The sequence below is a fragment of the Rhea pennata genome, chromosome 16, assembly GCF_028389875.1.
Source record: "Rhea pennata isolate bPtePen1 chromosome 16, bPtePen1.pri, whole genome shotgun sequence".
In the NCBI taxonomy this organism is placed as follows: domain Eukaryota; kingdom Metazoa; phylum Chordata; class Aves; order Rheiformes; family Rheidae; genus Rhea; species Rhea pennata.
In genome coordinates this window covers 15066861-15138452 of record NC_084678.1, presented here as the reverse complement: position 1 = coordinate 15138452, position 71592 = coordinate 15066861, and the positions used below count along the sequence as shown (strand labels likewise).

Genomic DNA, 71592 nt, shown 5'->3' with positions numbered 1-71592 from the left:
CTCAGCAATGTCACTTTTAATATTGATTGTCCCTCCCATACCATCTTTGCCCACTCAATTCTTTCTAAATAGGTTACAACTATTGATTTTAATATTCCAGGCACATGGATTTTCTCCCCAAGTTTAAGTCATGCTCTCCAGGTAGAATTTGTACTCATAAATTAGTTGTTCCAATTCTTTTTTATTGCTCAGACTCTCTGCATTGCTGTAGAGGCAATTAAAGTTCTTCTCCTCACATCCCTTGGTGTGTTCATTAATTCTGTTCTCAGCATCTTGATTTTCTTCCTTGGGTGAGGATGGTGATGGATGCCAAATAATTTCTTTGTTTCTTCGTGCTCTCCAGTGCCTGTTCCTGTCTGTCCAGTCCAAGAGTCCTTCCTTCCAGAAACACCACCAGCTCAGATACCAGATCCCTTCTGACAGCAACCAGGAGAAACAAAACAAAAAGGAAAACCTCAGCCCACCCATCGCAGTTTGCAACCCCAATGCATTTCAGGGTCATTGTGCCATTGGATGTGGAATGGCTCAAAAAAGCCAAAATGGCTCAAAAGACTCTTACATCAGCTTCAGACTGTTGCCAATCTTGTCTGCTCGTGGCTCCTGAATTCTTCAGGCTGTCAGTTCACAAGTGCAGCCTTGTTCAGCCTGACCTGCTAGCCACAGGCCAAGTGCCAGGCAGGCATTTCTGTTGGAGTGCCACGAGTGTATCACATTTGGGGAACACTGTATCTTGCTTTTTTTTTTTTTTTTTTTTTTTTTTTACCCCTAGGGGATTTCCAGGGGTTTTGCAAACCCCAGTGACGGGGACTGGGCGCAGAGAAAGGAGGCGCTGAGCTTAGGGAAGCCGTGCATAGCTCCTCCGAGACTGGCCTGGACAACCTGCTTGGGTTACGGCTTCATTTGTCGCTTGGGATTTGAAGGTTTCATTTCACCTTCGCATCTCCTACATTTGGCATGTGCTTCAAGGTTATGCTGGCTTGAATCCAGTCAAGGCCAAGCTGTGCTGACCTCATAACATGCTTGTGCTCATTTTAACTGGCACTATTGGAAAGTGAAAAAATTCTGTTACTGAAGGTCCTAAACAGTTTGCGACTGAGTGCTAGAACAGAGACTTCTGATGATTTTGAAAAGTCTTCTGTCTGGATGATTTTATTTACAGGTGATGCATGTTAATGAATTATGGTTAGGAAATCATTTCAAAGCAGAACGAAAACACAGCTGTTCTCCAGATCAGCCCTTTTCTGGGCTCAGTGACCGGGGATGTGCCTGTCCCTGCTATTGAAAATAGACCCCTCCATCTTTTTTAATCCAGCTGAATATTTTGGGGCAAATCTGGGAGCAGAGAAGTACAAGAGAAGAGAACGTAAAGTCTGTAAAATAAACAAGCTACAAAATGCCTCCAGGTTGCTCCAAATTATGTATCCCTGCTGTTGGGAAATGTTCAAGATTGTCATTTTCTTTGAATAGCTCTCTCCTCGGATTCTTGTCTTCATTTTCTGGAATGCCTCTGGTGTGGGTTTATGGTTACTTTTCCCTCCCTTTTGCTGCCTTTTAAACAATTTCTCAGCTATCTTTTAAAATTCAGAATATGATGAGTGAAATTCCCCCTTGGCCAAGGAGTTGGGGAATGAGAAGGGGATAAATGGTCTCTATTAACAGAGCGTTACTCACGCTAACGCAAGTATCATCACAGCCCCCTCTCAGCAATTTTCTCACGTTCGAACACAGAAGTGACACACCACGCGGTGTCTGTGGGGTCTCTCTACAGCAAGCACAGCCTGCTCACAGCCTTGCTCCTCGGGTTGTGCAGGGATGGGAACTTCGATAGGGGCAAACGATAGCATCCTGCTGCCCTGCCTGGGTTTCTTTCCCATGGAAAGCAAGACATGGAGCACAGAAAGTCGGTATACCTCCCCAAGAAGTCTGGATGGGGCAGGAACATGAGGACACAAGGTTGGTCCAAAGGGACCTGGAGGACTCCAGAAGAGCTGGAGACTGAGGACAAAATAAATTTGTGGTCCTTCCAGTTTTCCAGTTCATGCAGTACTTTCATCATCCCTCGACCTTCAACCAGGCTTACAGTGTTCTTATGTGAGGTGCATTTGTGTGATTCAAAATAATCCTCTTGGATTAGACAGCAATTAAAAATGCAAGTTAAAGAGGTGCTGGAGAGTAGCTATGAAGGCCCAAGCAAGGAGGCAGCCTGGCCATGGTGGCAGGGGTGGAGGTAGAACAGGGCCCTGGGAGAACAGGTAATGACCCAAGGAGGCTGCGCTGAACATGCCACTCGTCTTGTCCAGCAGTGATGAGCTTTGCTTGGAGATCACGGGCGTCAGCGCTTCGAAACAGCCCCCGAGTGCTGTTTTCTGTACCTAGCTGGAACAAATTGCCCTAAGGGAAGCTAACTGTACACCTCACGAATGGGTTAACGCCTCCGCTTCTGCGGCTGCTGAGCTCGGGGCTGGTTTGGGATCGCGTGTGCAGAGAGAGAGGGTCGGTGCAGCTGCGCGGGCCGGAGGACGCTTTCTTCACGCGGCCCCACCGTGCAAACGCGGAGCCTCCTCTGGGAAGACGTCTGAATTGCTGGCTTTCTTAATGCGATTTGGTGTTTGGTCTAGCTATGAATTTCCTTTTCCCACTGTAGCTCTTTTTCTTTATTAAAACCTCCAAATTTCATTAGTTTGCACTTACAAAAATAAACCTGGCAACACCAGTGAGCTCTCCTCTGATTGTGTCATCGATTTGCCCTGTCACTGAAGCAGTCCTGTGCCACACCTGGCACCGAGACAGGGACGTACTTCGATATTGCGGCTGACTGCAGTCACGTGCGCTGCCTGAAAGCAAATGCTTTCACGGACTTTTGTGATTAGGAACTTTGATTTCAAGGTTTCAAGGGGGAAAGAAAAAAAAACAGCAGTTGATGATAAATTTAATTCCTGCATCTTAGTCATTTCTTAACCATGGGTCATTAACCACAGGTTAGTAGCGCCAGCAATTTTTCACGGGCGCCGCTGGCCCGCCGCGGCGCCCGGCGCACGTTGCTCTGCGGCGCGGGACGTCGGCACGCCGTGGCCTTGGGCTGCACGGCCGAGAGCAGAGCTCGGAGAGGTTGCGCTCTTGAGGGTGAGTGTGACTAATAGCGTATCGGTGTCCTGAGCACGGTGACTTATGTCATATTTTACGTTAAAGCACCTTCTGGTCTGATATAACCTCCCGGCTCTGTTTCTTAGCCTCTCCCCACGCTCCCATCCGTTTGCAACCGTTATAGCTAGGCAAAGGTCAAAGACTCTCAAATGAACAAACACCATTTGTTGCTAATAGAAAATAAGTTCTTTCTTTTTTTTTAATGAAAAAGTCCCCTGTGTCTTGCAGAGTAAAAGATAAATCCGCGGACTTAGGAGAGGCAGGAGCCCTGTCCCGGGACGCGCCGAGCGCCAGGCGATGCGGGGAAGTTCCCGCAAGCGCTCGCCGTGCCGGTCTGTCCGCAGGCCTGACAAACAGCCCGGGGTAGCAGGCTCCTTTAATAGGCTTCAGAGTCTTATTTATAGCCTGTTTGAATAAGTGCAGCTGATACTTAAGATCGGCAGATTTAATGACAGCAAGCTGGCAAAAGGCCAGGATGCAAATAGTGCCACTAAAAGTCTTCTCTGCTATAAAACTTGTTTAATGTAAGAAATCATATCGTGCACGTTTTTCCCTGGCATTTTTATAATTAGCAGGAGAAATCTCCATTTCATTCCTAAGAGCAACCAGGATTTTATGGGATTTTTTTTTTTTTTTTTTTTTTGCATTTTGCATTTTGAGGGGGACAGCAATCAGCAGCCCAAGGGAAGGCGAGCTTTCCGGCCTCTCCCTTCCCTCTGGGCACGGAGAAGGAGAAAAGGAAGCGCGGCGCGTTTCGTGGTCCTTCCCCGGCGAGGCTCGCCCGCGAGCTGCCCGCCCGGCAGGGAGGGCTGCCCTTGCTGGCGAAGGCGGCACGTGCTTTTTGCACCGCGCCGTGCGTTGGGACGCGGGGGTGTGTGGGGCGGAGGGGGGGTCTTTGCTCCATAATTAGGAGCAAAATTACCTCAAATGGAATTTATTCCTTTTTTTTTTTTTTTTTTTTTTTTGCCCCCCCCTTTCCTGTGTCTCCAGCAGAGCAGAAACGAGCCTGGCTGTTTTCGCTTGCTAACCACCACAACAAATTACTCTAACAACGCACAGCGCGGTCCGCTGCACCTCGCGGCCCGCAATCGTCCTCGGCAGCGGCGCCGGAGACGTCGGCGCGTCCCCGGGAGCGGCGCTTGCCGGCGAGCATCCGCCGCGGGCCTCGCCGAGGGAGCGCAACGCTCTCTTCGGAGAAGAGCGGTCGCGCCTTACGACGCCAGCCGCCGCCCGCGCGCCGTCGCGGGAGTCTTTTTTGTTGCTTTACAGGCTTTCTCACCCGCTGCCCTTCACCGCGGTCGCCGTCGGCGGAGCAGCAGAGAACGAGGTCTTTCCCCGTTTTGTTTTACAAAGAGCCCCCTCGTAAAAACCTGGGTTTTGGTCCAGATCCTTCCCGTTACAAAGATTAACCATGCACAAGTCACCAGCCAGCGCCGTGATTTACTCTGCCCATTTCTGTAATGGGCCCAGCACTTGCCTTCCTACGAGATGGGCTGATATTTATAGACACACTTTGGGTCCTAGATAAAATGTTATATCTTTAGTTCAAGATGGGAAAGATGATTAGTGTGCTTCCCGTGCGGTGTGGTTTAGAGTTAAGGTACTTCGGTAGTGCTCGTAACGTTAAAAATGTGTCTTAATGCCTTGCTGAACCGGGACCTACGTTTACAGGAAGTTTTTGAGTTAAAAAAGGGGATAGGAATGAAAATAATTGGATGGATTATGCTGCAAAAGGTGCTAGGTAAGGTTTTTAACGCTCCCTCTCTCTCTTTTTTTTTTAATTTTTTATGTTTTCTTCCTAAGACCTTTTCCCTCAAGGAGGATGAAAAATTGAAAGAGCTCGGCACGCTCTATCTCCTTTCCAGATACAAGCAGCAAGTGCACGCGCGGACGTTTATTTACTGAGAGAAGGATAACTCCATCGCGCAAGGAAGCGAGCGCGTCTCCTTCGATCGCCCCCGCGCACGCAGGGAGGCCGGACGCCCCAGCCGGGCGCGTCCTGCCCCCGGAGGCTTCGCGAAGCCCGTCTGGCGCGCCCGGCGCGTCCCGCGGCCCCGGGAGCTGCTCCCGCGAGCCCGCGGCGAGCGCCGGCGGGGCGCAAACGAAGCTCGCTTCGACGAGCAGCGCGGGCCCTGTTCGCGGGCGATAACCGGCTCCTGGCTGGCCGTCCGTGTGTTTAGACCTGGATTTCACGCTTCGTTGCTCCTAGGGGGCCCTGAAGGCTCCTCGGTGCTGCTGGTTGACCTTGCGAGGGGTTTGCTGATGGCTGCGGAGCGGCGAGTCCCAGGGCTGCAGCCCGCGTTGGCCGCGGCGCAGGTGCCACCGCACGCAGCTGCGCCGGGCCCGCTGGGACACGCGGCCCCGGCCCGCGGGGCGGCTGCAAGGCCCCACGCTGCGGTGCAAGGGCGTTGGGCAAAGCTGAGCGCTGCCTACGCACAGCCGGGTTTCTTCGGCATCTAGGAACCGTGCCCCTGGAGGGCTGCAAAGTTCACCCCCCACCAACACGTATCGCGCCGTCTGTAGAGTTGCTGTGCAACTTTGCTGTCAACCAAGTCTCCTCCTTCTAAGCATCTTGCTATGTAGCGAGAGGGATGTTGGTACCAACGCGATTCGCAACAGAGACCTGTATCCCGACCCCCAAAAAGGCGTCATGCGATGTTGAAACCGACTGCCCAAAATCTGCGAGGAGGCATCACCCCGAGGGCTCGAGGCGCAGGCGGGTTGAGCATCTCTCGTTTCAGGTCACTGGCTGTTCCCCCTTCTCCCGGCAGCTACGAGTCTCTCCAGCGCCACGAACGCAGGGGCTTGGCCCCCAAACCGCCGCTGTCCAAGTGGGTTCGCAACCCTCTTTGGCAACCCTGCAGCCACCAGGCTGACTCGCGGTGCTCTCCAGCCTCTACTTTTCCTTCCGTTCAGGCGCAGGTGGGCTCACAAGGAGGTTTCAGCAAACACGGTTTGCCTGGAGGCTGTGCCGAGGCCGTGTGCTCATCTGCGGGACCTGGCTAACGAACCGTGAGACAACCGCAAGCCCGGGCGCGCTCGCTGTAACCCCGTCCGGAGGCCACAAAGCTTTACAAGGACGTGGCGTTTCTCCAGAGCCACGTCCTCGGAGGAGATCAGATGCTCGCGTCTGCGAACGGCTTTGGGCTGGACGGGTTCCTTCGCTTCAGAACCCCCCGACGCCTCCGATTCGAGGCGTTCCCAGCAGGCAGCGCCGGCCAGCTGGGTCCCTTCAGACGGGCAAAGCCAGAGGAGAGGGCTCGACACGGCAAAACGGCTTGCTAGAGCTGGTTCTGCCGCGGCAGTCTTGGAAAGCGTGGTATCAGAGGTGCCTCTGCCAGTCCTTCACATCAAGAGCAGAGCTTCCCCCCCCCCCAAGGAAAACAACGTCTATAAGCTAAGGAGAAGTATTGTACAGATGTATGAAGATGGAGAACTATATATTTAAAGGAGGGCAGAGGGAGCAGTCTGGCGGATTTTTCATAAATATTCAGTCTATTTTAATTTTGACAGACGCTGGCTATAACCCGGCCCCTGAGCACGTGCTCGACTAGAACAAATGCATCGGAAAACCGAATTCGCCGCACAAATACTCGAAAACGCACTTAAAATGAGTTCTGCTTGCACCACTGTCCACCCACAAGGAATCTGAGATTTTGAGCTTCAGGTATTAGTTCAAACATGCTACTCGGACTCAGCTTCTCACCAGTCTGCGCGTGCAGGACCTCATCCATTCCTGGACACCGACGCCTAACATGTCTCATGCAAGACACTGAAGCAGCATGGATGTCAGTGACAAATATTCACAACAAAATAACAAACTGAAGACTAAAAACGGTTTTGCTAAAAAATCTACAATGTCAAGAAGTGAAAGCACCTGATCAGAGAGTTTTGTGATTTGTTAGCATGCAAATCTCAGGCAGAAGAAGAGAGCATTTCACTCAGTAAAACTGCATGTTTTGGAAGAACCTGCCTTTTCCTGGCCCAAATTACTAATTGCAAATTATTCACTCAGTTCAAATAGAATGTCCTGTTTTTGCTGAGCTAAAACCAACTATATAATATCCTCTTGGCCTACTGGGCTCATCTCCAGAGCTCAAAGCTGTTCAGTTTCCTCGTCTCTCTTCTCCCTTTCAGTTATTTTTCTCTGCAATAAATTGAAAAAAAAAAAGAAATTTTAAAACTAGGATAGAAAATTTCTTTTTTTCGTGCATTGTTTGCAGGGGGTGGGGAGAGCCTGGAGGACCTGAACTATTATCAAGAATGCCACTCAAATTACAATATAATTGTCTGGGAAAAAAAAAATCTGGCAGCTAATTCTGATTGCAGCGCACATTTCTGTGCCTGTGACAAATGATTTCTAAAGTTAGACTCAAGGACATCAAGCTTCCAAGAGGTCACTCATCTACGGTGTTTATTTTATTTGCCATACCAAAAGAAGTTTTTAAGAAGTTAATCTAAGGAGGAGAAAGGGGAAAAAATAAAAGCATAGATGATCTGAAAAAAAGGATGGAAATGTTTTGTTTTAAAAGGACTGATGCTTGAAGCCATAAAGTATGAAATACAGGAGGGAAAGGAGATTTGGGTCTAACCTACAATATCACGTTCGACTTTAAAGCTGTTCCAACAGCCCAGCATTTGTGAAAGAATCGGAGCTGCTCGTGATAAGTTGCTCCTCTTATCGGCAAACTGTCATCTGTCTTGAGTGAGAACATTTTGTCCACCCTACCAAAACAAGTCAGAAAAATTGGATAAAAACAAAAATATAAATCAGAATGGAAGCCGGGAGCAGAACTGAAATGATGGCAATTTCCTGGCACGGATCGCTCTACAGGCAAATGTCAGATGTGACAGAAAGAATTATACTTTCGGCTTGAGGTCAGGAATTATGGGCGAGCACGTGTCGGGCAAGGAGCGGCGGGGGCCGCGCGGCCGCCGGCGGGACCGGCGCGCTCTCCCCTCCGGAGGGCTTTGCTCCAGCCCCGATGCGACGCAGCGCGAAGGGCCGAAGCGTCCGGCCGCGATCCGACCGGCGGCCGGGCTACACCGGGCGTCCCCAGCGCCGCGTTGCCGCCGCCGCGGCCGGCCCGACCTCACGGGACGCAAGACCTGAACCGGCTGCTGAAGAAGGAGCCCCTTAGCTCCACCAAAGCCGCTGCGTTAAACCACGAGCTCCCCGACTGCAGTCTGGAGACGGAGGTAAAACAGGGGGAGACTCAGGTTCACGTTTTTACAAAGCCACCCGACGAGAAAAGGCTGATCCGGGCAGGAAGGGGCAGTTTAGTCCGCAAGGCTGTGAGCGTGGCAGACAGGGCAATGCCAAGGGGCCACGTGGGCTGGCGCTGGGCACGGCCCCTGCAGACGCGCGCGATGAAGAAACGGTCCCGGCTCTGCTCTGTCCCTACTGAATAAGCAGCTGAAGAGGAAATACTGGAAAATACCCCCAAAGCTTCTGCTGGCGGCGGAGGCAGAGCTGGGTCCCACGAGGGCTCGCAGCCGGCCAGCGTCAGGGCAGAGCTTTCTGCAGCAGGGGCAAACCGCAGTCTGGGCCCTCGGCACCAAGAGCCCCCTGCCCCAAGCTGCCCCCAGGCCACAGCCCACCCAGCGAAAGCCCCTCTCTCCCCGGCCGGGAGGGAAGGGGGGTCTGCGGTCGGGGCTGCGCTCTGCTGCGCTTTGGATCTGGAGACAGGTTTTCTTAAAAAAAACTTACTCATTTTGCAACAGTTTGATGCCAAGGGCCCTGAGACAGCAGAGATGTAGGCTCACTTCAGAGGAGGTGTATGGCTGCAAGCGCTTGTGTAAATACAGACGAATGAATAATATCTGCACCTTTGCTCCAACTCTAGCAGGAGCAAAACGTCGGAACCTGTGAAGGCAGGGAGGCTGCACCGCCGGGCTGCCGCACAGCCCTGCTGCGGGCGCCGAGAGCAAGTGCCCTTCTCGGTCTGTGACGGGGGTACTGGGATAGGGGACAAGAATTCGTTCCCTCTTGGAAAAACCCTGTCAGCAATGATATCAAAGCTGCCCTTTCAAGCAGAGGCTGGTAAGAGCCTGGTGGCAAACTCGTCTTACAGCAGCATTTAATTTTTTGCTGCAAGAGCAGAGGTGTCTCAGGGAAGGGTTAATAAAAGCTGCACTGTGCACCCAGTGCATCTACACCCTATTTGCAGCACTGTGCATGCATATATGTATATATTTATATATATTACCTACACAGGTATTTATTTATCTACGGCATGTAGGCTGGGGGCACAGACAGGCTGTATGTCTGGGCTCTCTCCTTTCACCACGACGGGCTGTGGGATGCCACACAAATTCTCTTCATTACTCCTCGGGAAATCTTGGCAAGCCCAGGGGAGCCTGCAGTTAATCAGCACCGTGCTGCTAGGCACCACTGCAGGTAACGGGACTTCACTGCGGAGTCTCGGGGAGCCGCGTGGCAGCCGCAGAGCAGAGAGACGCGCAGGCTGCTGCGCCGGCGTGCCGGGACGGCCGAGCGCTCAGCCCCTCGCGGGCGCAGCCGCACCGCTGCTCCTTCCCGCTGCAGCAGTTCCTGCTCCCTAATTAGACCGTGCATTTCTTTTGGCCCCATTTAGAAGCACTTTATTCTCCTTTTTTATTGTCACGCAGCCTGGTGCCCTAGCACCGCGGTCGGTGCGGAACAGCTTGAAGATCAGGCGCATCATGACCACCGTCTCTCCTGCCTCCCGCTGCCGGCAGCGACACGCCGGAGCTGCGCTCCTCTTTCGGTCGCTCCCGGTTCTTTTGTTTGTTTGTTTGCAGGGATTATCATATTCTCTGCCTGTATTGCACTACCGACAATAAATCCAGAGGAACCGGGTCCCGAATTTGTAAAGAGGTTTCCCGAAGGGAATGTCAATTACCTTTCCCTTCCAGCACTGCAGATGTCCTCTGGCACTTACAAATTCCATTTTTATTTTGAGAAATGCAACCACTTGCTCTAATTATTCAGCCTGCAGTCCAAGGCGAGCAAAAAGGATTTTGTAGGTAAACTTGAAAAGACAAAGCATAGTTAAAATCGGTACGGCTCGGCGACTCCAGCCACCGTGAAGAAGCATGGCCCTGAACAGAGAAAATCTCCGTGCACACAGCTGCCTGCGTATAAAACCAGGGACGCGGCGGTCAAACACAACAGACCAAACACCAAACCCCGAGGTCTCAGTTTGGGTGAAAGCCCCGTCTGCTGCAGCTGGGATTCAGTCTCACTCTGTTGTTCAGGATTTGGCCCTTCGTTAGAGAAAATAGTGCTGTGACCTGGATGTGTATTTCTCCCTCTTGCCATCCAGCAGTTGCTTCTTTCAAACCCACCGGGAGCGATACGCTGCCTGGGCACCTTTCTCTGCTCGGCAGGTGGACGCAGCAGCACTGGCTTTTGAAGGGGAATCCCTGGAGCCTTAAAGCCCAGAAGAGGATGGAGGCAAGGTGATGTTCTCTGATCTGCCTGTCACTACAGGGTGTATTCTTTCCCATGCTGGTACAGAAATTCAGGGAATCCTCCACAGGAGGAATTGTCCTCTTCTACCTTTGGAAGTCCTCTCAGCACTTGTCCTCCATGTGCTGCATCTCACGCCCGCTCCATCCCTTCCCCAGTGCTCTCCTTGTGGGATGGCACGTTCCCTTCACATTTAGACGCAAACCTGCCCTTGCTCATTTCCATTCTCCACCCATGTCCTTAGCTCAGCCTATTTTCTTATGTGGATGCTTTGTCAAGGTGCCAGAATCCCCCAGCAGAAGTGAAGGTTGATAGATCAAGGATGTTTCTAGGTGTACAAAAGTGTGGCAGTACAGAGCGTGGCCGTCTCCGTACAGCTTGGGTCTAGCAAGCCAAGCCAGCCCCAGTGCTGCACTGAGGTCTCTGCTGATGGCCCTCCCTCCAGCCCCGCAACCAGACTGGCAACTCCACCTCAGCTGCGCTTCAGTGTTTGCCCTTCCACCGGCCTCACAAACCCAGCTGCAAGTGCTGTGTCACTTGGGAACCAGCAGCCTTAAGTATCTTTCAAATCTCACTCTCCTCTTTCCTGTGATCCCCTCTTCATTCCTCCTTTGAGGATCCTTCTGTACCTGGAGGCAGCAGAGAGCTTTTGCCTTCTCTCTGGATTTCCTCTTATCACCTTCTAATTTGCTGACAGCTTGCATGCAAGCTGCACGGGATTTTCATCTACATCACCTCCATAGCAAATCTAAAATCTACCTCTGTATCACAACCATGATGCGGACAGTGGCACCTCCTCAAAAAGGTATGTGTACTTCTGGAGAAATACCTCTGCTGAGAACAAGCCCTCAGTGCAGGCAGAGGGGTTCAAGGACTTCCTGTGGATTTCCAACCTAGCCTACAAGATTATAGTCCACAGGGAGAGGAAGAAGTACTATCATTCTGGAACAAGGAGTCTGGGTTTTGTGGTTCATGTTATTTATAAGGAAAATATCTCTGTTTGTCTCAGATTGGCTCATTCTGAAATCTCAGAAATTAGGTGTCATTACTCTGCAGGCACACACTCCTATCTAGCCAGCAATCCAGCTATCTGCAGATATATGAGAAGGATAATTTGATTCCATCTTTGGAAATGTCAGACTTTATGGGTAATAAAATACATCCCATTTTCTTCTGTTTATCAATATTGGGTGAAAACAGACTAGAAATTGCTTAGAAATGGGTAGTGTCAAGAGAGAGGCAATCTATCTGTTATGCCATAACATGGCCAGCAAATGCACTCATCCTGCAGTGGCAGCCACAGATGACCTCTGTGCAGCACAGAAAAACTATGTGATGAAAAGACCCAAGGCACGTACAGAAGAAACAGTAACCTGATACCTCTCCATTCACACCCACTGCGTGCAACCAGGCAAGCCCAGGTCTCTCAGCTGAAAACCGTGATCACAAAATAGTCAGCACTTGGCATCTCCTGGTTGGTATAAACTCAGCCTGGCCCTGCCAGGAGCAGAAAGGCTGTCCTGCACCCTGTGGAAGCAAAACCTGCCTCTGCTGCATGCTTGGTAACCTGTATGGATGCGGGGATATGTCCATAGCTCTGAAACCTCCAAGAGGATTTTTCAAACCAACCCAGCCTGGCTGAGGATTTTGGCCTCAGAGTCACTGCAGGTTCTTGGTTTTGGCAGGAGACTAGCAGCACCTTGGGACGATAGGCTCAACAAGGCTCCAAGCCAAAGGCGAAGCAAAGGAGAACCGAGGCTGAATAGAGTAAGCCCCAAATCCTGCCAACCACCACTGGTGGTACCAGACGCAGCTGGTTCCTCGTGTGTTTGCAGTGCTGAGCCCAAGGAGAGTCAAAGTCTAGGCACGCAGGAAAGATGGAGTCCATGGCAGCAGGATAAAGGTGAAGGGAGAGGTTTCAGGAAGGAGTTCAGAACAGCAATGAATGAACTTTTCAGACAAATAATAGCTAAAGAGAAATGAAACATCATATTACTGCTGTGCCCAGCCACGCAGGTAGTAATTCCAACAAGAAACAATTGGCGGATTGTCACCCTCGAATCAGACACATACCATTTAATTCCATTTACTGAGGGTTCACTGACTATTTTGAATCAAATACAGCCATTAATGTGCAAAGACCTGAAAAATGCATGCGTCCCTTCTATAAACGTGATGGTGAGACAGCAACTACCATAAAACCCTTTTTCTTCAGGTTGGGCTATTGCTATTGCCTTTAGTTAATCAGATATTACATATTAAAAGTTTTAATCTGTCAAGGTAGTTCTTCTGAAATGGCTTGTGCACAGCAAAATCCATTCTCATATCCTATCATCCAAACTTAACAAACTGACTCAAACAGAAAAAAAACTACTTTCATTAAAACAATTAAATCCTCGCTGTTATTGCCATGTCTGGCTATTACAGCACAAATGTAAATCATTAACTACGGGAGCTGGAAGCCGTCAGATAGACTAGCTCCAGCTGACTTCTGCTCCGCATGATGCAATTGAGTTTAGCCAAATTTGCCTTTGCAAGAGGAGGGTTTTGCAGGACGTCCTCAGGTCTGAAACCTGGGCAGGTCTAGGGGTGAGACTGGAGAGGGAACATGGAGGAGAAGAGGGACACGTTGCCCTCACCCTCCAACTAGAGATGCTTGTGTGTCCGCTTTACTGCCCTTGGATTCTCACAGTGAAGCAACGGTTTACGTAAATCAGCATCACTGAGGGCAGAAACCTGGTGCTTGAGTGCAGCAGAAATAAGAGAGCTCTTTAATTTGCACTGTGTTTCATTTGCACCATCCTCATGTGCTTCTCCCATCCCATGTAGCCCTCCTGCTCCAGCCTCTGGATGCAGCAATCAAGCTTTTCTGTGGCCCAATTTTGCTTCAGCAGACATGCAATACGTGCCTGCAGGCAGGACCGGTGCCTGGGATAAAAGGATGAGCAATGCTTGGCATCAGGAGAGCTGGCACCTTCCCTAGGGAAGACCCTAGGGAGGAAGGGGGCCCGGGGAGGGTTTTGTGCCTCCTGAAGTGCGCAGTGGAAGTGCACAAAGCTGCATCCGTGCCCTCCCTCCTGCGAGGAACAGTTTCACGGGAAAACGCCCCGTTCTTCTTGCTTTCGCAGAACGTTGCTGAAGTGGCACAAAGATTTTGGGGAGCACGTACAGCATGCTTTTGTTTTCTTCTTTTAAATAAAACCTGCACAAATCTCCTGGGCCTGCACCAGCACAGATTCTCCATGGGACTAGGAAGTGTACTGCTGGAGGAAAAAAGGACCTTCCCATGAAACGGCACTTGCCCTTCTGATCTTGCTGAAATAGCATCAAAGGGCAGATTCTTTAAGTATAATTTCAGTGATTACTGAGCAGGGTATCAGAGTGGAATATGAAATTTCCCAAAGCTTTTCTCTTCCTGCTCTTCATATCATTCCAGGTCACACCTCCCTACAGGTGATCTCTGCTGGCTCAAGGACACACGCAGGCAGCAGAATATCAAAGGAGCAGGGATGGACTGGTCAGTTAGTCCTACACATTTTAAATTGTTTAAAAAGGCCCAGAAGCTTTTTTGCAATGAGACCTTGAGTCAGGGACTGAAACTGCTGCTCAGCATGTGGCTTAGACAAAGTGGCCGTTAGCGAGCAGTGCCATCGTGCCCGCTGGCGCAGCCTGTTAATTCAGCGCAGGAGTCGTTAAAAACACGCCTCGGTGGAAGGAGGGGCTTTGAAAATGCTCCATGACTTGGCAAAAACGAAGACCCCGATATCCTACATTCTTCTGCTTGTGAATTCAGAGAGAGAACTCCCGGGTTATTTGCTGGGGACAGGATAATTAAGGCATTAATTATGTCCTTGTGCTATAGCTTTTCATCACCCCCACAACCACGGCAAGCTCACCCTTTTGCTCTGACTTTGCTCTTACTGCCAAGCTGGTATCACCATCCTCAGTGCTTCGGCCACCTCCGCGCCTGGGGCCTTGGAGGGACGTTCGGCTCCACCGAGCCTCCACCAAAGGTGTTTTGAGAGCAAAGGGCTCGGGCCGCGCGGGCCGTAGCGCCGGACGGGGGGAGCGCCCGCTCCTCCTCGGACCTGGCCTCAGGGCGCTTCCAGCTCCGCGATTAAGGAGAAGCATCTATTATGCCGCATGCGTGTCCCCTTACTAGAGTTCCTCCTACCATGTACTTTTAATTTATTTATATTTCCAGCAGCGATAATTGAGTTATCAATTCTGTGCTCTTTTGGGCCAGAAGCAAAGAGATCAGAGAGCTATTTTATACACCTAATTATAGATTATTTCCCTTAGCTGTAAAACCACAGAGAAACTGATCCAGAAAGCATGTAGTGAGGTGCTTTGCATCCTCTTCTTTACTAGTGACTTGCCTGTAGCTTCGGCAGACCCGGGTAGGAATGTCCTCTGGATAAATCGTTGTCAAAGTCAAGGAATACTTATTTCCTCACAGGACAAAATATATCTACACACCAGAAGAGACCATGTACAGTTGCTTAAATCCCACAGATATCAAACTCAATTTATAATTAAGTGTTTTATTTAGGATATCATAGAGCTGGACTGAGATTTATTCCATTTCTGTGCAGTTTGGCTATAATCTGGCTCATAATTGTGGCCTCGGTGACCACCGAGGGTTGAATAATTTGATTTTATTTGATACTTCTCTGTTTGAGGGGCTTGGATTGGATGTGGACCTTTCTCTGCCCTGTTGGCACCAGTGAGGGGACATGTCCCTGTCCCACGCACCGCAGCATGGCCGCAGAGCCACCCTCGGCCACTCGCGGTTCGAGGTGCTGGCCACCCTTCTCCGGCTGAACTGCCTCCAGCGTCCACGGATGATCAGAGCAGCTTGAGGGTCAAGGTAGTGTAGAGCGAATGCTAAAGTCCAACAAATCTTATTTCTATATTTACAGAAAGAGACAGGAATAGTCTGTGTGCTGGTATTAGGTTTCTGGTGATGACATGAGGAGGACATCCAAGATGTATGACCTAGCAAATGTACTGTAATGCACACATCACATTTGTTCTCAGAGTAAATAGATATTGTCTAGGGTACATTACATCTGTGCTTTCATGTTTAATTTAATGTAAGTGAACTGCCTTAATTTCTCTAAATTGTAGTAATAAACATAATGCTAACAGGGATATTGCTAATAATTTATTTTGCAAGTGATTAATCAACAATGAACTATTTTAATTACCTGTTCTGAAATGCCAAACTCTAAATTAATTATGTATCATTATATGAATTCACACATACATATATATATACACACACCTATATATGAATTCCAAGGCTAATTAAAATGAATAAACCATTGAATTCTGTGAATTTGTAGAGCTGAGGGGGGATCTGCTCTCCTCTGCTCTTCTGGCTTTTTGCATTTCATCCTCAGCACAAAGAGAATTAGATTCTAATGCTTTGAGCAAGTCATTTGCGCTCCTGGAAAATATATTACCCAGAGAAAGTAGCAAACTTCATGGATTACACATTGCAAACAGAACTGCTGATGCATCGCGTGAGCAGGGCAGTAACTAGTGTGAAGGTGGGTGGGAAATGCAGGCTGCAGCGGCTCTTTCAATGGGAAATTCAGAGAACGACAATTTTTCAAGTGGTCTCTGTGCCAGGACTGAGAGCTCATTGGAAATAAAACCAAAATGGGAACTTAAATGGGGGAGAACTACATGAAGCAAATTCCCTGTGATGAATTGTTCCCAACAATTTTGAGGGGAAATATGAAGGGATTAACCTGATGGCTTTGGGGCACAAACACTTAGTTTTCCTTTTAGCCTTGGAGCAGAGGAGCTGCCAGGCACAACACTCACAGTACCGTGGCTCTTCAGAGCCAACGGCTTTGACCCCGGAGCCGGGCGGTATTTTAGACCCCAACTGTCCGGGATGGAGGCTGGCGGTCCCCAGGGGTGGGGAGCAAGACAGTCCTAATGGCATGAAGCCCAAGCTTGAAGAACAAGATGATAAATGAGAGCAATGGCATGAAGGAACCAGAAACTAAGTAATGAGACCTTTTGATTTGATACATAATACTGCAGGGACCTTCCGTAAAGAGAATACCGGGAAGTTCTGCAGATTTGGGAATGCATTAGGAAGGAGGAAAGTATTGCTGAGTTTGCGGTCAAATGCCTGGCTGTTCGCAGTCAGAGCTGTAGTACTGTTCAAAGTAAGCTTGGGACACGTTAATTTGGTCGTATATTTTCGGACGGTGGAAAGATACCCTGACTTGTGATTTACTTTGCTGTGTTGGTCTATGCAATATTCTGGGTTTAAAATGAGGTGTCCAGAGCTTGATTCAGTCACCTGATCATTGAATTCCAGCTGGGAGATGAAGAAGCCATTATATATATAACAAGAACGCCCAGCCAAAAATTACTTATGGTTTCAATTGAAGGCGAAGAAGCTGCTGATAAGTTGGGAATGGCTGTCAGAAACACAGCAGTTAACAGCAGAGATGAATGAGAGATTGTGAGGTGATAACTTAGATAAATTGGTGTCTCATCCATATTAAGGAGACAGCTCATCCTCTGTTGCTGCTGGGTGACATGAACAGTGGAGTATATGGATACTGAAATACACTGGTCTTAAAGTTAAATCCCCAAGAACCATCAGAAATAAGTCTCAGAAGCCAAAGTGAGATCTGATGCATGCTGCAAAAATATGCAGTCTGTCAGAGAACATGGTTCTCTCCATATAACTTCCATCGTTTGTGGGACAATTATAGAGAAAACGATACTGTGATCTGTAAAGCAGTTCCTGGAGTGGTTTTATTCACTAACTCAATGCTACGCATAATCATTGCCAGCAACATCTCCAGAGGTGTGTGCATAATAGAGAGACATCAAGTCAATGAGTCAAAACATCAGAAAATAAAATTCAGATGAACATCATATTCAAAAATTATATCATCTGTCATTTAACGCTGTCTGAAGACCTCCTTACTGAAATAATACATCCAAACTAAAAGTTACCCCAGGCAGTAATGCCACATTGCACTGCGTTCAGTATCTGCGAGGAATCAGGTTTTCCTGCTGCGTGGACTGGCTGCCAAAGAGGGCTACCTAGCTTCTTCTAGACGGCTACCTAGCCTTCTAGTGATCTTCACACCAAGGTGCCCAAGAGACTTGCAAGGGGGGGAGGATGGGACACAGAGCCTTGGGAGCCTGTTTCTTGAGTGTAGCTGCTTCAGATTTAACAAAGTCGGTAACGACCCCCCAGCTTTACCCAAGTAACGTAGCGACGCTGAGGTACTCCCGTAAACTCAGGTGCTCACCTCTAACGTCGACAGCTATCTGCAGATCTTGTAGCTGTCCTTTCGGTATAGTATCCTGAAGCTTTTTACATGGGGCAGCTTGCAGGATCATAGAATCATAGAATCATGACAAATCGTATCTTAAAATCAAGCAGTAATAGCTCTAAGGTCCAGATCTGTTCTCAGAACCAAATTCATGGCAGAAAAAGTGTTTCTGAACAACTGCATAAAGCCTCAAAGTGGCATTTTATAATCTTTAAATTCCAATACCGATGAAACCTGCTTTAACCCACTGCACCAGGCCAGCCCCCTTTATTTATGAGTAACAGACTTTTGATCCAGATTGAACTACAGACCTGAGTAATTTATACATGCAGGGGTCAGAGACTCACTGGCGTAACCTGAACTGGTAATGCTGTTTCCACAGAACCGCTCACGATCCCCAACAGACCCGCTGTCTTGCAAAAAATATCAAGGAGATGCAAGCAAAACAGTTGCAACTGCACTGTCATGGGTGGGCTCCAGATTAAAACAGCCATGTGCCCAGCTACCAGCCTCCGCGGAAGCAGCGTGCAGAGCCCTGGCCTCGCTGCTTTGGGTGACGGTTTGGTGGGGTGCAGGGAGGGAGGCAATCGCTGGAGGGAGTGTCATTTCCTTTGGTCTTTTCACTCATTATCTTGCCGTGTGGATGTGTATAATCATTCTTCCTTTAAAAACTAAATTAGCCTTTTTAAAAAAGCATTGTATCCAAATGCAAAATTAATTTGCCCTTGCAGACATTCCACTTCAGTGGATTAGATCCTTTGTTCCTCCTGTTTGAAAGCACCCATTGAGAGAAGAAGTTTCCTTTTGTAAAAAGGCAGGTCTGGGAGACCTTTGAATCCCCTAAATAAGTTCTTATCCTGCCATTTTCCCAAAGCACCGTGTTTAGCATCGTCTCTGCAATAGAAATGAACAACTCCCTGCAGATGCAGATATCCAAGGACAGCAATATCTGCTCCAGGGTGCACTGGCAGAGATTTCATGGCAGGGGACATAAGGCAAGTTTATGTGTGTGTATATGTATTTATATATGTATAAATAAAATGTGTATGTGTGTTTGCCTATTTCTTTAAACAAGCCTTTTATTCAAGGCTCAGTTCTCCCTTAATCCATATGAAATCATAACCTGCCAGGTGGTTTCCCTTCCTTCCTTTTGCTAGCTGCACCTCACATGCCCAGATCTTTGCCCCAGCAGGGATGAGCACGTCCCAGCTCCAGCTGGTGGTGTTCCCAGGCAGATCTGGCATCGCTCGTGCCGGGAAGGTATGTCCAGGATCGATGGGGCAGCCTGAAGGACAAGCAAAACCGGCTTAATGAGTCTGGGTTGTTCCAGGGTGTGAGGGTGAGCAACGAGCATCTCAGCTGGAAGCAAAATCAGAAACTTGGTGAGCTTTGCCACTTAGGCAACAAATCACCGGGTGTGCTTGAAGGTTCATTTTTCACTGGAAAACACCAACGAAACAAATACTTTGCCGCTTATCTCCTTATTGCTCATCAGCACTTCCCAAACACTGCTTTGCCCTCCGTTTGCTTGGAAAGCGCCTGGTGCTTAAGTGGGTTGGAGGGTAGACTTGTGATGAAAGAAATAAGCCACAGCTTTAATCCCACAGGCTTTGTAAAGGGTTCATTTTGCTCTCAGGAAAAATATCTCTTCCCTGCTCATTCCCCTCCCTCTCTTTCCCTTCCTTCCGGGTGCCTCATTTGTATCTCAGGGAAAGCTTGCCAGCCTTTGAAGAGGTAGTCTCCTCTAAAAAATCAATAGTCAACATTGTCTTTAAATAGTCTGACATTTACCTTTCTGCAGTTTTCATTCTTTCCTGGCTTGCCCAGATGTTTGCACTGTCCGCGCACATTCCTGACTTCTCTGTCTTTAGCCACGGGCCAGCAGCATTTCAAGGATGGCAGTTCCTGTGTTGTAGCTCATGGCCACAAATTAAGGAGACTTCAGCGAGATAATTAAAAGGACTGGAACTCACTAATAGAAGCATCTTTAACTAATTTATGGAAGACATCAAGTGAGAATAATTACAAGCAAAAGGGTATTGTAAATCCCTGAAGAAAATACACTTTGAAGGCAGTTTTCCCAACAAGCATAACTGAATGCTGGCCCAAAGGTCAAAAATAGAAGACTCTGAGCGTTGCTCTCCCAAGCCATCCTCTCCTCTCCCCTCCTGTCGGGAAATTGTCTGAGGGTTCATTTAGAAAGGTGCTCGGTCAGAGTAGGGCTGTTTGCAATCTGGGAAAGTTAAGCAAATTAGCAGAATTATTAGGTAAGAGGCAATTCTCCACAGCCTGCAAAGCAACTGCTTGTTAAATTAACTCACACAAGAGAGTTGCACTGATCGAATGACGGTTGCAGCGTTTTCAGAGAGAAGGCTGTGCAGGCATTTTCTTTGAAATAACACCACTATATTCCAACTGAAAAATAAAAAGGAGGGTGTTTGTGCAGATTCCCTGGCAGGGCGTGTGATGAGTTCTTCAAGCAAATGTATTGGAAGATGTCTTGGGCTTTTACACGTGTTTCTGCTATGCAGCTCCTTCAAGAAAAAAAAAGGGGGGGGAAATAAAAAGAGAATTAAAAAAAGGTCCTACACCTTTAAACTAATGATTTCTAAAAATAGGGAGAACTGCAGGAGAGCTGATGCCCTGAAGCCCCTTGCAGGCGGTGGCCTGTTCCACTGCTCCCCTCCACGAGCGTGGGGGGCATCTGCGTTTTTGCAGCCTTGCTGTTCTGGGACAACCTGGGGAGCAGGTCTTTAGGAAGTAGAAGCATAAAGCTGAATCCACCAGAAAGCCATCGAAAGATGTGGCTCACACATGGTTTCTGATCACTCGGTCTCATTTTTATATACTCTTTGGCTATTGATTTGATATTTTTATACTTTATATAGTGCACTTAGCAAAGAAAAAATGGATTAACTAAGTGAATTTGCTTTATTAGCAGGTCTCTGATGGAAAATTATGTCAGTTTTCCATTTAAAAGATGCATCGGATTTATCCACTCATGAATCAATTTATTCCTGCTTGAAAAACTACTAACATTTGACATAAAAACTTCCAGTGTCAAACTGCTCACTGGATATAAGAACCAAAGGTTTAAAGTGAATAAAACGCATGATGGGGAAGTATTTAGCACGTCCAGCACAGCTGAGGATTAAGTGTTCATTGCTGGGTTTCCTTCTAGTTTCACTTCCAGGAGACGGAGGCGTTTTCGTAAAAGGCACCTTCCTTGATGGTGGATGGGTGCCTCGATGCATCCACCACCGTGCCAAGCGGGAGGCACCTTGGCTGGTTATTCCGAAGGGCAAAGAGCAGCCGCAGGTGCGGCCGGAGCGCTCCGGGGACCGGCCGGAGCGCGCTGGCCGCTCGCCCGCGCCGACGCTGGCGCCCAGGCAAGCGCTCTCCCACCGCGAAGCTGCTCGGTCGGGCCGAGCGGGACTGCTGGCGAAGCCCTCCGCGGTGCCGGAGACAGCCCGGAGCTGCGCTGCAGGAGCTCTGGAGCCAGACCCGACTTCTCTCCCGGGTTCGAGAGGCATCTGGAGGAGGTTCAGGTCAACAGCTACTTTCTGGCTGCTCGTAGCGTTCCCAAAATCTCTTATCTGCTTCACATTCTGTCCTCTTTAAATGAAGAAGGATGAAACCCTTAAGCCTCTCCAGTGGCAGTTTGGGGCAGGATCATTAGATTTGGGAAGTGCTGGCTGTTGACGTGAATGATATAATGGTTTTCTCTTCTACTGTTTTTTTCTGAATCTGGCACCTCCCCCTGCTCTCCTTCTGTCCTTTTGGGGCTGTTTTGGCACTCTCCTCACCATGCAAAGATGGAGCAGACCTTTACTTTCCAAGTGACGCATATTTTACCTTATAAAACACAAAACCAACAGGCTTTCCCTTTCATCTTTTCTATATGTAAAGAAAAACAAGCTCTCTTGCAAAGATACATGTGGCAAACAGGCTTTTGCTGATGTGCTATTAGACAAAAGTCTACTTATATTTCATTACGAAAGCATGGAGCAGGCTGGAACTTCACAAAGAAATTTGAGAGTAGGAAGTAAGTAAGAAGGAACAGACATCGGGCTTGGAAATTCCTCTTCAATACCGTAGGAGTTCCTGAAACGTACAGCAGCTTCATTAGGCTTTTCTGAGCCCCTGGCAGTCATTGCCAAACTCATGAGAGCACCTTATTTAGGCAAATAGATGTGCGGCACAGAGAGCCATGTAGGCCACCCTGTGGAGGAACATACGTCTTTTTGCCTTTGAGAGAGACTTTTTGAGTAAAACTATGCAAACAGAGAATGAGGAACCTTGTAAGCCAGTCTGGGAAGCCAGAGAGATTAAGAAAAAAGGCTGTGCTTTTTAGAGGTGATGTTTAGGGAAACACAGCCCTGCTTCCATCCATGGTCATGGACAGGAGCAACATGAGCTAATTATTTATCAACAATTGCCAAGAAAACAAGGTCTTCCCCTTAGCCAGGAGGTGACAGAGGCTGGGGGATGGAGGAGTCTGGAAATGGGAAGGAGAGAAGCTGCCTCCCAGGAAGGAGGCTAGAAATTAATGCCTTGCAGACCACGGAGGAGGAACTGCATGATACTTTATTACTTGTTCCCAAGTTAGTGTAGCACAGGGCCACCCCTCCCACCTGGCAGGATAGCAGCTCACAGCTGAGCACGTGTATTTGGGAAATATTTGAGGATCTCTTTCCCTCTCTCTCCTTTTTTCCATAGTGGTAAATGGAGAAAGCAGAAGCTATCCTTCATGTGCTGTGCAAAATGCTTTATTGGAGAGGGAGGGCAGAAAGGCCTGGAGGCAAACGTTATCGGCGGGAGGTGCTAAGTGATACGAAGTACCACATGGAGGTGGAAAAGAACGTCCTTGGTGCTCAGTGTCTTGTGCCTTCAGGAGAGAATCTGGCCATGCTCTGCTTCCACCAGCCAGTGAGTTATTTAGCTCCCTCTCGCCCACCCGCAGGCAGAGCAGCTCAGACGATGCCTCACTGCTCAGCCCCAGACCAGCTCTGCAGTCACACCTTGCAGCCACTGGGACAACATGGAGCATCTCAGTGCTTGTTTTGGTGCTGTATGACAAAAGGCAACTACCTAGAGCCAGCTGAGATCACAAGCGTAACATGAGAGCAGATAAAAACATTAAAATGGGCAGTAACTGAGGTAACGTATACACCCGCCGAGCGCTAGGACTGGCCAGGCTCAGGCTCTTTGCCCACGTCAGATACGAAGTAAAGGACATTTGCTTAAACCTCAGCCAAAGCAGTGCACACAGACACATTTCATCTCACGGCTGCAAAGAGCTCAGGTTGCGCGTTTGGTCGCTCTGCTGTACAGCTCACCGTGGCTACGTGGCCGGTGAGTGGCCTGAGTGTAAGAACTGAGCAGTCCTTGTCGTTTCTTGCTTGGGTGTGCAGAAGATACCATCATCCAGGCTTTAATACATTTCAGCAATCTGTGCAGCGCACCTCGTGGTTTATATTTAATCCAAGCTGATGTCCTATAGCTAGTGTATGCATGCTTATGGCAGTCATTTTTAATTAGTGGCGGTGTCAATACTATTGACACTTCCATTGCTTTGGGGGGAAGTAGAAGGTATTTTCCAGCAGGTGAAATCCCCTCTTTGCCTCCCCTCTGTCCCTCCAGTCGGACCCACTGTACAGAAGAGCTGCATGTCTTACTAAAAAGGAGCAAGAATATTAAGTTTATCCTCTGCACAAGCAAATTACAGACTTGGACAGTACCAAAATCAGTGAATGCAGAAACACAAATTCCCTTCATCCTGTGGCAAGATTTATAACTTTGTTCTGAGTGTGATACTTATTTTACAGCTTAACAGAAGCCATGGCAGAACCTTGGAAATGTTGGCAGCCCTGAAACGAAGACAACGAGTTCAATAGCTTGCTGGAAAGTGGAGTCAAACATGAACGGATCAAACTGGTCATTATATTAAGTGATAAACTCCCTACAGGAGTGATCATTCACCCAGAAAGAAAGGGGAAGGCAGATCATCACATTTATTGGTAATAGTTTTTAAAGAGTCAATAAAAACCAACTAGGAAAGGTATAATTAGTAGCAGGCTAATATATATTTCATCTGTCTCAAAAATATCTTTGACTCAAGAGTTGTATGCAACATCAGCAGAAGTTCTGTCTTCTGCCCAATACATCAAAATGAATCTTCCTTTTAGCTGATGGTCCTAGTGTAGATGGGGCTCACATCGTATAATTTTTAACGTCTTTAACCATCTTTTTAGTTTTGTACCCTGATAGCCCCTTCAGGCTATATGTCAATGCCATCTGTGAGGAAGGGAAGAGGTTTCTGCTCAAGCACTACTGTAACGTTCATCTCTCAACTAAAAATGTGTTTCCTTCACTTGACAAACTGTCACTGCGGTACAATTATCTGTGTGTTTGCTTGCTTGTCCTTTCTTCTCTCGCAGGAAAACTGCACGAAGGAAAAGGATGCATACAATAAAACTCCTTGGACAAAATTCAACTAATCTGATTGCTCCACAAAAGACGCCTTTGCAGATGTATCAGAGGGAAACAATGACAGTGGTAGAAGTGGGTCTAGCTCCAAAATATATGGCCCCAAAGTTCAGGAATGACCAGGCAGCAGGTTTCTGGTGTGGATTCGTGGCTTGGTTCCTAAATAGAAGATTAGCAAGGAAGACATGTACATGTAGGTGGGATCAGATCCATCTGCTAATGCTCAGAGACAAATCAAAACAGTTGGAAAGACTCAGAAGCTTATGGCCTGCAGAGCAAGCTGAAGAGATGAAGAGATCATCTTTTTTTTCCCCCTCTCCAGGCATGAGAAAACAGGGATGACATATTTGGGGAAGAGAGTTGAAATCTGCCTCTTTGTTAGCAGTCTTGTGTTAATGCAGTTATATTTTACCACTCTCTTGGAAAACAACCAGAAAGCATGTGCAGAGCCCTAAGGAATGTAATCCAAGTTAGTAGGTAAATTTAGTTACCTATTTTGTTTCTTCCATCTTAATTTTCTCCTTCTCTTCCTTACCTCTTTCTTTGCCACCTTTACTACCTACACTTGACTGATGAATGCTGTGAGGTCTTTGGGACAGAAAATGTGTCTGTTTTGATCTGTGTTAAGTCTTGTATAAATAGTGTGGATATTAGAGTATTAGTGTATTTAGGCTGATGTGTTTAGCAGATTTAGATTATAAATTGCTGCTCAAAATAACGTTTGCATTTGCCGACAGGGGTCTTTATTACAGAAGAGGTCAAGCAAAAAGGATTATTCCTGCTAATTATTCATTGTTATTTAATATTTGCACAAAAGGCTTGCAGGATTGAGTCCTCACGATTGCTTTGTTTGAGAAGCTAATAGGGTTTCCAGGAAGCCAGCACTGTCTGGTTGGCCAGCAGAGGAGCCTCTCAGTGCATACGGAGGACAATTAGGTTTGATGTGGTTAAAGGGTGGTTGGCTAAAGCCTTATAATGACCCGGCCAGAACCTAATCCGGGGTTTTCAAAGCCAGTGGAAAAACTTCAGAGTTGTGCTTTATGGGAAAGAGAAGGAAGCAGATCTCATTTTTAGCCTGTCAAGCAAATAAGAAAAGGGGGCTATCCGCACTGCCACGCGAGCCATGTGGCACAGGCGCAGGGTGCTGGAGCCCCGGGACGTTTCGTGTCGGCAAGCGCAGCGGTGGGGCTGCGAGCCCCCAGCGGCTGCGTGACTCTGCTTGAGCCCCTGGCACACAGGCTCTCCCGTGGGTGCACGCGCTTCATCCCAGGAGCGCGTTTAACGTTGCCCTCCGCGTGCACTGATTTCATTCCGCCACTGCGTCTGCTCTGTCCCACCGGTGCATTTACTTTGCCCCCCAGGTACCTCTACTTGCCCCCATGACCTGCGGGGGGTGCTTGCCCTCGGCATGGCATGGCCCCGTGGGTCTCCCCCCGGCAGGACGGGACCCACCTCAGGCCTTTGGGCAGTTCCCCACCCGGGCAGCCCCTGGCTGAGACGGGCAGCCGGCGAGGTGGCCTCGTTAGCTCCAAAACGCTGCTGATGTACCAGAAGCGACTTGAGAGTGAACAGAGCTGACACACTAGCTGTTGGGAAGGACACAGGTAATTTTTGGCCCCGGTCTTAGGTGTGTCCCTATATGTTAGCCGCCCCTAGAGAATCCCCTGAAGCCTACCAGCTGCTGTGCACTTGGGCCTCGTATTTCCTTGATTAGGCCATAATAGGCTATACTGCAATAGAAATTCCTTGTTAAGTGAATTGAATTTCCTATTCTATAAAAACATAATTAGGCAATAAAAATATTGGCAGAAATTTTCAAGCATGGGCGCCTGAAGGTGCGTAACAGGATCTACATTTAAGCATCTAAATATGCAGCCTAACTTTTATAAGCCCTGAGTATTCATATCTCCTGTAAATTTTAGAAAGAACTGGAAGTTTCTGCTATTCAAGGCTCAGATGGCTTTGGGGGCACTTAAATACGGACCTGCGTGCCAACGTTTTGTCACTCAGGTTTGCAGAGTGGCTGGAGTGTTTGACATCGGAGAGTAACACCATAGTTTGGAAAACAAACTGTGTAACAAAAAAATCGTGTACTTCCCTAGGAAGTGTTGCACGTACAGCACCTGTGAGAATTTCCATCCACACTCGCATCTCATCCTCTTCCGGTGGAAATAGCTCTTTCAGCTAGCAAATGCTTTCAAGGTTGCCTGTGGAGGAACATGCATGTCTGTGCTGGGCATAGGTGCCGGCAGCAGAAAATCTGGCAGCCACGTTAAAAAAGACAAATCACCGAAGCTGCTGCAGCAGGTGAGCTCTCATCCTCCGGTGCTTCTTTAAGGAGAAAGCACATTCATTTACATTCTACGGTTTTGTTCAACTCGTGATGCCACCAGCTTCCCCATTTGACATTTTTTAGTAACTTAATTATCATTACCAAGGAAGAATTTCAATAATGGTGTTGTTTACGCTGGATGCGGCCCTGGGGAATGTGAGAGAATAACCCAGATTGCGGGAGCAGGTGGGAGGAGCGTGGTATTTTGGAAACCTAGTCCACTCAGCCTGCTGGAAGCATCTGTTTCTACTCAACCTTTCCCTCTAGAGTCCTGGTATCATTCACAGCCCAGACTGCCAGCAATTAGGGACTTGTCCTGAGGATTCCCTTTCCCTTGCGCTTCTGTCCCCAGCCTTCCTTGTTTATGAATCTCTGGTTCTGGTTTGACAGCAACAACGTTAAGGTGATGTTTACTCTGCTACTCAGTCATTTCTGTCTCAGTAGATGCTTTTGCTTGATGCTTCTGAGATGGAAATTAGGAGGTGGGATTGGGTAGTGCTTGGAAACCGGCATTGCTAATTGCAAAGAAAATAATTGGCAGTGAAAGATAGTGTCCCGAGACGTGTCTGCAGATCGCAGGTATAGAGGTGACGGCCACTTGGCTATTTTGCCAAGGGCAGAGCCATGTTGTATAACTGCATCTCGACAGCCATTCAGCATCCCTACGACTCGCGGCTGCAAACAGGCTCCAGGCTAACGCATGGATTTCCTCTGGCTGCAGGCAATTTCCTTCCAATAGGAGGGAATGCACATTGCAAGGGCTTGTGTCTCTTCTTGTGTCTGTGGGAAAACTCTTAAGGATGCATCGTTGGGTGTTTGCAAACGTCTTGCATTTGTAAAAAAAAAAAAAAAAAAAAAAAAAAAGAAAAAGAAAAAGAAAAAGAAAAAACAAAGCTTTTATGTGTTTCCAAGAAGTCAGCTGGAGACATGAAGGAAAACATCCTTCCCCAAGAGTTCATCTGCTACTTCCCGGTTTTGCATTTTTCAAAACTACAAATACCAGAACTATTTCTGATCAGTTCTGATACAGCCAGTTGACCTCGCTGACGTATTTACACTTAAATACCAACTAATCACAGAAAAGTAAGGAAGTAAGAGACCAACTTAGTGCCTCCACCTTCCCAGTGTTCCCCTGGAAATTCATCTGCCATCACTGTTGTATAGACCTTGGCTCTAACAAAAGCGCATTTCACCATGGAATATATTTTTGCTGGATGGCCCACTATAGAGTCGTTATTCACATTTAGTGATGTTTTAACATTTTAGCAGCCTTTGCAGTATGAGAACTGTTTATGGCTTCCCGAAAAAGTGATCTGGGAGACCTGACTTCTCTCTCTTTTGTGCATATTCTTCAACCTAAACCTGTTCTTGGGCAGAAATAACTGGTAAATGCCTATTGAAGTATATGGTAAAATTCATATAGACTTCAGTAAGATTTCAGCATGGATGTTTAAATTCCCTAAAAATTCAAGAAAATGAGATAGCATGAGTGAACAAGCACACCTTTTCCTTTAAGCTGAGGAAAGGTGCTCCTGCAGTAACTTTGCTCCTGATATCTTTGCCATTTAAGCAGATGCACGTTAAGCCTGAGATCCAACAAATATCTCCTTATTTTACTGCACATGAATAGTCCTTTTTGTTCTAGTATGAACATTCAACCACCATCTAAAGGACAAGGGAGCTGGAATCAAGTGAGCCAAATTTCCTACGTAAGAAAAGAAGCAAAACCCTGCACTCTGTTATATCAGCAGTTAACTTAGTCCACATACCTTAGAGAAGTAAAGACATGAATGATCTCACATCAGACTTTTGCATCCTAAACAGCTCATTACACCGGCAATATTCATAGCTTGTGATAGTCCTATAGTTAGGAAAAGATGATACCCAGCTTACTTCTCCACCAATCATTATTTCATGGGAAAGTGAGTGACTTTCTTTAAGTCCCTTAGCATAACATCAGTGCCATAAAGGCCAGCCTGGGGCAGGTACTTTACATCAAGCCTTTAGGAGCATAAGCTCAGTAGCAGCAAACCGAGGATCCCCTTTTGGAGAATAGCTGTTATCTCCGAAACCAAAAACCATTGCTGGCCAGCACACGCCGTGGACACGCGCAGCTCTGGGGCAGGTAGGAAGCAGCTGGCCTGCATAGCTCAGTGCCTGCTTTCAGCTGCGCTAGCCGTAAAACTCCCATTTCTTTGCTAGAGCCTATTAAAGGAGCAGCGTATCACAGGGCACGGAACACAAGAAGGGAACTTCACAGCAAAACGTTTATTCTTCGTTGCAGCAGAGGAAACACTGAAGCACGGGGCTCCCCCAAGGCGTTAGTGAACACATACGAAAACGCGCGGCGTTCGCAGCCGACATGCACAGTTCTGAATTACAGCTGGGATCAATACAGGAGGATGACTGAGATTATCAATCCTGAGCGGTCTCCGTTACACAGAATTGACTGGCAACCACATAATGACTCAGGCTCAGCCCACCAGTTTAGAGCCCGAGTGACAGATCTGCAGATGCCAGTCATCATAACTTCCTTATCGACAGTGCTCCGCGGCCGTTCGTCTTCTGCTCCCGGAGCTGCCGCCGTCCAGTCCAAGCGTCTTCTCCTCCAAGGTGCGTCTGAGAGATCAATGCACAGCTACAGCTGGTTGAAGGGGACCAAATCCATTGAACAGTTGATTTGGTTCCATTTTACCAGCTTTAGCAAAGCATTTGGCCTCATGGTCTACAGCAAGCAAAAAGGGGAATTCCTTGGGGTCTTCTCTTTCACAGCCGCCTGGACCTCTTCTGAACTTGCTGTCTGATGTTGTGCTGGTTTAAATGGCTTCACTTTCAGGCAATCAGGATTTATTTAAGCTTCTTAGCTGCTTAGGCTGAAGAGCAGGTCTGAATTAAAGAGGCAGTTTTAACAGCAGTGGAATTCACAGTCTGCAGCAGCAGCCACCAGCCTGTAGCTTTTTAAACCCGACATTTGGCTCCTTTATTTTCAGAGCCACACTCGCTACTGCAGTGTGGCGTAAGGAAACGCTATTGTTTTAATCCAGATACTTCAATCCTCACCTCCCGCCTTCTTCCTTGCAGTGTTTTATTCTTTGCTGCCTCCTTCGTGTTCTGTATTTTAGTGCCTAACGTGTGACCTAGTAGGTAGTGGCAAGGAAGCAAGGGAGGCCTGGCAAGCCTGCAGGTGAACAATTCAGGGCTGCAGAGGTCCTCTCCCCTCTGTGGTTCTCCTAACAAATGGGAGAAAAGAGGCTGAAATATCCAAAATCCTCTTAGAAGTTAGCAGACTCCATCTCTCTACCAAACAGCCTCCAGTGTTTTCTCATCTGGCACTAAAATCAGTATTTTCTGTGTTTTTAAAATATGCTCGAGACAAGCAGCATTTTTATTTCCCATCACCAGCAACCAAACGAGAGGAGATGGGAAGTAAAAGAAAGTGGTGCAAAAAGGAGATGGTTTATCTTTGCAGTCTCCCAAGCAGTCGATGTGCCTCTGAATGGGGAGAGCGAGCACCCGGCAGGCAACCCTGCTCAACCGTTTCTACCCGAGTTACTTGTGTGATGGTTCTTTTTGCAGTGCTGGGGAGTTTATTTCTCCCAGCGATCCCTGCAGCATGGACACCCCATCGCTAAAAATAACTCAGAGAATCAAATCTGAAAATCATAGTCGCTCCGATCAGCGCGAGCCAATAAAGTCAGGCCTTTCCCTCTTCACCCGGAGCCACGCGCGGATATTGCACGTTGCCATGTGCATAACCTATTTAAAGATTTTATATGCGTCATAAGGCAAAAGGTGACTTTTCCCCCTGCTTTCTAGCAGCCCACCGAACTGCAAGATGATACTAGGCAAAAAGCACCTGCGCTGAAAACCCCTGCATGCAGAAATGCTGCGAGCGGGCCAGCGTTGCAGCTCCCCAAGAAATAAAATACAGGCATCGCGTTCGGACGGTAAGCACCGCAGATCCCTTAACTCCCCAAACCATCGCTCTGAGCCGCCTATAAATAAGTGGAGAGAGAGACAGAGAGAGGGAAAGGGAGAGAGAACAGCTTTTCAGAAAGAGCTCTGTAATTAATTTAATCGAGTTACCTCTAGGTACCTTTTCAAGAGACAATCGAGTCAAGGAACTGAACGGCAACGCAGACAGCGAGGACCTGCAAGCATTAAATTCATCCTTGGCCGAGTTGTAGGACGCAGATGAAAGCAACGATCCACCAGCGGCCAGGAGGCGGTGGAAACGCCGCTGGTGCCCGACGGGGCACGGAGCGCGCGCGAGCGAGCGAGCGAAACCGCCGGACCCGCGCGGGCTTCGGGTGACGTGGCACGGGCCGCCCGAGCTCTGCCGCCGCGGGGCTCAGGGGAGCCCGGGGAGGGCAGGGCGGGCGGCGCCGGGGACGGGGACGGGCGCCGGCGCCGCTCCCCGCGGCGTTGCTCCGGGAAGCGCCCCCGGGCCTTACTCGAAATCAACGCGAGCGCGCGTGGGGGACATCAGCGGACCGGGGAGCTTCGCCGAGCCCGAGCGGCCGGGCAGGGGGGTTTGGTGTCGCTCTCCCCATCTGTGTCCGCTGACACGACCGGTGCGGTCTGGGACAGCACCGCGGCCCAGCGTTCAGACCCTCCGGGGTTTTGGCTTGTCCAGCGTCCTGGGTTTTAGGTGAGTGCCACTGTGAAGTCTGAGCCACAAGCCTCTAAGAGGTGCAAGCTGGGCCTCAAATACAGGATTCTTTAACTACTGACCCGTTCCAAAGCACCGCCAAAATTTGGATTTGCCACCCAAAGTTAATCCAAGTCTAGCTGCTTCCTCATGGTGGTGCTTGGAATTGGTTCTTGCACTGGAAGATCCTTTGCTCCGAGTGGCTGTTCTGTCCCCAGGGCCAGGACCTGGTGTCGGTGCCACCATTTCCAGGACCCTGCTCCACTCCCTGACCTGCCTGCAGGACTGGCACGTCCATGAGCTGGGAAAAGTTCGGGTGTGTTACAGGACGGCACTAGAAAAAATGCCAAAGCTACAAGGGAACCTTGAGCAATGGACTCTTCTTAGAGACAAACCAAGGTCAAAATAACAAAGAAACCTGTGTACCTCTTTTTTCTCAATTTAGACCACATTTAGGGTAGTTCCTCTGTTTTGCCTTTGGATCAGATATCAGCTCTGCTATCAATGATTATACGCACGAGAACGGACCAAATCACCGCATTACCAAACCTCTGCTATGGCCAGTAGAATCTGTAGTAGGCAACGTAAGATCATCTGGTGTATTGAAGACCTTTCTACTTTAGCCTCAATATACTAATAAAGACATGTTATAGACAGCACAGAGAAGCCAAAGAATTTATCAGAATCTGTCGATATTCCTAATGAAGCAGAAGATTCAACATGCAATAGAATTAGCCTACAAGGAACCTTTGCATAGGGCCCATCCTTCTGAGCCCAGAAATGTCCTGTCTATTCCAGTCCGATACCCTTTTGAGAAATGAACATCCCTTGAAGCCATTATCGTTACCAGCTAAAAGGCCAAATGAGACAAAGTACTGTTGCTCTTCATCTGAATAAACAAATCATTTTTGGATCAAATGCATTAACAATTTATCATCCTAAAATCCAATCAAAAGGGAAAACAACAATACAGAACATTGATTTCCTACAGCTTTATCTTAATGAAGTGCACATTCCCTTTGTAATTAACTTTAGTTTTTTCCCTTTCCTTAAGTTAATGTGTTATTTGATTTCTATCCAAATGTTACTAAATCTGAGGGAATTTCCCCCAAATTAAGTGGCTTTTACAGGAAAACTTCTACGCTCTCACTTCGCTATTTTTTCCACCAGACAGCCATACCTGTGCTGCAGATGATTCAACTTTATTGCACGGTGTCTTTGCAAGGCTGTTTAAATCAAAGCCACAGTTGCTGTATTCTGCACAATGTGCCATTTGTAAGTCAAAAAATACAACCTCACTGCTTTTATCCTTTTTCTTACAGACATCAAATGTTAATTTAATTTAAGCTATGTTTTTACAGGCAAAAAGTGGAGTGTATTTTATTAACATTTTAAAAATTATAGATATCCAACCCAAAAAGTGTATTCCATATACTCCTGAGTATTCTCGGGAGTCTTCCACTTGGATTTTATTTGACTTAATTAAAAAGCACTCAGTTCCTTTGGGCACTAAAGTAGTTGCTGACATTGCGGTAGCCACTCAGTCTTTCAAACCAAAACTATCACCTGAACTTAATAAAGTGTCTATTTAATTTATATACCTCTGCAATCTCACCTGTCTCCCACAGACGCAATATGGTTTGTGCTAATGGTTAGCAAAGGCAGCCCGCTGACAGCAGCCTCGCCAGCACCCAGGGCTAACTCTGCCGTCGCAAAGCCTAATTGCGGGCGCCTCTTTCACCCGCCTTCGCCGCCGCCAGTACCAACACCCAGCGCGTCCCGTCCCCGCCGTGCTCGCGATCGCACGTGGCTGGAAAGGCTTTTCGCCAGCCCATCTCTCCGTTCCTGCATTAAGTATCTCTTTTCTTTTGTAAATGGTGCTGAACCGAGGGCTATTGCTTCCACTCCGCTTCAGTGGCTATTTGCTGAAATGCAGTGGCTAATTTGATTGCCCGGTTTTATTTGGATGTATTGAGGTACAAGCAAAACCTATGACAAAAGCCCCAAACCCTATCAATTATCAGCTTATCCCTTGGTTATAAATCAGGTCAAAACTGACATTATCAAAGTCTTGGATCCGAACATGAGAACCTCTGTCCTAAGCCAAATTTTAGTCCCGGGCCTCTTGTAGATAAAGGTCCTACTTCAACCACAGATCGGATCTGTTTGTGAAACGCAGGGCATCAATAGCTGGAGGCGGCTGCAAGCGCTCGCGCTCCGCTGCGTGGAGAAACGGAACGGGCCCTCGAAGGCTGCCGCCCGCGGGGCAGCGCCGCGCGTGCGCGGGCCCCTGAAACCGGCAGTCAAAATAGTTCTGCTTTGGGGTTTTGGTTTTTTTTTTTTTTTTTTCCTCCAAACTCGCATGCTGAAAGAGAACAAAGCTGTTCCCTAATACAGTTTGTGCATTTTACAAACCAAACAACTAAACAGGTTTTAAAACATCTGCTGACTGCATAATTCCATACTGGGGAGTGCACTCAGCATTTTTAAACGGCGACTGATACTAGATACCACTTTACAGTGCAAAACACCAGCAGCCCAGTTAAAATCAATAGAAAATTAGATGCTATGAAAACGCAATATGTGTCCAATTAGTTACAACTGGAGCAAACGGCGACGCAGACAAACCCGCGGCGTTCGGAGCGTTGGCCCGGGCGGCTCCGCGCCTGCTTGCCGCCCGGCCCCGGGCTGGCGGCGGCGGGCGCCGACGGCTCCTCTGACGTGAGCGATGATCCATCCAACACACGTAAGTTAACTGTTATCTAATTACGGAGTTGCTCGGAGCCCGCAGGACTGCTTTGGTGCACTACTGTGCGTCGTGAAAAATGATTCTCTGTCACACCGAAACCTCCCTGTTGTACTTGACAAATTATGCCAGCAAACCTGTTTAAGAACTAAAAAATCCTTGAACACGGTGACAGGCAAAGAAATATGTTGTTTGGGGGCACATATTTATTTATTTATCCGGTGGAGTTTAAGGATTCTGGCTTTAATTCCACTGATAGGCGTTTTTCTGCCTGCCTTTCGTTACGGCCCTTCGAAATCCTTCCTCCCAATTATTTTCCAGGCTTCTCTCAACTCCTAAAAACTCAGCTGCCTGGCAAAACGGGAACTGGGTTATGCGATCCTAACGCTTTATTTTTAACATCCTTCGTGCAACATATTGGCTTCCTCTTTGTTTAATCTTATGACTACAGGCGAGGAGCGAAGAGCCTGCATCCCAGCGGCGCAGGAGGCGCATCCTTCTGGACGGGGTTCACCCGCACCCTAAACCTTCTCCCGTTCCTGGACACTGCTACTTATACTGGTGAGGGAACGGACTCTCACGGCAGGAAAATTTGTGTTACGCTGACTCAGCCAAACGGCGGAGCAAGGAGCGTTAAGACCCAATCCATAACTTCCGTGGCCGCTCAGAGGACGTATTCCTCTTCGACACTGATAAAAGTTTAATATGTAGTTGCACGGGTTTTTAATAAACTTGTCAACCAAAGAGCAAGGTAAATGGATGGGGACCTTCCCAGGAATAAATCCCACTTCAAACAGCTTTCTGCGAGCGCTGGGCGGAATCGCTGCACAAGACTCGTCACTTTATAGTCACCTGGCTCAAGTTGAAGCCTTAAATTTCCAAGACTTTTTTTTTTTTTTAATTTGTTTACCTGACGCAATCGCAGATATTAAATCAAAACTTCCGCCGATCTCGCCGACAGCGGATTAACCCGCCGCGGCCCAGGAAGGGCCGCGCAGCTGATCCGCTCGGCAACTCCCTGCCGCGTTTCGCTTTCCCTCGGCCGGTTCCCGACGGGCCCCTTCCCCTGCGGCCCCAGCTCGCACCGGACGGGTTAAAACGGACGAGGCCGAGCCGGACGCCGGGGCCGGAGGAAGCGGCCGCGCTGGCCGTCGCGGGGAACTTTATTCCGGTTTGCACTTAGGTCACCGGATTCCTGCTCCCGCGGGTTTATCCGGCTCCCCAGACGCCAGGGTTTACTTGCCTATGTAAGGTCTTTGCGGGACCGGCTGCGGTCCGTACAGCTGTCGGGCAGCTGCGGCGGGCAGCTGGGAACGCCGGCTATGCGGCCCAGCTGCCGCTGCCCGCGGCTTCGCGCCTCCCGCCACGGCCCCCGCTGCGGCACGCTCCATACAAACCAAAAAAAGGAAAAAAAAAAACAAAAAAAGGGAAAAAAAGCCAAAAAAAGGGAAAAACCCTGCAAAAATGGGACTAGCAAAAATGCCGCCAAGACGCTAGGGGGATGGGCCCTTGGCAACGGCTCCGCAGCGAGCAGCGGCTCTGCTCCAGGGGGGAACCGCGGCGCAAGAGGGGCCCGCACGCGAGCCGGCGGCGCAGCAAGCGGCACAAGCCGGGCCCCTGGCTCCCCTCCCGACAGGACCAGGCTGCTCCCTCCGTAACCCGCTGCAGCCCGATGCAAAAGCCCCTAAAAGCACCGCTGCGCCCTCGGCTGGGGCCAAGGGCAACGTCGGCATCAAGCTGCGGACACCAAACCGACCATTTTTCGCTGCGAGGGAATCGCAAGTGCTGCACTTAAAAGCAGCCCTAAGTTTTCCGGGAGGGATGAAGCCTACGGAGCCGGGATATTTCTCTTGCGAGGAACACACCACCCCCTCACCCTCAGTCACTGCTAAGTGCAAGATGTGGTGAAACTCTTTAAAAATAGATATATTCCCAAGCAATTCATGCCGCTTGCATCTGGCAGTGCAAACCTAGCATGGGAGATCTTGCTTACTGACTAAAAAGGAGCGTTATCAGCTCAAGGCTCAGGAAACCTGGAACCTCTCCTCCTCTCTTCAGGGCCTTCTCTTGCTCTTGGCCTAACCCAGTCCTGGGAAACACAAGGGAAGCCCTGCCCAGCAAGGCTGGTGTCAAAGGCAGGGAAAGATACTGCAGTGCAGTGCTGATCTCTTCTGCAATCGGACGTGCAGACTAGCCCGAATGCTGAGTCAGCACAATTTCTTTTTTGATTGGTTGATCTCAGTAACATACTTTCAATGTATGCTAAAGTGCCGGCAATTAATACATTTTTCCCCCTTTCCCTACCTTTCCAAACCCTTTCGAACTGAACACACAAAGCTCACCCCCAAAGTCACTCCCTGGTCCTAAATATTCTGAGGCTCTTTCATTTTTAATTTAGGGCATTAAAAAAAAAATTTTGCAACCTAAGCGATGCTCACTTTGATCGACTTGTGCTGCAGCAGCTAAAATATCTGTCCTGCAGGTCAATCTAATCATGCTTAATAGCAGTTTATTCTTCAACGCAACATTTTTCACATTGGGTCGACAGTTTTAAATGAGATTGCTGATGCACCCCTTTACTAATGCTTTTACCAGGGCCAGCACATCCCTTGAAATACTTGTGCAATAAAATGTTTTATTGCTCTTGATGAATGCACTATTAAACTTGAATTGCAAACAGTCCCCCCCACACCTTTTTTTTTCAAATGAGGGTGCTGAAATTTATTTGACCACCTGTCTTCCAATATTAAGTAATAATAACAAGTGTAATAACAGATCATCAATGTAAACAAACACACAAAAGTAGAAAAAAAAAATCGGGAAACACTGCCTGGCACAAATTCGTCCCTGTGCTATCATGTGTGTGCACTAAATATCCATTCCATACCTGCCCACAGTTCCGCTCACATGCGGAAAAATTCATCTCAAGAATGGCTGGATTTTGTGAGGCATAGAATAGGAAAATTTAACTAATTTGGTCCACCGGATTTATGGCTTTTACAGTTCTCAGAGCTCCTGTTTCCACAGGCGGCACGCCGCAGCCCTCCGCTTGCCGGTCGGTGCGGCCAGGCTCCCCAGGAGGAGCTCCTGGCCACTGCTTCTCGAAGAGCAACGGAGAAGCGACTTAAATCTTCATTTTAGCCGATACGACCCAGGGCAGAGCGAGGGTCGGGATTTTAACCCGGAGAGGAAGGACAAGCGCGCGTCGGTGCCCGGCACGAGCCCCGGCGCTCCGGCGGGCTCGCTGGCAGCGCGGGCGCAAGCGCTGCAACGAAGCTCTCCAAATTACGGCTTGGAAAATATTTACATAAAACATAAATCTGAGCACTTAGTTGCTTCCTAAAGTTAGCGATTCCGTGTGATTAACAAGCGTATTAATGCAGAGAAGGGCGAAGTAGGTAAGAATTACGCTGCATTAGATACCTGCATCTAATGCAAATCAGACCAGGAGCACCTTGGCAAGAGCGACGCAAAATAGCACGGGAGCGGTAGCAAAACCCAAGGTGAGGAAAGAAGGGAGGAAGGAGGGGAGGGAGGAAGGGAGAAAGAGAGAGAGTGAGACAGAAAAAGAAAAAAGAGAAAGAGATAGAAGAAGAGAAAAGAGGAGAAAAGAGGAGAAGGCAAGTGAAGGAAGGAGAAGAAAGAAAGGAAGAAAGATGTGCTGAAGGCTCAGCAGGGAAAGGAGGGAATTTTGTTTTATATCCAGAACAGTGAGAATCGTCCTCGTTTTTCATCCAGTGACTCAGGCTAACGGTGGTGATTTACAACCGAGGGAAGCTGCAACCGAGCCGGGCACGGAGCCTTCCTGCTCCGGCTCAGCTCCTGCCCCGGCGGCCGGCAGCTTCCTACACGAGCCCGAGGCCGCGCCGCGAGACGCCGAAAATCCCGGATTTCCAGGCCCCCGGGGGGCCTGCACGAGCCGGAGCCGCCTAAGACGCAGGGTATGTGAAAGCAGGCGCCGGCGGCACGTGCTGCCGCCCGGTCCGGCGCAGCGGCCGCCGCCGAGCCCGGGGCTAAGCCCAAAGCAAGCCGGTAAACCACAGAGGGCTTCTGCCGCCCCGCAAAACCCTTCAGCGGCCGCCGCGCTTGCTTTAAAGGGAGAGAAAAGTCTTAAGAAAACCCGCAAATAGCAGAGGCAGGAAACCTCCGCGACAGCCCGGCCTGCCCTTTCGAACCGCTCGCTCAGGAGCGCCCGCTCGCAGCGAAGTCCCCTCCGGCGCGCGAGCCGCCCGCGCCGCCCCCGCGACGGGGCGGAGAGGGCGGAAAGAGCCGCCGCTCGAGCCGCGCGGAAACCTCGCAAAAGCAAAACGTTCCCGGGCTCTCGGCTGCGCGGAGCAGGCGGAGAAGCCGAGCGAGAAGCTGCGCGAGCCGGCGGGAGGAAGCACCACCTCGCCGCAAAGGAGCTTCGCGCCTTAGCGCGCAAACGCCCGGCGCTTTGGCGACGGCGAATTTCAGGAGCCTGGGGAAGTTTGGGGGGGCTGAAAGTTTTGAGCGGTCAGACACAACTTCTACCTAGAGAGGAAATTAAGCTTATTTCTTTCTCCTTAATAAACTCTTCTCTTTCATCCTGCTCAGAATTTTAAGACCCTGGAAAAAGCAGCAACTATTTTCTGTTGGAAAAGGTAAAAGCAAAAAACAGACCACAAACATTGCCAAAATTCAAGGACCCAATTTTCTTATTTTCTTTAGGGAAATAATATATCTACTTTCAAAGCTGCTGCGCTTTTAATTACGATCTAGTCACTTGACAGCTATTTCTAAGGGTCATTATACAGACAATTAGGATTTCCTTTCTCTCCACTTTTAACCATGAAAACTTTAAACATGGGAAAGATTTAAAAAACAGTTTGCACATGAATTTACAGCTAAAACACTGCATGTCCAAGCCACAACTCTTTCTCTCTCTTGTCCTCCTCCCCTAGTTAGTTCCCCTTTATTTTTTCTAGATTTCAAGATCAGCCGGCTCGGCTTGCTATCTACCCTTATTTTATGGAAAAAAGGGATGAAGGGAAAGGAGAGACGACAAAAACGAGCAATCGGCCTGTATCCCTGTTAAAAAACCGAACTGGACAGCAAGCTTTCCTCTGGCATCACCTTTCAAAGCCCATGCCGCAGTCAGCATATTGAATATTTAATGTCCTGATGAGCATTTCCACCTGCTGACACAGGCAAAGTGACAGAACAATACGCGCGCTGGAACAAGATCATCAATTGACTCCCCAGTCAGTCTGCCATGTCAGGCATCAGAAAAAAATAATAATCCAGAAAAATAATCTGTCTGTCTGTGTGCCCCCTCGGCCGGGGTCACTCACTGCTCCACCGCGAAGGATCCCCACCTGAAATACATACTTCTTTACATTCCATAGATTGCCAGGTTCATATGGGCATATAAAGAAGTATGTCTCTCAAGCAGGTAGTGTCAATATGCGCATTTATATGTTTGCAGGAGAAAACAGCGCTGATTTACAATCTGCATCCCGAGAGTGAGTTAGGGCTCAGTCTGAAGCAGCAGTTTCCTCCCCCCAGCAGCCCCGAGCCCGTGTGCAGGATCGCGCACACACACACACGCACACTCCCCACCTCACGCTGCTCAACATAATCCCGGGCTAGTCCTCTGCGGCCGGCTGGGTTTTGTCACCAGGAGCAGCAACTGGGCAAGACACCGGATAAAAAGTGCAAGTAAGCTGACAGCCCCCCCGACAAAGGCTCGTTGTCACGTAAACGGCACGGAGGAAAAGCCAACCCAGCCGCTCTCCGAGAAAGTAGATATGCCATTTGAAATCACAAACTTCCAACAATTGAAAAGAGGAAAATGCACTTTAGTGGAAGCAATTTGCTTTTCTTTTTTTGATATATATAATTTTAGACAAAGCCATGCGGGAGAAAGTTAAATACATATTTTTTCCAAATTGTATCCATCCTGCTATTTAGAAACAGAAATGCCAGTTGTTTCTTTTTTTTTCTTTTTTTTTTTCCAAAAACTAGGGTCTATGCACAGTCAGAAAACAAAAAGCAAACGTCCAGCTCCTGATTTAGAGATCAAGCAGGAAAGACCATTCCATTCACCAGCGTGAGAAAACTCATCAGTTACAGGCAAGCAATTGCTTTCAGCAGTAAGTGGAGATTAAAGCATAGGAGGAAGAAAGAGTCTTACCTAGTGAATCCAGTGATTTTTTCCTCCGGTGGTCACCGTAAGTGAGACACTACCTCGCAGATAAGCAAACCCCGATAGCTAGCACATGCCTTTTTGGGGAGTTCAGGGTGTTGCCAAAAAAAAAATGCCAAAAAAAAAAAAATGCATTTCCCAAGTCATCCAGGCGCGCTCCGCTGCAGCTCGGGCTGCTCGAGAGACACCTGCAGACGCGCACAACAAAAGGCAGCGCCGGGGCCGGGTGCGAGGCCCCGGGGAGCCTCGGCGGCGGCGGCGGCGCTCGCTCGCTCGCTCGCTCGCTCCGCGCCGCCGCCGCCGCGGCCGCCGCCGCCGCCGCCGCCGCCGCCGCGCCCCGGGCGGCGCCGCCGGAGCCCCGGCGCGGGCGGGCGCCGCTCACCTGGGCCGGCGCGGCAGCCCCTCGCCCCCGTCGATGCCGGGTTACAGGCGCGGGCAGCATGGCTGCCTTCGCGCTGAGGAATTGCTCCCCGTTTTCGCAGTCTTCTAATGAACCCTTTAAAGAGGGTTGGAGTGAACTTAGCAAGTGGCAAACTAAGCACTTCGGAATACCTAATCGTAATGACGTTTTTCCCCACTGCCTTTTGAAATCTCGCTGCAAACCGGGAAGGAAGTATCTCCCCGCTCCCCATCAACTTCTGTCACCAGCAAAAAAGCAAAAGCCCCGCAAAGCTGGGGTTTCGGGGGGTTGCTCAACCCCCAGCCCTCTGAGCAGCTTTACCCCACTCGTGCTTGCTGGGCAGTGCTCTCGTCCTGGCCCTTGGCAGCATCCCTCCTCCCTCCTGGAGGCTTGCTGGCCTTTTTATAACATCATTATCTGTCCAGTTCCAAGGCAAATTTCAATCTTTGGTTTGGGCTAAAGGGAAGAGAGATGGAGCTGTGGCACTATTGTAACGCATGTCTGCAGTGAAATTAAAGCAAGAAAGGGCGAAGTGAGGAGTGTGAGGGAAAGTCTCAGTGTTTAAGATTCGGGGGGGGGGGGGGGAATCAGAAAGCCAGCGAGGGTTTCTGCACAGCTGAGACACCCCATGGTATTGAATTCCCCTTCAGACCAACCACAGCAGGCCGAGCGCTGGAGCAGGGCGACGGCTCAGCGTTCGTAACTCGTATCCCGCCTGCCTTCAGGCACCTCTTGGTCCGGGGTGTCCCGAGCCGTCCCAGCCGGCAGCTACGTGGGGCGGCCGCTCACGGCCCGTAAAGAGAGCACCAGGGATAAAAGATGTGACATTTTAAAACCCTTACTAAAAATTACAGATAACCACACAGTGACAGCAGCGAAGTTCACTGGCCGGGTTACGTTTATAAGGGAGGGTGTTGAGGGTTAGATGTGCCCTGATTTCCAGAGCTGCCCCTTGCCGGGGAGCGAGGGGAAAGGGATTCCCGAAGCACCCGGCCGGCGCCCTGGGCCGTTAGCGCTCCCGAGACACAGACACCACCTTCTGCTCCGGAGAAACCCAGCAATTAAACTGACAGCCCAAATCAGAGATTTCTGCCTATACAATTACACACGGCTGCTGAGCGAACGCTCTCTCCGGCACGGACATACCCATATATCCATCCTCTAAGCACAGACGAGAGATGCAATGTGTTGGGATTGTGTTACACCTGCTTATATATCACATTTATGTACGTATGCATGAGGATGTGTAAAATACGCATACGCATGCTACAAAACATAGCTAAATGCTTGGGGGGGTATATATCACAGCTGTCTATCACAAAACATTGATGCATATATGTTTATGTGACAAGGTATCACCACTATCATACAAAATATAATGACCATAGTCAACTCTTAGCTATAGAAGCAATAACAGTCAATTGAAGTAGGAGGTGTAACCTGAATTCCAAATCCCTTGCATGGGAAAGATAACTTCTCCTTAGCACAGCTCCTTTCTGACTGCCCATAAACCATGCGCCTGTAATTAATGCTCATTTCTTGGCATTTTAACGGTTAATCACCGCAGCATTGAGATCATTGCAAGTTAGGCTAAGTTTAACCACATCTCACCCTTTTGCTCGGGGTGGCATTAGCTCACAGCCACTAGTTTGCTGCAAATAAATAAATAAATAAAGCCCCAATCCCCCCAGGTGTCATTAGCCCGCCTGTATCCAAATTAGGCATTTAAAGGCCGGCTTAACCTTGCAGAACGGTTGCATGTCAAAGTTCTAACATTTCAGTTCAGATTATTCTAGTGCACTGCTTGCTCTGCAGTTTGTGGGTTTGTTTTTTTTTTTTTTTGTTTTTTTTTTTTTTGTAAATGCGGAGCATGCCACAGCAGCACAAAAAAAAAAAAAAAAACACAAAAAACGAAACAGGGCGGGTGGGGGGACACGAAATGTCTCCCAACCCACCCACAGCTTAAACGCACCCCCCCCCCGCACATCCCCACGCAGGCACACACGACACGACGCACATCTGCCAGGCGCAAAGGCACACGTTTCAGTCCGCGGGCAAGTTCGATGGGCGCTCGGTCCTGTGTTGGCCAGAAAAGTGTTTAAAAACAAGCCGAGCTGGTGCAATCAAAGCAAAGACAGAGAGTGGAAGAGGAGAAGGGAGGGGAAAAAAAAAAAAAAGAAGAAGAAGAAGAAGAAGACATACCAGTTAGGAGATTCGGTTGCAGCAGAGGACTCACCAGAGCACTAGCTGAAAGCTGAATCAGCTTTCGAGAGTTAGGGATGCATAGAGGAGGGTCATGGAATCACAAGGTAATAATGCGCTTCATGCTGCAGCCGTCAGCCTTCTCCGTAGAGCCAATCTCTAATGCAGGCAGGGAGAAAGAGAGCAGGCCCAGTAATGGCATTAGTCCTCACTTGGAGGAGAGAAAAAAAAAAAAAAATCAGGCAACCCCCCCCTCGCATCCACCCTTACCTCACCCCCTCCGCCAGGCACGGCTACAACTCCTCGCTGCTGCTGCTGCTGCTGCTGCTGCTGCTGCTGCTGCTGCTGCTGCATCGCGGCTTCGCGGGTGGGGGAGGCAGCGCGGCACGGCGGAGGCTGAGCAGGGGGACCGCGGCGTGTGCGGCCGGCACGAGTGTCCCCCCCCCCCACACCCCCTGCCCCGGCTCCCCCCCCCACCTGCACCTGCCCCCGCCCCCCCCTCACAGCGCTCCCCCCCACCGCCGGGGTGCAACCCCGGGCGCGGGGCAGGATGCACGCAGGCGCGGGGGCACGCACGTGGGCACGCGCGCCCGCGGGGGCACGCGCACGTGGATGCACGCGCAGACGCACGCGGTGCCGGGGGGGGGGTCCGGCGGGGGGAAGCGCTGGTCAGAAAGCGAGTCCACCTTTCCAGTGCTTATATACCCAGCAAAGCATCTGAAACACGCACTCCCAGGCGAATGGCCCCTTCTCGTGCTCTTCCCTCCCTGACCATATTTAGTCAACCACGGCAAAAAATAGCCTGTCAGCTGGAGCCTGCTGAGCAGTATTTGGAGTTCAATCACTCCTCGCAGCCCATTGACTACTAGTCCTGCAGGGTCCTGACTCTGCCTTTTTTTACCCTCTGCTATTTTTAGCTAGGCCAAATAAAGAGGTATCTCATCTTACTACTCTCCGCCGGCCCAAGGCTTCGCTGGGCCCTGGCTATGTTTGGTAAGCGCCGCTGTCAAGAGACACAGAGCAGAGACCTTGTCCGCACTGGAAGACCTTTGTCTCCCTCCTGTATTAAATTGTTTTCCTCTCCTTTTCTTCCTTTCATTTGTAGTTTGGTGGTTGTTGTTGTTTCTCCCCGGTGCAAAGGTATCCAGAAGAGAAGATGGGAAAGAACTTGAAAGCACTCTGATTTTCAGCTTAAAGAGAGAAGCGTTTGGAGTCGATGACACCTCGCTGGGGCGAACTCCCGCACTGTGAACGCATGGGCACCCGCCTGTCCGGTCAAGTCTCTCCTTCCCTGGGGTCTCTAACAGCACTAGGGATGGGGGTCTCGTCTTCTTGCCTCAATGAGGAGTACGAGGGAGCCCAACCACAGGCCATGAAAACCCTTCTGACCGCAGTAGGATAACACAGGTCACCACCAAGGGGCATCTCTTGGACCTTTAGGTTATGCTGGTTTCCCATCCCCAGAGGTGACCCCCTGCATTACTCCAAGAAAGGTGATTTCACCAGGCATAAGCACCGTACTTGACTGGCAAAATGAAGGGAAACAGATGAATGACTCCGAAAAGTCTTGTTAGACCTAGCCTAGCTTAAAAATTAAGGTTTACGGGAGAGCAGCATCCTAGGAGAAAGGATGAATGACCATAAATGCAGCACTGCCCACTCTGAATGAATCTTTCATGCTCGTGTGCAGCAGACCCCACTTTGGAGCATCTCATGAAACCACTGGCCCTCCCCAGCCCCGCATCAGACGTCACCAAGCAGCACCATCATGTCAAGGCCTGCTCAGAAAGATCATGAGATGTCCTCACATCCTGATGATCCCAACTAGACTGCTGCCATGGCCAAGATTTGGTGAGGATTAGGAAGGGTGGACAGGTATTTGCCAGACTCCAGCTCTGTAACAGCTGTGTCAATCCAATATTACTGAGCCTAAAAGATACCGCCAACCAAAGGCAGTGATGAGAGACAGATAGCAGTTGACCTCAGGCCAGGAAATGCCTGGAGGAGCAATGCCCTGCCACCACAAGGAGAAATGCTTCCTCTGTGGTTCCAAAACTGCTTGCCATCTCTGACTTCAGAGCCCACCAGGTCCAAAGACAGTGTTTGGAGGAATTTCATCCCATCAAGCCCAACATATTTCATTGACCAAATAATTATTAAATTAGGATTTCCCCAACCTAAGCCAATTTCCGTGGTCAGTTATAAGAAAGCCACCTTTTTTCCAAGATCAGAGAGAAGCACCTGCTCTGCAGTATTCACAGAAACATGGATAACTGCTTTGTCAAGACCAGCGGAGCCGGCTGAAGAAGCTGCTCCTGACCCTGGGCCTCCTTGCCTCTTTCTCTGTCTCTGCCTACGGCTCTCCCAAACCCAGATGGGGTACCTGGGCCTTGGCGATTCCCTTCACATGACGCAGTCCCAAGTGCAGCCCACCCTGCTCCATCATCTGCTGGATATCCCAAGATAGAACATGGGGATTTGAATTCTGGTGTTCCTGAAATGTCCAAGCAGCTTCTGCTGTCGCCATACATGGAGCAGCCCTTAGGCAGCTCTACCCTGCTGCAAGGACAAAACCTGCAGTCCCCTGCCAGGACTGGCAGAGAGGTAAGAGAATTTAGTGTCGTTCTCTCCCTCTTTCCTCCTGCAGTCTCAGAGGAGGAGGAAGTCCCTTTTATACAAGCACCTCATTTCCCTGGAGAACAGCTTGCAATTAACTGCAGCAGCAGCTGCATAGGCTCCCTTTTGCAGGCGTGTGCAAGCACACACACGTGCGCGCTTGCACACGTGCTCCAAGAGTAAGAGATGCACCTGGAGATACTTCTCTTCCCAAGGCTGCTCACAGATTCACCCTAGACACAACTGTCCTCTTCAGCAGCAGATACAAACTCCATTTCTTGTTTCTTTCTGCCTTCTTCTTCCATTATCACTGTGACTGTCCAAGGCTGCTTCCCCCCAGGGATCAGTCTGGCTTTTAAATGTTTCCCTAACCTGTAGTCTTACGATAGACAACACTGAGAACCCCAGGAGTCCTACTCACCCCAAAGTCACCCTTAACCCGTCCACAAACGTCTTTGCCCAAAATACCAACCCAGACCTGCACAGAGGCTTGCAGACGCTGCCGGGAGTTTGTCGCCTGTTATCCATTTTGGAGCATCTCGGCTTTTTCCAGAACCCGAGTGTCAGAAGTGACAGGTTCTCACGCTATTTTCAGCCCGATCCAAAAGCGTGAAATAGCTGAACCGCTCCAAGGAGAGGCGGCTTTCAGTGACCTCCCCGGTGGCTGCGCCGGTCCCTGCAGCACCCGTTGGGGACCTGCCACCCACAAAGAGGGGAGCTGTTCAGCTCTGCTCAGGATCCGAGGTGCAATCATGCCATCCTTTGGATCAAAGAAGTTGTTCGCACATCCCTGACAGGTTCCCAAGGGTTGAGAATCTACCCCGACACCGAGATATGTTAGGAACAGGAGCAACCTATAAATGGAGATGAACCAAAAACAAATCTCTAAGATGTGAATCAAGAGGTTGTTTAAAATCCAAACCTCATTCCGACTCTGCTTTTTGTGCAGAGCCTTCCCCCCTTGACTACCTGGTTTACACCACAGTCACTCTGAACCTGCAGGGACTAAAATATCTGCATTCCTCACCAAAATGCATAGCATCTTTTTATCAGGACCTGGTCCATATCTCGTTCCATGTGCTGATAGCGACAGGAGTGTGGCATGCTGAGAGTGTCAGAAGAGATGGGTCCTGAGTGTGCAACCACCACAGCATGTTGCACTTTGCACACACACATATATATACTTACATGCACATACACATGCATGTGTAATTCTGCATTAAAGCTCCTTTAACAAAAGAAACCTTAGGAAGATACACAGCAGGACATAGAAGTGAACCAATTCCAAATGCTGGGTGAGAGATTGCAATACTCCAAACAAAATGCAAGATGTTACTTTAAAAGAAGCAGGCTTGGGCTTTTGAATTTATGTAACCTAAACTGATTTTGTCTGTTTGAAATTGTTGTTGCGTGTGGGGAATCTCAAAGAGCCGAGCAGCGAAGCTGCAGACGTCTCCTTTGGAGTCCAAGATTACAAGCCCCTTTACTTCTCCTTGCAGCTCCAAAGCTGTTAATGGTTTGCTTCATTTTATTAACAGCAGACAAGGAAAAAAAAAATCCTCCTCGAAGCATGTGTGAGGTGACAAGTTGGATAATAACAGCTCCTTTGGAAGCTTTTATAGTGCATTAGGCAAACAGTGGATGTTTATAGACTTTTTAAAATGCTGATTATATAAAAATGCATTTACAGCCTTCTAAAATACCAAGCTACTGTAATATAAATACTGCTAATAATAAAAGTCTAAAAATGCAGATTATTGACCCAATTGGAGCTTTTTTTTTTTTTTTTTTTTTTTTTGATTTCTGGTTTTCTTTGGATCAAAATCTTAGCTGCAGCCAAGAGACTGGACAGCATGCTGTGATTGGAAGCGGATTTTCATGTCCAGCAAGAGACGCTCCAAACGCCCAGCCCTTTCCTGGGACGAAGCCAAAACCACTTACCCATTCACAGCCCTGTCTCCCTCCCACGCACACCCCCAAGCCACCCCGGCGCGGGGGAACTGCCAGAAAAGCCGGATATCTCCGGGCCCCTGGAGGAGCCAGCACCATCTCCTCACCCCGCTCACGGCGATGAGGCCCTGGATTGCTCAGTGGTTGGTCTGCCTCAGTTTCCCCATCCAAGCTTATATGAATAAACAAATATATAGAGGCGCAGGAGCTTGAATGTAGCTCTGTGCTGGCCACCGTCGGGGCCTAACTAACCAGGCTGCTGGTGATGGCCCTTCTCTCTTTTTGCCTCTTTTTCTGATTATAAGCAGAGATTCCATCACTGGCTATGAGTAGCTTTTGCTAATGGAAGGTATCTCTAAACTGATAAGTTCTTCATACAAATTGGGTTCTTGACAAATTGAAACACTATACCAAAAAATAAATGGCCCAAATGTCTAGTGAAAAATCATGTGTTGCTCTTTATTTTCAAAAGCAAATCTTTTCTTGGCTCTATCCTTTATTAATGAAAGGGAAAGAAAAAATCTGAGCTTTGGAGCTGTACCCAAAGCCCCCAGGAGGATGACCAAAGGCTGGCTTGGACGAACAAATTACGCAAAACAAAACCCTGCCTGCTCTCCATGGCGTGCCCAAACCCGAGCTCGTCGCATACCGCCCCTCGGCCCACGCGAGCCCACCACCGCGGCCGCGGCAGCGAGGAGACCACGCCGGCCGGCGCCCGCGCACGGGCGCCCGGGAAGCACGGCTTCCTCCTGCCCCGGGCAAGGCCCCCGTCCCCGTGCAACCCGCCGTCGGTGCCGGGCAGCAGCACCCCTGCCCAGCTACCGCGGGCTGCGGCATCCCGCCTCTCCGTCCGCTGGGCTCGCGGCTGCAAAACTTTGCGTTATTCGAGAAAAATTTCATCCCTGCAGAATTTCCACCAAAGCCTGAAGAAAGCAGCTGCCTGGGACTCTCCTACCAGAGGAAAACAGCAATTCCATCACCATTTTGCAATGTAATGGTGCTTAAAAACGCATTTCTCTTAACTTCTCCCGGAGGACAGCACCGGCGTTCTCTGATACACACACGTATAACATGACTGAGTGACACATAATTTATGTGGCTATGATGCAAAAGCCTGGGCTCTTTGCAAAGCTTTTGGTTTATGCAAAAGCCTTGCTTTTTGTGAGCTTTTGGTTTTGTTTGGAATAGAAACGAGCCCAGAGAACAATATGCAAAAATAACAGCAAGCCGGGGCAGTACCCGTGGGCGCTGCCCCTTTCCTCCCCAAATCCAAACGCGTTTTCAGCGTGGAAACTGAGGCACGGGAAGGGGTCGCTTGGCCCCGGCCCCCCGGTGCCTTACAGACCTCACGGACTCGCCAGCCGCTTGCTGTTGGCGGACGAAACGGGGACGTTAGAGACAACTCCGCCGATTACCGAGCCGTCGACTTGAGTTCATCCGCTTCGTTCGGTGAGACCTAAGGACTGCTCTGGCTTTTCCCTGTACTTTCAAAAAAGTTGTGAAATACAGCCTGCCGCTGCTGTCGTAATGGTGAAATACGACTGTTTCCCCAGCCGCCGGGGAGATTTTCAGCATCTGTACACACATGCACGCAGAAACGGCCTGTTGTTTCTGCAGTTTGCCCCTGTAATACAATTCTCTTTGCTTGGGAAGACATTGCTGTGAAGACGCTGACCACCTCGCATCTGAACACAAATGTTTCTCAATTATTAGAGGCTTTTCCCTGCGTTCCTGAGGCAGTATTAGCGATGGGCAAAAATGCAGCAGAACAGAAGATTTTCATAGCGGTCTCTCTGTTTAAGTATTTATAAAGCAGCAATCTCTTAGGTGCCGAGCTCTTATTGTGGTTTTAAAAGATTATTATACTCTCATAGTATAAAGGAAAGAACAAAGGACCACTCATGAATCGAACCAAAGAAGTATTTGCCAATCTGTGTGATCTTCTCGAAACCTGGGATCTTCTTCTGGGTCAGGGACATTTATGTCTAATCCGATGTCCTTCCAACAAAAAGCATCCCAGCAGCAGAGATCACGTTATGTACTGTGGTTTCGTTTGTGGTAGGACAAAATTAAACGAGTACATAAATTACTCTGCTCCCAGGATAAAGAAATGAGCAAAAGAGTATTTTTAATGTGGCTTTTTCTTTTTTTTTTTTTTTTTTTTTTTTGATCTGAGCGAGTCAGATATTCTGAAGCCGCGGGCAAGTTAACAAGCTTGTCGTGGGAGCTGAATCCGCGCCTCGTCTCGGAGGGCGGCGTGCTGAGGGAGGCGCGCTGGATTCGTACAGGAACCTGCAACCGGTTTCCCGCGTCCTCCTCGAGCGAGCCCGCCTCCCGCTCCCCTCTAGACGAACGCCGTCGGTGCGCAGCAGCGAAAAGGACGCCAGCGGCTTCGCAAGCGGCACCGAAGTGTCCCTGGGGGAGAAAGGGAGAGAAGTCAGAGCAGGACCTGCATGAAGAGGTGTGCAGGCTGGTGGGGAGAGGAAGGGCTGGAAGAGCCCCCCGGGGTTTGGGTTCTTCTTGAAGACGTCGTTTCTGGGTGGCCAGGCTAAGGTAACAAGAAGAATGATTTATTTAGCATGGAGACAGCAGCTGTTCAGAGGAAGTGAGGGAGTTTTTAGACAATCACGTTCAGTTCCTGAGGACTCCTGTTTACAAATAAAATGCTCACGGCTTCGTCTCACCCCCTCCCTTCGCTCCTCCCCGCAGCTACCTCCCCATCAGGCGGTGGTGGGGATGCTTCAGGCGCTCTCCCAGCCTTTACTTCTGTCTTTACCCTGGTTCCCTCACTGGGACTGTCTAGGTTTGAGGGCAGACGGAGGTGCTGTCACCCCACTACGTGTAACTGATCCACGTGCCCTCTGGACAGTTTCTGAGCCAAAGAAATGCAGTGCCACCGTGTCGAGGGGGCTCAGAGCAAGCAGAGCACTCAGTAAGGGCCATGGAAAGGCTCCAGTCCTGCAACGGGAGCAGCGGAAACGGCCACGGCCACGGTTGGAAACCCGATGCCCTGCTGAGTGCTCAGACCAGCCAGTCTGTACAAATTCACCCTTTCTACTGGGTCCGCGTTCCAGGGTTGCAAAGGTCCCCAGCTCACCTGGACTTGGTGGGCGGGAATTGGTCCTGGGAGAATCACGGCACATAGTGCGAGCTGTTCTGCAGAACTTCTGAGCAGTCTGGAATTAACTGTTCTCCTGCAAGGAACTCACTAATAGACATGATTAGCAATTAAGAAAAACATTATTGTCTGTCACATGGGATTGAAGAAATTTTCATCACAAGCCTGTGTGTGACAGCGGTACAGAAGGATCCAGGAAGGCTAAGAAAACATCAGTAAGACAATGTCAAGGAGGTTATCGTAGGCAAAGACATAATGATGGGAGAGGAAGCCAACAAGCTGATCCATGAAAGATGGTAATGAGCAGCAAGGCCAGCCAGCAGAGTATGCACTGCGTTGCACTTACAGAAGAAGGTAATTTATCATCTGATATGGGTAAAAGTTCTTCCGAAAGATCCAGGAATCCTTTGATAAGCCAGAAAAACAAAACAAAACAAAACAAAATCAACAAAGCTGTGAGCATAAATGACTTCAGGAACTAACAAGCTTCATTCCCATCACGATGGTCAGTTGAAAGAGCTGCTCCTCATCTCTACCTTGTGCAAGGGCTTCCACACTGGTATAAAATGTCTGAGGAGGTTTTAACACAGCCCCTTGTCTGCAGGCAGCAGGGACTTGTTCGTTCTGCAAACACTGAGGAGGTTTCCTGGTGAAAAATTATCATCTCATTGCGGCTGTTCCTATGCGGTGAGATTTCTACTTTATATAAGCAGAAGAAGCCGCACTCAGGGAAATCCCAAAATACAGGGACACAACAGCTTGGTGAGAGCAATTTTTTGGTTGCTCCATTGCAGACTGCAGCTACAGCCTTAGTTCCTTTTTCCTACAAAATACTGAGCCAATATATAGCAAAAAATTTTTTCTTCAAGCTGCAAAGGTGAGGTTAGTTATTTATGCTTAGACTGCATCAGGATGCAATGCAGTCGAGAAAAAATTAATTTCCCCTTGAGACTGTTGGCATAATTGGAGCAAAGGCTGCAGTAAAGAAGGACACAAGCAACCCTTGGTCATGTTCTGACTGAAAAGGATCATCTCATCTGAAACCATAAAGAAATTCCCTTCTGGAGCACATTAGCAAGTGAAAGAGCTAATGCAAATCTTATTAAACCAATGGGCACTGGAGCCAAACCAAAGCAAGCTGGTTTTTATTACAGCGTACCCCTTGTGGGCCATGATCTTATGGGGGCACTGACAGACTTTTGCCCAGTCCTTTTGGTCATGCTTCTCTATTTATTTAACATTAGTCAATTTATTCAAGTGTAAGTTAAGAACCAGTGGATTATAATAAATATTTATTGAAGTTTAACAAATCTGTAGGACCTGTATGTATATTAATCCTCATTATAAGCACTGTCACTTGACACTTAACCTACAGTAGCTGTCTTCTAAATTTATTATATTAAATATATATTGGGGATGACTAATTTACAGCATTAGCAGAATGCATTTATGTCACATCCCATATTCCCTGCCCTTGTAGACTCCTTATGGAGAATTTCTCAGCCCCCAGCCGACAACCCTCAAGCCTGACAGTGGGCTGAATCCTGTGAAAAGCCCATTGATGGCCTTGCGAGCCAGCAGCCCAGGAAGCAGCAATCTGAAAGCTGTGGAGCACATAGCCATGCAAAACCAAAGGTGTCCTTGGAAGTCAACCTGGGGAACAGACACTGTAGCCTTTCCCTGAATGGGCCATGGATAGAGTCTTGGTCTGCTGGGCCACACATTTTGCTGCAGCCTCATAGAAGTCAACAAGCTCTGTCTGCTGCTCCTCCAGTGAACATGGTTGCATTAGGCTTTCAGGTTCAAAACCTACTTATGTACTCACAGAGCATGTGTGCTTAAGCTTCTTTTCTTCATGCATCTACATTAAGAAGCATGAAAGTCTTGATCCAAAACAGACTATAATCAACAGAAAGGCTCCCTTTGATGCCACTGATGCCAGCCCAGATTTTCTAACAAGTCCATCCATTAACAGCACCAATGTTTTTTACACTCATCTGACTTACGGCTGCAACTTTCCAAGCATGCACTGGATATCTCTATGATTTTTGTGCTTGAACTGGGTGTGCACCAAAGTGCATGTGCAATGAGGTGTGTGTCTATTTGAAGCAGAGGTGAGATGCGTTGTTCTGCAGTAGTGGTATGGTAACTCCATTAGAAATAATGGTAATTATATTGTGACTCACCTTAACGCTACCACATTATATCCTAATGACTGTTCAGTTAATTCATTTTTATTGGCTATGTCTTGGAATGGAGCTTTGGAGTGTGTTGCTAATGTATTGGAAATTAAGAGTATACACAGGCCCATCTGATGATTTGTATCCAGCAGCGTAGTGGTGTTCCTGGCTTCAGCAAAGAGACTGTGAAATTAAACAGGACTTAGGCAAAGGCTAGAGAGTGAGGTCTTGCTGCAGAGCCCGCCATAATGTTGCCCTTGTTGAGAGGCAGCAGGAAATGCAAATGAGGCTTCCACTGCAAAGACTTTCCTGGAAAACTGAAGTAAATGTTATCAGATGCAGGAAAAGTGGACCGACAAACAGTGTTGCCGGTTTTGTTAGGGGATGGTGGCTGAGAGAGACGTGCTGGCTCCATGCACCAAGAGATGCTGCCTGGGGCTGAGCACAGTGCCCAAGCTACAGCCTCAATCTGCTCGTTAGGACCTTTTGGGTTAACCTTTGGGTTAATGAGAGAGAATGAGCAGCTCTTGTTTGCGACTGGAGTCTTTGTGGTTCATTTTGACCATAATTTATTTGGGGACTGTGTTTTGCAAGGTGAAAATTATCTCAAGGGAGGAATCAGCTTCAGTGAAGCCTCTGCCGTTCTCAGGCAGTTTGTAGCTCTCCAGCCATCCACGCTGATCACTGCAGGTATTTTTCGAAGGTCATTCTGAAGAAATAATTTCATGATGATTTTATCTTCTGCCTTTTAGCAAATGTTGTTGGTTTTCCCCTGCTGTTTTGGATGCTGACAAATTTTAATGTCAACATCAAATTACCTGGTGTTGTCTCAGTGCAGCTCTTGAGCCAGGACCTCTGCTGGTATGTGGAGTCATGCCAGTTGTCACTCTCAGCAGAGACCAAGACCATGAGAGCCTTGGAGAATAAATTTCTTTCTTCCCTTTAGAGGTGGTCCCTTGAGATCATTTTTTCAGGCAGCAGGATTTTCCACTCTGCAGGACAAACAGTACTATTCAGAGAAACAATATGTTAATTCAGGGGAGCTTCATGCCAGAAAATCTCTGCGCGTATATCAGCCTCGGCAGCAAGACAGCACAGCTCGAGCAACAGGGTGCTTCAGCTAGTCACACGCAGCAGCTCTAAAGAAATGACTTGTGTTTCTATAGACCCTAGCAAAATAAAACGCATTTTTTCTCTTTTGATCTGAATTTTTTGCATTTTTTTTTGTTTAACTGCAGACATCAAATTTACAAGGGCAAAGTGTAATTTTCCTCTTAAAAAAAGACACCTGGATTTCAAATAATTATCCGCAAGTAATAATAATTATTTTAAGGTGGGTCAGATCTGCTGCCTAAAATACCTTGACAGTGTTCCTTTGATATATTCCATTATCCAACAAATTGTTTGATGTGAACTGACATATATCTTTTAAAAGAGAAAACTGGATTGTGACAGTTGATAATATTGTTTTGCTGAAGGACTTCTACTGCACGTTACCTTTAGCAGGAGGTTGAGGTCTCCAGCAGGAATGGGAGGGAGGCTGGGGAGGCCTCACAGCGGGCTGGCAAGGAGCTCTTGATCCTCGGGAGGACGGGCAGGCAGGACCACACCAAGGGAGCAGCCCTTTCCCACTGGGAGCAAGGCCTAGCTCTGCATCCGAGATCTCCCAGTCAACCAGCTGCCTCCATAACCTACACCTAGCTAGGATGGTGTTTAACCCAGTGTGGCCTGTCTTACTCTCACATGCCTGAGAGTAACTTCTACAGCGCAGCCCTCAGCTCAAGTCCATGTCAGCCCTGGGGGCAGTCACGAGTCTCAGTTTTCTTGGCCTCTTTGGGAGGTCAGAGAGATGCAGCCAGGTGACTCACAGTTCTCCCGCAGCCTGTACTTGTCCAAGCACCGTGAGAGGTGGGCCGGCAGAGAAGGGACAGTGGAGGAGCTGCAGGTGCTGCGTGGTGCTGTGCTGCTACTTGCAAGCTCAGCTCACACCTCAGCTCTTCCTGCATTCCTGGCAAGCCCATTCCTCGTTGCGGTGCAGCTAGGAAGAAATTCTGGTAGCACTTTGTCCCTGAGGGAAGTTGCCCTGGTGGAGGCCACAAAAAGGGTAGGATGCCATTGCTCTTCCAAAGCAAGGTAAGAACAGATACTGCTACCAGTGAAGTCCCTAACTGCTGGTTTTGCTTGTTCCAGATTACGAAGAACCCAAAGCACTGAGAAAGTGGACAGACAGTGCCCAAAACCCAGAGGTTCACAGTCTTCTTTTGCTGGCTACCACAGCCACGAAGGGCAGAAGAGGCACTCGTGATCCCCGGCAGCCATGAAGATAACAGATGTCACTATTGGCAGTGACAGCTCTCACCTCCATGTGGGGCCTTGTACCACTACAAAGCAATTTTCACACCACTAATGGGACATGTACCTTGATTCTAAGCATTTTTCCTGTCCTTGGAGCACTATTAGCAAATAATTTTGTTCAACGTATCCTAAAGGTATTAGTTACATTTACTGTTCTGCCAAATAGATATTTCTTTCTGGTTTGGCAAGCAACAGCTCATTCAGGAGAAGAGATAATTGTCTGGCTCGATATCTGATCTATTTTCTACCCAATGATGTTTTCCTTTTTTTAAAATTGATGATCAATCAGTTACACTAAGGATCACCAGATGTAATATGTTTACCACATATTACGTTTATTTCAGTGTGGGAGGAAAGCATTAAGCTTTGTATCATTCAAGGGGATGCTTCTGATGTAAAACTCTGCTGTGTTAATAAGACATCAAAATGGATGGGACAAATTAAAATAGAACATATTGCAGACTACTACGTAAAAGTCACACTGGAACCTCCAGCCTACACTATATGCTTGTGCAATTCAAACTGAGCCCATTTTTTTGGCTCAGAAATGTTTACATTCTTTCTGGAAAGTATATTAAATTGTATTTAATGATAGTCACATTAAAGGTTGTATAATTTTTTTTTGCTTGATGGCACTCAAGACAACTGGGCCCTAAGCTCAGGCATTTCAGATGCTGCTCTAGTGCGGTGTGTCTCTGAAGGATATTCTGAGCATGGAAGCAAAGCTTTTCCTCTTTTCCAAAAGAATCACAGAGATTTAGAAGCTATTTCACTTCTTTTGGTTGCCTTTCAAGTTTTACATCGTATATTAATAAGTATGTCATCCTCTACAAACAAAAGGATGTTCATTTCCACATCAATTAAAGAAAATCACTGCAATGAATAACATCAGCTAAGTAGAATTCAATGATCTTGCTTCCATAGCTCCAAACGCTGCTGCTCTGTGCATATTGAACTAAAATGAAGCCAGTGTCCAGGCTGCTGCTCTCGGTAGGATTCATCTCCTCCAGCCTGAGCTTCTCAAGACGGCCACTCTACGTCAGTCACTTAGGGTCTTCCTGCAGGATTGTTTGTCCCATGCTGTCTTCATCACCTATGTTAAGCCTATTAATTTCTTCTGTGCTAGCCCTGAGAGCAAGCTGGGCAAGAGGCCAGTAACATATCCCCAGCAATGGTAGAGCTATCACTTTGATGCATCTCAAGAAAATTCCCTGAGAGAATTATGCTTCTTGGAGTTCCCATTAGCAGCCTTGGCCGCTTTCCAGGATTTCTCCTAGACCTTCGAGCTGCAATCAGCCTGCAATCAGACCCACTCCCATCTACTACCACCGTCACCTAGGCAGTGCATCCTTCTGCAGAGGGGGGAAGAAATCTTCCCAGTGCTGTATTTCATAGCTTTAAACAGCCAACGAGTTCTCCATTAAGATTTTATTTCTTCTTCTCCCTTAGAGTTAGCCATGGACAAAATTAGGACCTACAGTTAAAGTTACTCCATTGGAAACCCTGAATATTATATTGTCCTTTGCGCAAGAAAGGAATTAAAGAAATGGATTTGGCCTTGATTTTTTCATTTGAACTTCTCTGCTTGAGCTGCACTTTTCTATTACCTCTGCGACTCTGCCTTCGTTGTGTTATTAAAAGAAAAGTAATTTATGATTGCCAGTCTTGAAGTCTCTAATTATTTCTGGCTGTGCATCACAATTATTAACGAGTACCCCATCCTTTTCCTAACAGGATGAAAGACATTCATCCTCTTTCGGATGAGTCACTCCTAGGTGGCCAGGCACCCCCCCTTGCGAGCCGCAGTGGCTAAGGAACAGTGACACTTTCCCCTTGTGATATGTTGTTTATTGCTGGTGCAAACCAAACAATTGCATTTACTTTACTGCAGGGAGGATGAACCACAGTCACAGGTTACTCGAGGCTCGTTCTTAGCACCAGGACGAGCCCGGCACCTCGCTCTGTGCACAGTCTCATTCAAAACCACGGAATAAAGAGCCATTGAGTGTGAACCCAAATGTCAAAATATCACTGCTGTGCTGCTTTTTTCCCCTGAATTGCACTGGCTTTCCTTTTGCTTCTGGTGGTTAATGAAGGCATCAGTTCTCATCCCAACAGCTCCCTCAAATGCAATAGCACTATTTCAATAATTTTGATGAACTGAGAAATTTCTGCCCTCTGTTTTTATGGAGGCCAGGACAATCATTATATTCAGGACATTTTTATGGAAAGCCCAAAGGAACCGATGATAAATGGGAACATCTCAGGTTTCTGAAACAGGAGTTCAGATACCCCGGAGACGTGTCACACATGGACCTTGGGTAAGAACTTTTCAAGTAGATATTTTACTCTCAACAAATAGGAAATGTTATTTTCCTGGTGTTTTGTTTAAACAACATCTAATAAAATGCTGTTATAGTAGCACCGTTCTAAAGTTGCACACTATTTGAAGTTAAAAACAGCAAAAATCAGGGAACTGCTTGCTAGCTGCTTAACTTAAATCTATTCCTCAGTCAAAGGGGACAGCAGAGAAATTGCCCTTCAAGGTCAATGACTGCAGCTACAACAGAGAACAGGTGGAATGTTAAATTCATCGTAAATTATTTGCAGCTATTTCTCCACCCTGCCTTCTCAAAGGTCGCAGCGGGTAGGACCGCGGGCAGCTGCCCCGAGCGCAAAGACTCGTTACGGCCGTGCCAAGGGGCACGGGAGCCCGCCGGGAGGCCTGCGGCCCGGCCGGGCTCGCTCGGCCCGCAGCCGCTCGGCGGCCTCCCCCCGGCACAGCCGCGCGGGGCGTTCCCGGCCGAGCGCCGGGTGCCGACAGCGTCCGTCCCCGCTGGCCCTTTCCCACGTCCTAGCACAGACACGCGCCACCTGGCCCGGGCTCTGCAGGGTGCTCTGTGCCAAGCAAGCCATCGCCGCGAGTGAAGCCGCCTTGGACTGGCTTTGGGGTCTGATCTCTCCCTTTTCTGTAACAACATCGTTTGTCTATAAAGCACACCTCTTTTTTATGATCTTCAAGATAGCCTTTACGACAGCTCTAACCACATGGCGGGGTGGGGGGGAGACGCAGAACCTTTAAGTATTTTGCATTTATAGTTATATGTAGTTTTATTGCACAGTCAGTAAAAATCCCTGTTGATTATGTCATTGCTGAGGCAATCAAATGCCAAAAATATTGTTTTATTTGATCTGCGCAATAATCATTTTCTGCCTGAACGGTAGACCCAGTTATTGTTTCTTCCCTTATGTTTTCATTAATTAGAAGGAAGTGGAGAGGTAACAAATGACTCCCTGGATGCTGAAGTGTACATTTTTCACTGTCAGGTTATAAGAGGCAATGGGCAAAGACAATATATTCTGTCAGATTTGAGAGTACTTATTGTCAGCATGGTTTGTAAAAATAGAAAGTGAGGTAGCTTTTCTGGATAGAGTTGGAGCTATCTATGGATAGAGTTTAATCTGACTAATTATAACTAAAGGCTTTGGCAAACAGCATCATGTAGCTGGGAGAAAACTGGATGGGGCATTTTTTTCTTATCAAGTCCATGTGAATGTTAATGTGTGTAAGTGTAAAATCGACTTCTATTAAATCTTCTAAATTGCTGTGCACTTCTTCACCCGCAACGGCTCGCTTCTTCACAACCACACCGAGGTGTTACTGGTAAAAGTATTAAAACTCTTCAAAACAGTCATATATCTTCTGGTTTACAGGAAGCTTCTTCGAGCGAAATAAAAAGAATAATTTCTGAGGAGCACCTCTTGCAGCAGAGGGGCGAGGCGGAAGGGGTTTCACCCACCTCTGAGGCTGCCCAGGCTCCACTATACCTGCAGCCCCGATCGTCCCCACAACGAAAGCAGGCGCTGGCTCCTGCTGGTGGGGGGCAGTGGGGTGAACCTCGAGATCCTTTGGGCACCATCCCCACGAGCTCAACGGTGCTTCCCGGGGGTGCTTCACTGCGTCCTCCCCACAGCACTGACGAGCTAATGCAGAATATGAAAACAGGCTGGAAAAATCAGACTGGAGCATTTCTGGCATACAGGTGGTGCTAAGTTGAGCTCTGCTTGTTTTCTGCACCAGCAAATCTCATAGTTGCGTGGGGCTGTCTGGGATTCCCAGGTGCTGAGAGCCCTGTGGCCATGCGATCTCCATAGCCATAACCTCTCCCACCATCCGCAGCCTGACTGTGCTGTTACACTTGCCTGCTGCTTCGGCAAGGTCCGGACAACCCCCAAGAGCCCGGGAGGGTTTCACGCACTGTGTGAGCTGCCCCATGCACTTCTGAGCCCACCGGGACAGGGCATGGAGCCTTGCAGAGACCTCCACCACGCTCAACACCTGACAGTGCAGCCCACTTTCGCAGAGCACTTCTCTCTTTTTTTTCTGCTATAAAATCAGAGTAGTTCAGGCATTTAGAAATCCAAAAGTGGAGCTCTGCCAATGCCAAGCACCATGCTACAAACCCAGCTTGGGAGAGGATGCAAAAGAGGAAATCTGCCGTGCACGATGGATGTGAGTTGCACCGTTTAATGCGCACCTGGCAAGAGGCACTTTTATGGGTGGTGAGTACAACAGAATAGAGTAGAAATTATTATTTGTAATTATCAAATTTGTGTGTTGTGGGTTAACAGCTCTACAAAGACGTCTCCCAGATATCCATCCTTACGACATCCTGTTTTCTGTCCTAAGAATTGTAGCCATGAAATCCACCCCGGATGCCCCAGGAAAAGCGAGATGTTTGATCATCTGGAAGAAAACCAACTTCATTTATTTGTGGCACTTCACTTCTGTTATCTGAGGTGGATCTGAGGCCTTTTCTTAGCTTTCTAATTAATAGAGCACAACTTACAAGCTATGCTAGCCTGCTATGCAGGAAGCGAAAATTACTGTCTCACTTTGACTTTTCTTCATTGGCTACAGTCAGGTTACAGATTAACCCAGCCGAAATCTGGACCCCAGCTCTCCAGCAGTTTATATCTGTCCATAAATGTTATGCTAATATTTTCAGTGTAAAATTGTGGATATTTCACATCCAAAGACAACTGTGATGACTGCTGAAAGTGTGTGCAGACACAAGCTGGATGGCATTGCTGCTGCTTGGATGTGTCTCTGAGATATGTATATTTCCCCCCCCAAAAAAAAGAGAGAGAGAGAAAATGTAGTAAAAAGGAAATGGAAATTTATCTGAGTTGTAGGGAGATTTTATCTTCCGTTCAGCCTAATCCTAAGTGTGAAAGGTCCATAAAGACAGTGCGCTATGAAAACGGAAAGACTGTGGGCTTGGCTATAAAAGAGACTACCAGAAAATTGCAGCAGTTTTGTATCAGACGATGTAAATGTCTGGAGTGATCCCAAAGTTAGATGGTGCCTAGCTAAGGGCAAAAGCAACAAGTGGAGAAGCCCAGAAGAAGACACAGTTTGGACCTTCATGTCCTCCCCAGGGATGGTGCCAGCAGCCCCTGGGGGAGGATGTAGGTTGTCCCCTGGCCTCCTCCTGTGCCCCATTACTCAGTCCTGTTAGAGCAGCTCCTCACCTGAATCTGAGGTGGTCCTGGATGCTCCGTTCTTCAAAATCACCTCTCCATTCCCAATGCACCAGAAGTGGTGAGAGGGGCCTAGCATTCTAACGTAAATCGTGTCTATAAAATTAAGAAGGAAAGAAGAAAGTGGAACAGACTGAGGAAGAGTGGTGGTGTGTGAAGTTTGAACCGCTGGTACAGGCTGAGGAGCGTCATTGGGAACTGTGCGCTTGTGCCACGTGTGAGGGAGGCCTCAGGGCACTGACGAGGCAAAGCCAAGGGCTTGTGCATCCTCATGCAAATCCCATTTTTGAAATAAAAAATCAGGACAGAACAAGCGACTTGTGCCCTAGCACATGTCACCCAAGGACATTCCTCCTCAACGCCCTGGCACTGTGCACACAGCTATTGGCAGCTGCCAATCACTCTAAAGAAGATATTTGACAGCAGCAAAAACGTGAAGTCTCTTGTGAGATTCTCCAATTTTTGTTTTCCCTCCTGATTTTTGGTGGAGGTTGAATGCTGTAAATATGGAAGACCTTTTCCCAACACATGCTCAGCTTTACAGCTTCCAGAGCCAGAACAGTCTGCAATAATAAAAAATGATTTTTTCCAAAACTGAATATCCCCTTCGTTTGGGTCATTCTTTTAATTGACTTTATTAATAAAGGAAAGGCCCTACTTAAACATAAATTTATCTTCCTGGCAAAATATAAGCAGATGTAATAAAGAAAAAAAACATGAACTGTTTTTAACTCAAAACTTTAATACTAAATTGCATTAACTAATAAGGTAAAACACCAACCATCTGGCTTTTTGGTGGGAGGACTCTAATTCCATTAGGACTTTAATAAATGTACTGCACCAGAGAGACATTTTACATTGATAGCCTGGGCAAAAATAAGTAGCGCTTACAAGATTAGTAGACACAGCGGCTTGAGGATCGCTCTCTTGGAACAGCTCTCCACTGAAACGAAGGGGACGCCACTGAAGGACAGAGATGACGCAGAGAGTTACAGCCCGGGTGGATGTATCTGGGTTTTTCACTTGCCCTTGGGTACGATGCCCTGGCGTATGGGTACGTCACCGTCTGGGGAAGGAAAAATACCCAACAGCTGTTGCATTGCCAGCAAATTCAGGCTTCCTGGTGGAGTTCGCAACTTCCCCACTTTCCTGTTCCTTTATAGAGAGGGAAGCAAGGCAGAAATGATGCCAAAAGGGCATGGGTTGCTCCAAGATTGCTCCAGGACAGGGAACCCTGCTCTCTGAGGGGTCATTCACAAGGCCTTGGTGATGCCTTGACACGCCTCCTCCCAGCCTTGCTGCTTCCCTGCCCTCGTAATGCTCCCCCAAACCCTCCAGTCCTTAGTATGTCTCATGTTTTCATTTGACATGGCTCATGCTAGCCATCTGTCTGCGCTGTTGTGCCCGCAGCAGCCACTTTCCCTTTTTCACTTTTAGGAAAAGAAGCACTGAGCAAACATCTTGCTATTGAGTGGCTACCTCCATGAGAACGGCACATTGATTGCATGAAGGGTGAAGCCTGAAACATACCCAGTGGCCAGTAAACAAGATTTTTTGATTGGTTAATCACCAGTATCACTACCTGCACTGGGCACGCTGACAAGACAAAGGATAGACTCTGCTCCTGCAAGAGCAACGAGGTGAAACATTGCCGAAGCTGGTGCACAAGCACCTGGAGCCCAGGGCACCCAACAGGACCAGCACATGGACCTGGGAGGAGGAACTCTTCATGGCCATCCACAGCCTCTCCCATCGGCAAGCCGATTGCACCCTGAGACATCTTTTGCTATCAGAGTGTATTAATTTGCATAGACTGTAAGACACAAGGGAGGCTCTGTGTCCTCCTGTAGGGTTATCAGTGAATCTCAGCTAATTTGGCGGATTGACTTCTGGTGCTCTAGACATCCCTGGATGATTAACACATGTGATCCCATCTTCCGACAAGGCCCAAGTGGGCCGTGTCCCCAGCACTTGCACAGTCACGTGCCTCAGGGCAAACGCAGAAGAAGGTGCTCATGGTGTGGGCAGAAGTGGGAGGGGATTGTGGTGCACATGGTCCGTGGGTGCAGGCTGGGCAGCGCTGTGGGGAAACGGACCCTCAGCCCTTTTTCCATCCGTCTCTGGTAAATTTTCTTTTTTTCTTTCCTTCCCACTGGCTCACCATACCTGTCACATCCCGTGCGTGTAAGGTGTCCATGTTGGGGCTGGAGCGAAGGGGTCATGGCCAAGATGGACGTTTACATCCCGCAAGGCATAAACACGTGAATCAGCAACGGGAAAACCTGGCTGCGTTATTTTTCAGTGAGAAGTAACACGCATCACACAGTTTTAGGCCATATTTTTTAATGTTACTTTTGGGTGCTCCCAACCTTATTTTCTTGCAACACACGTAGAGCAGATTCCCACCTTGTTGAGAGCTATGCACTCTGGGTCACTGTTAAGAGAAACAGGAGAGAATTGCTGGAGTAAGCAAACAAATCAAAGAACATGCATGTATTTTTTTATTATTACTTTTAGCAATGTTTGTTAATGACAGGCATGCTTGGGTTATTTTGAACAATATGTATTCCAAATCGATCTTAATGCCAGCTGACCTGAATAATTACCCCATAGTAATTTGTAATTACTGGAGCTTCTTTAAAAGGCAACCTCTACCCAAAAATATTTGTAAGTAAAAGTGTATTTCCATACAGGTACCTTTGGAACACAAAGTCGATTTGCATATAGCTGCAGTGTCAGAAGAAGCTTTTAAAAAGTTGGACGTCTTCCAGATTTTAATTTACGTGATCATTAGTACTAGCTTACTCCAAATATATCAATCAGTTTAAAAAACACCAGGTGCCTGGTTCAGGAAAGAAGCTCCATCCAGGTGAATGCTGAAGCACTTGTTTAGTTTTAAACTTAAGTCTTGTTGAATGGCTCTGTGTTAAGCACGTTTTCCACCAAGAGAGGGCTGGAATTAAGTTTTTGAAATGCAATATGTAGGCCTGATTTCAAGACAGATTCATTTGAGACTAAGCCCTGGAGGGGAATAACTAAGCATGGTTCAAGAGAACCCCCCACTGCCCGCGTCCTCCTCGCAGCTCAAGCAGATAGCTCAAACTGGCTCAAAGCAGAGTGTGGCACATCTGCGTGGAGCCCACCAGGGCCCCAAGTGTCCTCAGCTCATCTCAAAATCATCATCGGTAAAGCTGAAATGTCACCCTCCGCAGGGCGGGCATGCTGCGCTGAACGGTGCACACGTGGCCCCCAAACCCTTAAATCCACGTGCCTGCATCGCTGCCGGGCTAACGTGAGGGTTCCCAGGGCTTCTCTGAGCTGACACGTCAAGGCATGGACGTAACCATGTGGATGTAGCTTTATTCCATCAGGGCTTCTTATTATCAGACAAAACGGTGTTCCTCTTCCTCACCAGCATCCGTACGCTGGTGCTCGTGTCAGCCGGGAAACCTGCAATCCGTTCAGGCAGGCGGAGGAGGAACCCCTGCTCCTTCCGACGCTGGAGACTAACGGAAAGCTGTAATAAAGCCATTTGGAAAATGACAGGTTACCAGGCTCTGTGGTTTGGAAACAGCTCTTATTAAGTCGCTTTCTTGTCCTTTGACAGCAGGAGGGATGCTGACGTGGATCCCCCCTGAACCTGCGCTGGGAGACTGGCTAACGCCCTGCTCTCGCGATCCTTGCTCCTTTGGCTGGCAATGCCGTTTCTCTGTAATACGTTAGGTAATAAACACCCTTTGGGTTTTCTACCTAAATCTGCAATACAAAAGGGGAGTTGACTTGAATTGCACAGCTGAATCATTAGAAAATGAATGCTTTGGGGGAAAAAATAGAAGAAGAAAAGAATTACATCAGTGATACACCAGCTTGCCTTTTGTGTCTCTTCTGTTTTAGAAATCTCTCGTGCTGCTGCTCTCTGCATTTTTCTTACGCTATTGATACATGAAATAAAACATAAAAAATATCCTCCCTTTCTATTCTTAAGCCTTCAATCCCAGACCACTCTGAGCCTCTTACCGATAAGAACGTTTGCAACTTTTGCTGACCATTGCTGGCTACTTCCAGGCCAATGTGCTTAAGATCCCGTCTGAATATTTGCCCTGTCACCATTCAGGATGTGCTATCATCCCATCAGATATCTTTATAGCCTTCTTCAAGGCTATAAATAAGAATTCTTTTAAAGCAGAGGAAAGGAGCTTCACTGCTCAGAGGAGAGCCCTCAAGGGATGCGCTCAACATTTTGGGGAGTCTCAGGGATATTTTGCAGTGCCTCCAACGTCCCCCACAGGCCACCCCACTCGGCAGCCTGGATTTGGGTGTGCTGCCAAAAGGGTTTGAGCAGGAGCTCAGGCCAGTGCAGACTCTATCTCACTATTGCTGCATGTGCTCTATTGACCGGCATTTTTTGGCGAGCAAATGTAATTTAGTGCATCCCAGACCTGCTTGCATAAAGAGTAAGTTTTATTTTAATTGCTCTCTCCTCCACTCTCACACACAAAACTTTCCATCTGCAGCAAGATCTCCAGTAACAATCTCTCTAAAACCAATGATATATATGAAGGAAAAAGGGGGTTATTTGGTCCCAGCCCATCCCAACTTTACTGCTGTTTTGCCATTTTTGGTGTTCATGCAAGGCTCCCAGAGTCACTGTGAAGCCTCTGATGAGGTGATTACAGAATGATTGCTTTCCAAGATCTACAATTTATTAAGTTTTACCGCTCTTTCTTCCAAAGGACATCAGAGAGGCCAGGCAGGCAGGCAGAGATGCATAGATTAAACAACGTGATCAAATGTTAATCAAAACCCTTTAGGAGGAGGAAGAAATGACTTAACCCTTCCCATGACCAGGTGATGCCAGAGCCCAGTCAGTGTGGGGGGTGGGGTGGAAATGGGAGCAGGAAGCTATAAATCCCATTCTGGGGGCAGGTGTAGTTGGTTTGCTTTGCTTGGAGGGAGAGCAGAGCTTTTTTGGGAGCTGATGCTGTGCTACATGGTCACCAGGTCTGGGATGAGATGAGGAAGCAAAGTGCTTGGTCTCCAGCTGATTAAGATACTGAATGGCAGGGAGGAGTGCGAGCAGCAGGGAGTTCTGGCATGGGCTGTGGAAATGAGGACAGATCTAGAAAAAGGTGTTTTTCTCTTGTGCTTTCCTTTTCCATCTTAGGGGTGCAGGACTGTCATGGCATCCCAAGCTGCTTTGCTCCTTTCTGATTGCTGCTGAGATGCTGGTTGGCCTGAGAGCCAACCTACAATAAGGTTTTTGCTCTTAAAACTGGATATGTCTTGCCAGAGCCCTTTTCTAGAGATAATGTGCTTAGGGGATTCATGGCTCTAGGGGGTGAAGTGCCCAGAGCAGCAGCTGATGGACAACCAGCAGCAGCTGTGGGCAATCAGGCTGGGCTGATGCTCTGCTGAAGATTGAAATCAGTTTCCAACTCAGGGAGAAGAGAAACAGTGAGATGTTACTTCTCAGAAGGAGGCTTTCTGGAAGAGTTGGGTGTAGACTCATTCTTGAAGAACTTTGTCTCCTATATCTGGTTTATAAGTTCCCTCTGTTTTGTGAGGGTTTTTTCTGCCCTTAGTAGGTCAAAGCCTCTTATTCCTGTGCAGCCCTCAAAGCACCTTGTGTGCTCTGTTCCTCATGGTTTTTGTGAGAAGTTACTAGGCAGAAAATCCATTCTTACTGAGCACTTCCTACCTTGTTTGGTGTCTAACTGGCTTCCAGCTTCCCTTTTGGTGATCAAGCAGTGAATATTACAGCTTATATTAAAAAAAAAAAAAAAAAAAAAAAAAGCTAGATAAAATTGGAGAAGCAAAAGGACACTGGTCTTTCCACCAACTCCTTTAAACAGATATAATATTTCTATCCTATTTTTAGCTCCCTGGTGCTCCTATCCTGATGCTTGGGACAGTTTCTCAGTTGCACTGAGATCTAGGAGACAGAAATCCAGAGGAGGCCCATCCCTGCAGCTGGGGTAAAACCCGGCAGCCTGCTCAGGTGATGTATTGCAGATTTGTACCAGCTGTGCAAGTGACTGGACTTTTCTTGCAGATTGAATTCACTCTCTCTTCTCTGGATAGACAAGTGGTGGCTTTTTTCCATGGCTGTTTCCACTCCTTACTTTTGTTTTGCCTTGAGGCCTGATCCCTGCACCCAGGGTCCTTTCATGCAAAGCACCTATTCCTGTGCATCAGGGCAGCTTTCACAAAACCGATCTGCAAGATGAAGCAGCCAAGCGGGATGTGTTTTACTCTTTCTGCCAGGCCTCCAGGAATCTCGTAGCACAGGCTGCATACAATGGCACCGAGAAGCCATTGCAAACCACTGTGATTTATATGCTTGAGAAGACCACAGTGCTTTGGTTCAACTACCATCAGGGCAGTAAATTAATTCTGCAAGGGTCCTGTCCTAACTTACATTGATCCTGATTTTGTTGAAAATCATCCATTAGCCAAGAATTACTACCAGTGCTAGTGGAAATGCTGTAATGTCATTAATTGGAATTAATGGATGGGTAGTTTTTATAGGAGATTTGAATGAAGGCAATATTCCTTTCAAAAAACATTTTATTAGAAATTTGCTTGCCTGTTGTAAAATGCAATGCCACAACAAGCCATTCCACAATGCTTTATCCATGACTTGATGTGTTTTTAATTAAGGAAAAGCAAAACACTTCAAAATGTTTTTATTAAAAAATAGCCATATAACAGATAGCTATTTATTTACTGCATAATGGGAACTCAGATGAAGAGAGGCTGCGAAGGGTGACAACAGCCCTGCCCTTGTTTATTGACTGGGCCCCAAATATTCTTTCTCCTCTGGTTATTTGAAAGGACTCCAGGGTATTTCTGTAAACCTATAAACTGGTTTGTTCCCAGGCATTTCAGGAGTGAAAAAGAAGAGGTCAGTCTGCTTCATTTCTCTTCTTAGAGTGATTATAACCCAAGAGGGTTAATACCAGAACCGATGGAACTGGCCCAGCCTGACTGCTTCGAGCCCAGCTGAGGATGGGCCATTTTCTGTAATTGCCATGAGGGGATAAAATAGGACCAGTGACAAACTGGTGATGCTCTGCTGAAGTCCGAAGAGCGCTCCCGATCCGTGCCGTGCAGAGGTCTTGCGCCCTGCCCTCCTCCTCTCCCGTGACCGTGAGGATCCCCCTCACCCGCGGCGTTTGGAGCGTGTTTCCCGGGCCGGGTAAGATCAGTGTTTTCCCTCTGTGCTTGGCTAGGCTGAGGCAGAGCAGGTTAAAGGTCTCGCCCAAGGCCACGGAGCAGCAGCTCACCAAGTTCATTATAAAAAATATCATCTTCCCACCAATAGGACGTTTCCATTAGCTCTTAAACCAACCCAGACTGCTTTATATTTTTTTTGTAACCGTTTCCATGCTACCAGTGATCTCCAGCCGCAACGTGCCCTTGCCGCTCTTCTCACCCCGGGGTTTGCCGATCTGCTCGCGTTTCCCAAGAAAACCCTTCCACGGGCGCGGGGGCAGCATCGGGCTCCAGCCGCCGGAGGCGGGGACGCACACGTGCTGTGCGCAGGGCCGCCGCCGCCGCGGCGTTTCTTTTAAGGACGAGGCATCGTGTGGTTGAAACGGCCAAGACTGGCGCGAGCACGTCGAGCCCTGCCCAGGCTGCGGTAGCAGGGCGAGAGGCCGCCCCGCGGCTACCTGCGACCCCTTGCACGAGGCTTGGGCAGGCTTCAGAGGAGATGGGGAAGCACAGCGGGAGGAAAATGGAGCTGTATGACCAGAATCCTAATTAAGGACAAAATATTGGAAAAATGCCATATTAGAAATGCTATTACGATTAATACTGACAATACCACTCCTGGGAAATAGGCAAATTTACACAGTAGCTATACATAAAATTTAGTTTAGCGTATTCCCTCTCTACCTCGTTTGCATGCTGTGATAACAAATTGCTTGTATAGTGTATGATAGTGTTCTTTTTTTAATCTAAATATTTGATCCGGTGATTCATTTTGTGAGGAGAGAAAGGCGTGCAGAGGTCTTGAAGCTACAGAGCAAAGGAAATGTGTTGTGATATATTTAGCAAGTGATAATGTGAAAAACACACACACTAAAAAGCAAGTATATGCGGATGACAAGAAGGTAAATGCAATAAGGAAGAACTTAGCTTGGTTTTTCCCATACAAGAATGAAGCATGATGCAGCACGTAAGATGCTGGACGTGGTGAGACCTGTTCTGCTCCGCTCTCTTTACTCTTTCTGGGCTTTTCCAACATGCTGTGTACCCAAAGAGTTCCTGCACATCCGACAATCTTGTGCTGTGTTAGAAAAGTTATTGCATCCCTCACTCTTTCAGTTTATTAAAAAAAAAAAAAAGTGAAATCTTTGAATGACATTTTGGCATGTAGCAATGGAAAGAATTTGTGGTGGCGATAACAGGAATGCTAAATAACGCTGTCATTATTGTTTTATTTGGGGGAGTTCATGCCATTTCCCTGGATTGTTGCCCCATCACACTGAGCTTTCAGCCAAAACAGCTAACGAGGTTTTTCTTATATGTGTTTGGATGAGTGAGTATAGATACATTTACATGCTCCTTATATAGACAAGTCTGTTTTTATACATATGTAATGCACTTTATACACATTTCTCTCTCGCACTTTCTCTCACTCATGCACATAGGTACATGCAGCGAGGACCGAGGTGCGGAGCAACGAGGCTCGAGCGGGCATTAGTACGGGACAGCCGTGGCGCGCTCCCCCTTGGTGGGTCATTAAAAGCTGCTCTGTGCTCTGAGCCGTATCCGCTGGGAAAGTGCCTGATCTGCATGCAGTCGCGTGACACCCCTGAAGCCGGAGCCTGGCCAAGAAGTCCTTGGCTCTGGGGGTGCGCTGAGGCCAGGCGGGAGGTTCAGCCTGCCGCTTGGTTGACCGCTGGGCTGGATTTGGTGCTTGGCTGCGCTGCCAGAGGAGCAGAGCAACCACCTCGACTTAACAGCTCCAAAGCGACGCCCCTTCCCGAAGGGTTTGAGAAGCAGTGCTGCCGGGCACTGTCCGGGCACGGCTCGCTGTGGGACCGTGTCCAGCTCCGGGACAGCCCCCTCACCCGGAGGGGGATCAACGCCGCTGTGTTCCTACACTGCGCGGTTAGATGCACCAGCAGCAGTTCTCCTGCTACCTGGGGCTGATGGGGACCATCCCCTTAGCAAAACACAGCGAAAAACGTAGCACTTGATTAATCCTCGCTGAAAATGCCCAGCAGGCTTGCAGTTGGCCTAAGCTGTCAGAGCTCCCCAAAGTCTACAAAGTTCTTATCATTTGGATTGACTACAGATTGCCCAGAAGCTTGAAAAGCAACGGTTCACCCCACCAGTACAATGTTTATAACTGACCATTCTCCAGAATGACCCACCTTCTTATTTAATAAAACTCTTCAAGTCTCTATTTTATTCATAGGAGCTATAAAAAATCCAAGGGTCCAGTATAAAGACTGATTTCTCTTCTACACAGCACTATAAATTTGCACTGCATTTGCAAACTAAGAGCCCATATCTTAAAGCAAACCAGGGCTCCAAAGTGGGAGTGCAAATGGCTTTCAAAAGGCCATTTGTCCCAACTGGAGATTGTGTCAAGACTTAGAATTTACAGCCAAAAAGCCTGAAAATCAGGAGAAATTATATTTAGGGTTTGGTTTTCATTGTTAGAGCTGATCTGGCTTTTCTGTAAAAAAAGAAAAAAAAATAGTAATATTTTGCAGCTGCTCCTCTGCTCACAGGACCCGTGCAGCAATGCCAGGCCCTACATTGCTCTGCTCTGGAGCTCAGCAGCCTGAGCCTGGTTTTAGGCGACCTGGCAGATGGAGACACTGATAAGCCGTTCATGGCCTGGCTGCCCTTTCTCTCCCCAGACAGCTCCACTGAATCCATGAAATTCCCACAGTCGCTGCTGCTCCCAGCTCTCCCCTTGCGCTCGTTCAAATAAGCCGCAAAATGGCACAAATCCAATGTGATCAAATGCTTTCCTACTGTCAGAAAGGAAAGGGTGCACGAGGCGATGTTTATGAGCCTGTCAAGCTTGCTGCTGTCCCCAGAAAGTGCTCTCAGGTTTCTTCTGCGGGCAGGGGTCGGGCGAGCAGCAGGGAAGCGCAGCAGCTCTCATGGATGTTGAGCTGTTGTTTCAGAGGTCGTCTGCCCTTTCGGTGACATGTTGTCCCAGGTGACTGTCCGGTTTCTTCCAGCTTTTCTGCAGAGACCAAGGCAGGCTAATGGTGCTGGTGGAGGCTTAAATGGGGACGGCACCCTCAGGGAGGTGCGTGGAGCTGATCCAAAACATTAAACACAGCCCTTCTGCCCATCTCCATCCTGTGCTCAGCCATGGCGTCCAGGCAGCTTTCAGCAGCACGGGAGATGAGTCTGAATTTTGTCTTAGTCGGTTCTTTTCCCCCGCTTCCCAAGAGGGCAGGTGTGCAGCCCATAAGCAAGGAGAAAAATTGTAGGCTTCTTTTCATCTGCGTGATGATGGTTTTCCAAGTTGCTCCTCTGCAGGAAAATGATTGAAGTAAATTAAGTGGTGCCTTTAAAACCATAGGGCAGATCCTCATCTGCTGCACATCAGCACAATTCCTTTGACTTAAATGCACATTTACAGCTGCTGAGGAATCTCCAGAATGAGCGGGCTGTAATTACAGCTGTATGTATAATGCCCCTTGCCGCAGCAAATGGAGGGCTATTGACAGCAAGCGAAGACCTGAAAAACACTGATAAGAATGAACTGCAAGTCCAGTTCTCCGATGTGATTTCCCATGATCCATGATTTATGAGCCCAAATTAGCTGCCTCATCTTCAGAATGAATTGGCCAAGGGTTGCTTGTCTTGGAGCGCAATGCCAGGAGTGTGCCAATATCATATGTGTTTCTAAGAGGTATCTGACCTGCCATTGATCTTTCAGGGTCAC

The 71592-nt window shown here is 48.2% G+C and overlaps 1 long non-coding RNA gene across 5 annotated transcripts; it reads right to left on the bottom strand.

The window, feature by feature from the left end:
* Positions 1–15121: 15121 nt before the first annotated feature.
* Positions 15122–43368, bottom strand: LOC134147871 (uncharacterized). 5 transcript variants are annotated; one of them, XR_009960091.1, is made up of 4 exons: positions 43173–43368; positions 42903–43061; positions 19708–27563; positions 15122–19201 (listed from the first exon to the last, which is right to left on the bottom strand). It is a non-coding gene; the product is annotated as an uncharacterized LOC134147871 (long non-coding RNA). The 5 variants fall into 5 exon arrangements; XR_009960088.1 differs by having other exon boundaries at positions 15122–20149; positions 20238–27563; XR_009960087.1 differs by having other exon boundaries at positions 15122–27563.
* Between the last annotated feature and the right edge of the window lie 28224 nt (positions 43369–71592).